At 37.6% G+C, this 72089-nt stretch overlaps 3 protein-coding genes, 1 long non-coding RNA gene and 1 pseudogene across 12 annotated transcripts in view; 1 reads left to right on the forward strand and 4 right to left on the reverse strand.

Moving 5' to 3' along the window:
* Positions 1 to 2336: 2336 nt before the first annotated feature.
* Positions 2337 to 3339, reverse strand: LOC137735462 (ethylene-responsive transcription factor ERF034 pseudogene; annotated as a pseudogene). Its single transcript, XR_015955550.1, has one exon. The product of XR_015955550.1 is annotated as an ethylene-responsive transcription factor ERF034 pseudogene (transcript).
* Positions 3340 to 11754: 8415 nt separating this feature from the next.
* LOC148698499 (uncharacterized) lies at positions 11755 to 17462 on the reverse strand. Of its 4 annotated transcripts, none has more exons than XR_015955547.1 (6): positions 16744 to 17395; positions 15290 to 15754; positions 13945 to 14499; positions 13469 to 13497; positions 12250 to 12466; positions 11755 to 12138 (listed from the first exon to the last, which is right to left on the reverse strand). XR_015955547.1 is itself a non-coding variant. In XM_088683818.1 (5 exons), exons 1-5 carry the CDS (start codon positions 16820 to 16822, stop codon positions 12070 to 12072), a joined length of 1197 nt encoding a protein of 398 aa, XP_088539944.1. In that variant the 5' UTR covers positions 16823 to 17462; the 3' UTR covers positions 11755 to 12069. The 4 variants fall into 4 exon arrangements, 1 of the variants encoding a protein (XP_088539944.1); XR_015955548.1 differs by having other exon boundaries at positions 12250 to 12516; XR_015955544.1 differs by having other exon boundaries at positions 12250 to 12851.
* Positions 17463 to 26950: 9488 nt separating this feature from the next.
* On the reverse strand, positions 26951 to 29066 carry LOC148698500 (small ribosomal subunit protein uS19m-like). Of its 5 annotated transcripts, none has more exons than XM_088683832.1 (4): positions 28939 to 29066; positions 28046 to 28177; positions 27855 to 27931; positions 26951 to 27651 (listed from the first exon to the last, which is right to left on the reverse strand). In XM_088683832.1, exons 2-4 carry the CDS (start codon positions 28115 to 28117, stop codon positions 27357 to 27359), a joined length of 444 nt encoding a protein of 147 aa, XP_088539958.1. In that variant the 5' UTR covers positions 28118 to 28177; positions 28939 to 29066; the 3' UTR covers positions 26951 to 27356. The 5 variants fall into 5 exon arrangements, with proteins under 5 accessions (XP_088539958.1, XP_088539961.1, XP_088539969.1 ...); XM_088683835.1 differs by having other exon boundaries at positions 28554 to 28939; XM_088683843.1 differs by lacking the exon at positions 28939 to 29066 and adding an exon at positions 28890 to 28933.
* Positions 29067 to 56267: 27201 nt separating this feature from the next.
* On the reverse strand, positions 56268 to 58625 carry LOC148698501 (uncharacterized). Its single transcript, XR_015951826.1, has 2 exons — positions 58155 to 58625; positions 56268 to 56478 (listed from the first exon to the last, which is right to left on the reverse strand). It is a non-coding gene; the product is annotated as an uncharacterized LOC148698501 (long non-coding RNA).
* Positions 58626 to 71689: 13064 nt separating this feature from the next.
* Positions 71690 to 72089, forward strand: part of LOC148698502 (uncharacterized) — a 2277-nt gene continuing 1877 nt past the window's right edge. Inside the window, exon 1 of the mRNA XM_088683865.1 lies at positions 71690 to 72089. This exon is cut by the window's right edge and continues 154 nt beyond it. Coding sequence (XP_088539991.1) covers positions 71872 to 72089 — 218 coding nt within the window. The 5' untranslated portion in view covers positions 71690 to 71871.

The raw sequence follows: 72089 nt of genomic DNA on the forward strand, positions 1-72089 counted from the left end.
GTGTAATGAGAAGAATGAAATAGGGTGATATAAGGCACGCATCATGGCGCAAGACCTCTCTCAAGGCCCTGAGATTGATTATGGAGAAACTTATTCCCCTGCAATGGATGTTATGACATTCTGCTACCTTATTGGTTTTGTAGTTTCCAAAAAACTAAATATGCAGTCGATGGTCTAGTTCATCCAGTTTTCCTAGACCTGGCAATCTGCTTACACGACCCATTAACACGACATATAAACGACACGAAAATAACGGGTTTCGAGTCAACACGATAACTAATTAGGTCGTTATCGGGTCACACGATTAGAACCCGATAACAACGAGTCCTTAACAGGTTTACACAATGGAACCCAAAGCTAGTAAGCTCCCAAAAGGCCTCGTGCTAGGTAGGGATGGGAATATACATATAAGGACCACTGCCTTGGACGATGTGGGATGTCACAACTTTCATTCCCCCCATCTAGAACACATCTTCCTTGATTTCCTCTAGAGAGATTGATTTCGAAAGATGAGAGTTCATCGCCTCTGAAACAGATGCATGAATACACCCAAGCATTGAGCCCCACTCCCGCTGACCTCCAGTGGTAAACAACTTCATAAAATGATCATTAACAGTCCGCTTAATGCCAACCTCGCTCTCCCGCCATTCCCTTGTCCCGTCCTGAATCTTCAAAACTTTATTAGTGCGTCGCCGTTGGATTGTAGTTTGATGGAAGAAACAGGAATTAGAGTCCCCTTCTCTCAGCCATTTCACATGGGATCACTGGCGCCAAAAAAGCTAGCAAACTTAAGTACTCACGTTGCCACTTAGTACAACGGTAGGTATTCCTCTTTACTCATAAATGAGAGATCTTAAGTTCGATTCTCAACAAAGTCAAATTTGAAGCACATTATTGCTAGCCCATTGAGGCTAAGCCTACTATTATTTGTTATTAAAAAAACAAAACTAATTACTCACGTTGAGCTTATCATTTGTAATGGAATCTTCTAGTGTACATGGTTTAACTATTCATTATTTTTGGCTCAACAAATATTTGTTGTTTTGTGGCATGCATATATAAAATTGAAGAGAAATAGAGATTGTCGCTCTTCAACTTGACACTACTTAAACCCCCACAAATACTTCACTTCAGCTTTATCAGATAATTTTGTAGAATTATGTTTTCTTGCTCAATTTTTTCTTACTAAATTAAAATTTGAAGACGAGAACTTATATTGTGAGTAACAATAAATTTTATGGCTGATTCTATGCGCCTCTTGTAATTTAGCTTATTATTTTATACACATAGAATGGAAGAAATTATCTCTCTAATCGTTGAATTGGAATATTAAGTAACCCTGTAAACTTAGCTGAAAAATGGGTAGTTTACTATTTAGCAAAAACAAAATTTCGACAATGATTCTAGTACACAATACTTACATGAAGTGTGTTTCCCCACCCGTTAGTGTAAATATTATCGCTTATTCAGAAAATAATTACATAAAGTTAGATAATAAAGGAAAAGTAATTATAAAGATATCATTAGTACATGCACTTCATCTCCAAGTATCTTTCCAATAAAAAGAGAGAGAAACTGAAAAATGAAAGAAAGAAAAACGAAAAAGAAGGGTAATATAAGTATAAACCTCAGAAGGTGGGTAGCATTGTAAAGTCACTTAACATTAAATAGCTTAAATACTGTGAAGTATCTAAATCTAGCAAGGTGGCTAACTTTATGGTCAACTTCTCTGAACCCCATGAAATTGAAGGAGTATAAGATTTTTTTCTCCTTTTTTTTCTCATTTTTTTTTACTCTCATTGTCTTATATATTACTTTTTGTTTTCTTTTAATTATTAAAAAATTTACAAGAAATATTAATGTGACTTAATCGTAACCCTTCAAATAGTAGTCCTATCTACAATCATGCAAATAGTAACCTAACATTGGGGTAAAGAATAAATATCATGCTCTTTTCTCTTTTCCAAGGCCAATTATAAGCAAAGTAACTAATCATAATTTATTGAAAAATTATAAGGAGGAGGATTCGGATTTGGGTGCAAGCCAGCAAACATACTGCTTAACCAACTGACTTAACTAACATCTATAATAACACAATTGGGTTAACACACAAATTAATTCATCCACGCTATTGTTGGCCAACTAACCTAACCAATTGTGCGACTAACCTAACCAACTTGTGAAGTAGCACAATTGGCCTAACACAATTCATTTATCACATTATCTTGACTAACTGATGCAACTCATGGCTATAACACAATTGACCCTAGAGGAACACACAATTAATTAATCTGAATTTGGCCTGGTGTCTATGTTTGGAACATGAAGTGATCAAATGTGATCAATTTTGAAACTTAATTATTTATGTTTGATAAAAATAAATTAAATAAAAAAGAGAAAAATACAGTCCTTAATCTGTACTGGCTAACTAATACTCCCATAAGAATGGGTCCCCTAGCGTGAATCCAGTGTCAGCTGCACACAAATGCCAAGTTGAAGAAGAAAAATTGCAAAAAATATCACTTCCCTCTTTTCCATCCATGAAAAGATCTGGTAGGTCAAACAATTTCTCATCATCGTAATCTGTTGAACCAGAAGCACAAGTGCTACTTGATTCTTGAGCATTGGACAATGTTGAATTTGTTGATATAGGAAGCTTGGGCTCCGCTTCTTTAGTTTCTGCTTCACATATAAGCTGCTTTTCCTCAGAAGCAGAAGCAGCAGCTGCCTTGGCAGCAGCAGCTTGGATGTCCTTTGGAGACTTGGAGTCTGGCTGGGGAAGTGCTTGAGCCAATTCAGGGAAATTAAGGTAAGCAGAAGCACCTTTGATGGCTAGAGCTGCCACATCATGAGCCCTGGCTGCCATTTCAGCGGTTGGGTATGTCCCTAACCATATTCTCGATTTCTTCCTCGGCTCGCGGATTTCCGACACCCATTTTCCCCAACTGCGCATTCTTACGCCGCAGTACGTCGGGTGCTTGCCATCACTGTGATCACTAGTGGTCCTCTGCCTCTTCTTCTTCTTGCCTTGCTCTTTCTCATTGTTTGGCTTTTGCCCTTTTTTTGATGTACAATTATCTAAATTTAGAGAAACTTGTGTTGTTTTATGATCTGCCAATGAATTGAAATTTGTCGTTATCGTGGAGGAGGAAGAGGTGGAGGAGGAGGTGGAGGTGAAGGAGTGGAGAAGGTTTTCTTGAGCATCACTCTCTATGTTGATTTGGTTTGCCATGATAGAGGGGTTACCTAGCTCCAAAATTTAAGAGAAACGAATGTGAATGGTGCATAAAAGCATAGGTGTTGGGCTTATATGATTCTCTAGAAACAAAATTAAGTAAATAAATAAAAAAGGAAAAGAAGAAAAAGGAAAAAAGAATATATATAAAGAAGCATGATTGGTGCAAATGCCGTAAGAGAGAGAGAGAGGGACACGGTTCAGCTATTTTGTTCCCCCATGTGGGAATGCATTAGTAGGGTATGCTTTGAGACTCTCTTTTGCATCCACCGTTTGCTTTTCTTTTTATTATTTTTTGTTATTTTTCATAAGAAATGGGGACAATTGATGACGAGCTACGGTTATCTATCCCTTTCAGACCAATAGAGAATATAAGGAATTTCATCCTACTCGTAGCTACAGTCAAACAGGCCCACCAACTTGGAGCATCGAACCTAGAACCTCTCACATAAACTCTTTTTTTTAAGAGCCGCAGTTTGCGCCATTATCCTTGAACCAGTTACTGTGGTTGCTTTTCGTTTTATTTTAAATAATATAAATTCTCTTTTTCTTCCCATCTGCTCCTTACTTGGTCTATCTTTTTCTCTTTTCTTCATGTTAAATTTATATTTGTTTTTGGGTCACAAAACCATATGGTCTTTCTTTTTCTCCTTTTTCTCTTTTTTTTTCTTTCTTGTTATATATATAAATACATGTTTCAGTGACAAGCATATTCATTTTTCATGTGTAGAAAATGATTTCAGATTTTGGTAGGCTTCTGGGGTCTCACTAGTTCTCATAGTATAGATTTGTTTGGTTGTCCAATTGATTTGAAAGGAAGCTACCTAAGTATTTCATGTTTATTTTATTTTTCTAGGGATAGGGTGTAAATGTTAAGTGTTAACATAGCAGTTAGTAGAGTACATTATGCATCAATATCCAAAAAACAAAAAAGAATTCAAACACTTATTTTTCTCCCTCTACACGCTCTTATTTAGTTTTGGCATTCAAAAAAAAAAAAAAACTAAAAAAAATAAATAAATAGAAGTATGAAAAAAAAAAAAATTAAAAATTAAAAAACCCGAAATGGACATGCGGAAATCATTTACTGGTCAAAAAGCTCAAAATTTGAGTATTCGAAATTTGTTTGTTGATATGAATTTTCCATCTTCAACTTGGTCCAATTATGTCTCCAATTTACTCTGGCCTCTGCTACAACTAAGGTTCTAAAAGACATTAGACGTTAGTCCGGCGACGTGCTGGGGCTTAGTGCCAAGACAGCTAAGCAGGGCCTAGGTCGACTAGGGGGACATACATAATTATATTAGGATACATAAATTGCAAAATAAGATAACATGTAAATTATAAAGTATTAGACATGTTGAAAACATGAAGAACAAAAATATATTGAGTCTTCATTCAAGTATTCAACAAGTCTATTACATTTTATTGAAAAATTAAAATACAAAATAAAAGTTATCGATTTTCTGTCTAAATGAAAGTCGCAACCTAGGTGAACGCCCAACCCGATTTAGGCACACTTTCTTAATTTTTAAACACCTAAGAACTAATCAGAGTGGTAATAAACTACCTAGCACCTATATGAAAATTTTTAGAACACTGGCTACAACCTTTGTCACTAATTTCTTCTACATCCGATATGTATATATAGCCAAAATATCAAATATAAATTAATTAGTTAAATTTAGATTAATATAGCAATTGAAATACACCTAGTATGCTATGCAAGAATCTTTGGTGCAAGGCAGCATAAGCAATGATGAAGTGTCAAAAACCCCATCAAGCCGGCACACAAAGATCTGATATACACATGAATATTCAAATACTAGGAGACTAATCAGTGTCTTAGTTTTGTATAATCATTGACTAATGTGATGTATTTGCTAATCTGTAATCACCATCTGTTGATCAAGTTTCATGAATTTTAGGCACCTGATGATTTAGGTTACATGAGCACTGAAAACATCGTGTTGGAGCACATGCCAGTGGGACCAGTGACAGGTTTTCCAGCAAACTGGTTCACTATGCAAGCAAAATGCTCTTTGTTTTTTACTCCTTGTATTCCCTCAAATTTTTTTTTCACGTTGTTAACTTTTGCAATTCAAAGCTGTCATGTTAATTTGAATTTTGGTATTAAAAAGATGTGGTTAATAATTGGTGCTCTATTCCAACGTATACTAGTGATCGCACCATCATTTAGTGACAGCATCGAGAGAGTAATATACCTCTAATTTGTTGGCTTTTGTTTGGGATCTAATCACTAACTCATAAATTAAACGAAGAAATTTTGATTAAATTAATTAAGCTGTAATTGTTTTTGATTAATTAATATTGGAAACAGAAGACAAATAAAAACAAAAATGTGGAAAGGGTGCCATAGGTGGGGGGTTGTCTTATTCACCACCGTTTGTATTTATTGCAATGGTCCATGCCACATGGACCAAACCAGAATATTAATTAGTAAAACCGTATCCCTAGGTGTTCAGACATTCCTCAAATGACAGCGAGATGGAGTAAGCTTCAAGCAAATACGTAGTATTTCTGTATTATATTTAGCATATAATTGATCAATTCATGCTTTTTTTTACTGCACATGCCACAGATGCATATTTATCGTCGCCTTTTATGCAATTGACATACCCATGTGTAAGTCTTTCTTCAACTAGCCTTGCATTATTGACACGAGTTGTTACAGTAATTAATTATGTATCTATATAATGTAAGTCGTCTTGTTTTTTTTTTTTTTTTTTTGGTTTTTTAGCAGTGGCGTTGAAGCTTTTATGAATAATACTTTGGTCGCTTAACGATGAGTTGAAATTCTTACTCAAAACTTTTAGTGATTGATTAACAAAACTTCGTGTTTATGGTCAAACCGTCATATTATTCATCGTTTAGTCAATAATTGTAGTGAATAGATATACAGTTTGTTCAGTCAAACTAACTATAGTATTTTGTAATATCTAGCTATTTGTTACAATTGATTTTCTAAATGACTTTCTTTTTAATTTATATTTGGCAGAAATTATCTTTACATGTTATTTATAGAATTAAGTACCTAAAACCCCCTAACCTTTTAGTGTCATTCCAAATTGGTGTCAACATTTTTAAACATTCCAAACAAGTAACAATCTATTAAAAATGTCACATCTTTTAAGCCCAATTAATTTTGCAAAGATCGATTCTATTCAAAATCCACCAACTGGGTATATCATGGATAATATTAATATTAGTTGCCTCAAAATCTAAATTTCAAATACAAATTATATTATATGGAACCTAATGATCAAACAAGTATTGAATTGAATTGAAAATGGACCCAAATCAAAATTACATCATAAGGGCAATCTTTTAATAGAGAAGATGGTTAAGCATTCAAATTGGGTTTCAATGAGTTTACTTATGTGATTTCCTCATTCACCTATTCTCAGCTCGTAAAGCTTCCGGTTCTTCTTTGTGGACGGTGAAGATGGTGGTGTCCGCATCATGGCAGTATATACCATTTCAGCAACCTCTGTGACCTTCTTCTCGATGTTGGTGGATTGAGTTGTAGAGTGAAGTTGGTGGTTTTGCGTTGGGTTTGGAGGTAATAATTTGATGATGGTGGTGGTAACCATTAGTTGGTGGAGGCTATGCTTCCATGACCTTCTATTGATTTTGGAGACAAAGTCAGCCTAGTTAATTTTAGGGGTGGTTCGGTATAGTATTCCAAACTAAAAATGGTATCCCGAATCCCAAAACCGAAAAATTTTCGGGACGGAAATTTTTGGGATTCCCAAAATATTTTTGGTAATCGGGATGGTTGGGTATTCACAAATTTCATACAAATTGAAATACCAAGCATTCATACCAAGTCAAATTGACATTCCAAAGTTTCAAACTACTTAATTTCATACTATTTCTAATATAGTATACTATCAAACTACTTAAATTCAACGAACATGCATGCAACCAAATTAAAATAAGTTAAAGTAACAAATTTCACAGCCTAGAAATTTCTTGAAATGCTCCTCCAGTCGCCCTTGCCCTTACTAAACTATTTTAGTCCAATTAGAAACAATCGAACAGTTGAGGAGAGAATACCGATTCTCTTACTGAAATTTTGGAATCGGTCAGTAAGTCATCCTGAAAATTTCAAGAATTTTGGTCTGGGATCAGGATTTTTTTTTGGTTTGGTTTGGGATTTTCGGAAATTTTTTCCAGCAACAGATTTTTAACTGGTGCTTAATGGGTGCAACATTTTCAATAGGTTTGGTACTTGTTTGGAATGTTTAAAAAGATTGAGATCAATTTGGAATGACACGGTTTTAAATACTTAATCCTTATTTATATTATGTCAAATTCTGATCATATGTAAGTACGAAATTTTTTGAACCGTCAACCACCAACAATTTTGAATACAAATTCTTATTTCATCGATTCCATTTGCAACCAAGTATGTTCAACATAACAATAATACATGAAAGATGCATGCATCCAGCTTGAAACCACACAATAAACTGGGACACTAAGCATGTGGACGTCACTGTAAGATGATAGATGTTGGATTCAGCTAAAGGAAAAAAATAGCTCCCGGTCCACAGTAGGAAGAAACGTTGATTGCGACCTAATAGCAACAGCATTCACAAATCCATCTTGCATCCCTTGTTGCTACAACAACTCAAGTTCAGTACCGTATTATCACGATTACGAAAAAGTGTAGTTGAATCTAGAAAATCCAACAAAGTATTTGATATTTTGAAATCGAAAGGGAATCCCGTGTTACCTTTCACGAATTTTGATTCTCTTCACTTGTCTTCGTTTTGTATTTTCTGGTGTTGGTGAATCGCACGATAGTGGCAGCAAAGAGGTCGAAATATCTCCATGAGTCCTCTCGACCTCCGAAATGATAAATTGCAATGACGGAACCACCTGTTGGTCCATTTTTTTTAAAAAAAGAAAAAGAAATATCGCGACTGGAATATGTAACAGATACATACATTGCAACTTTGGACATATTGTTAAGGAAGGAAATAATTGATTTGGTTACGGGCAAGTCCAAATAATTGAAGTTATTGTCAAAAAGGTACATGAATGGACCTCATGCATGTTTTTATGCGACTATATAGACAATTTGTCCTATGCACATAGCCCCTCTAACTTTCAATTTTTTCGCTCAAGTCTGAAAGGAAAAAGGGGGTTTTAATCATATATTCACTAGGAGTTACTTGTTGTCCCCTCAACTCTAAATGATAGGTAGGTGACTATTGTGTGTCACAAACCCTAGGAAAATGCCACTAACTAGGACACTGCCAATAATGCAATATAGAGAACCCCAATTTTTCATCTAAATTATTACCAAAAGTTTCATATTGGGTAAATATAAAAATTTTATAAAAATTATTTGAGAAGCAACTATATATTGATGATGTAAGGGATTGCAGTCAAGAGGCGGATAATTTGATCCGAATTGTAAAGAATTTAGTAAATTGAATTACATATCAGAATTGATCTTGATTGACAAACCAATCTACTCAAGTCATTCTAGAAAGAGAAAATATGATCTAAATCATAAAAATGAAAAACCCTAGTTTGGGTGGTTACATTCTCCACCCTCCAAAGCCATTATGGTGTAAAGAAGTGGTTTCATACGATAAGTTGCTTTTGCCTTGTTAGTGAAGTATGACGCTAAATCTGGCTAAAAACCTTGGATTGGTGCGGTAACTTGAGAAGCTTGGTAAAGTAAGGGTTGGGAAATGGGGATAGAGGATAAGAGCATATTGAATAGTTTCAATTTGATTTATATTTGGTAAACTTCAAGTTGAGTTTATTTCCTCTCTCCCTTTTCGTTTATTTGTTTTAGTGTTGAATTGTTGTCGTGAAACATAGTAAACACAAGCTTTTAGATCCAATTATCACCTTAGATATGGGGTTGAAGGTAGAAGTCATGGAAGAAATCGAATTGTGTTGGGATTGGGTTTAGCCAGTGTGACACTATGAGGTTAGCCAGTGTGGTGATATAGCGCTCAAATGTTGGGACGATGTAGAGCAACGATATGATTTTACCATTTATTTTGTTTCTGTTTAATAATTCTCAAGAATTCTTGGAATTTGGATTTGATTTCTCACTTTAGGAGAGTTTCTTTGATTGCTCTTTGTAGGAGAGTTGCTTTATTTTAATTCTCTTTTGGATTTATGTGTGAAGGGTGGAGTTGTTCAATTTGCTGGATCTACTTCACTTGGTATTCTAAGATCGTGACAGTGATTAGGTGATGCGATTAAATCCATGGGAATTGTACTCCCTGTCCTAACATATGATTTGAGATTTTTATTCTCAATGATCTCAATGTAACACGAGGTTTGCGTTCCCAATGAGCTTAGACAAGTGCTTAATGTCTACTCATTGCTTTGCGATTGGTGATGCTTTAATGTAATATTTTTAGATCTAGCTTGCAAAGACTCTTTTTTGAAGCCAAGTTCTTCATGATACGTTTTTGTAATGCCCTTTTTCCAATAAGTGAAATATTATACTCTTCTTAAAAAAAAAGATAAAGAGAAACTCCGACAACAACTAGAGCCTACACAGTTAAATACAAAAGCTTGGCATGCTTCACTAAAAAGCACGCGATCCCAAATACTAATATTGCCAATACTATAATGCCCTAGCGAAGTAATGACATCAGCTAAGAAATTGGCTTCACGGTACACATGCTTTCGGTCAATAAAATCAAAAGAAGAAGCGAGCCAAGTGATGCCCTCCCTACGTGATACTTCGGAGCCTCCAAGAAATCTTGCAATGATTTAGAAAGCCATGAATCACAAGAAACTCACTAGAAGCTTCCATCCAATTAGGGAAATTTGATAAACGTGAAAAGTTGAAAATCCAATATAAACAGAAAAAGATTAAGTTGAATTGCTTGTCTAGCTCTATCATATGGTGTGTTGAATACTAAATTGGTTGTGTGTTTAAGAAATCATGAAATGATTGCAAGTTTAAAGTTGTGATCTTTTCATATGTAAGTTCTGAAATTATTACACTTTTAAGAAAAACACTTGAGAATTGATACATTATGAATTAAAAAAAACCTCAATTGACTTTGTAACTGACAATTAAGAATCAATCAAAGCGTGTCAATTAGATAGTTAAACATTTAATTTATTTCTAATTGAGTTTTTAAAGTATTTTTGTATCAATTTTTTTTTTTTTTTTAACAAATGATATTATCTATATTAAGGGGAAGGGGAGTGAGCTTAGCCTCACAATGAACTTGTAATAATGAATCAAACCTAAAACCTTTCACTTACAAGTGAAGGAACACCACTAGACCGTGATACTAAATGACTTGTATCGAAACTTATAGTTTTTAATTGGACTGTTTTTTTTTTTTTAACAAAATATTGGAGTGTTTTTCTAATTTACCAAGAATATTTTAGCTAATTCGAGTTTATGGAAAGTTTTATTCAAACACAACATGCTCATTCCACATATATCTAAGTTTTTTCAAATATCAAATGAAGCCAAATGGGAAATCTCCTTTTTCTTTTCAAAATACGACACGAGGAAGGCAATGTCGTAAATGTAAACCTGGCTCGGGTCTTTTCTCAAAATGGCGACTCTCTTCTCTAAGACATTTGCTTGATTGGAAGATAAGATCGAGCCATCAAAGCAGCCCATCATTAAGTTTAATTGCTTGGTTTGTGTATTCATATTTGGAAGAGGAACTTGTATGGCACGGATTTATTGCTATAGTAGCATCTGGTACCAATAATACAAAAACATGTATTATTTTCTTTTCACAAATCCTTGTATTATTGTCATAGGACGTCAAGTCCTTTGCCGTATTTGGAAAGACCTACTAAGGAATTACCTTAATTTCCACTGGTAAATCAAGGTGCTCTTCCAATCTACCCAACATGAATAAGCAAAGCAATATATGCAACATTGTTCTTAGTTTAGCAAGGAATGGTTTAATTTGTTCTCAGTTAACATTTTATGCTTTTAAGAAGTCTATAAAGAAGCCACTTAGTATTACGGTCTAGTGGTATTCTTTTTCATTTGTAAGTGAGAGGTCTTAGATTCGATTCTTGCTAAAAACAAATTTAATCCATAATTTTGCTACCTCATTGTGAGGTTAAGCCCACTTCACTTGACCCTAAGAAATTTACACGAAAGTGGACAAGGAATTCTCAACCAAAAAAGTGCCCTCCGAACCACACGTGAAAGTAATTTTCAAATTCCATAAAACGAAAGGGCTATTGATCTATGGCGAAACATGAAATTATTATCAGCATTGCGCCAAATTTCCTAATAAATTTATGCATTATATTGAATTTGTAATACTGTAGGAGTTGTTTTATGGTGTATTTGTGAGTTCTTTCTTTGTTGAAGCGATATTCAGAGACCACCACCGAAAGATCTTATTTCATTTAGCACAAGATTCGTACAGTGACCCGCCACTGAAAGGTTCATTCCTACTCGGTACTGGTTTACCGAATAAAACTTCAACCACCGGTTCGGAAAGTTTGAGAAAATAATCATCCAATGTCGATCAAAACCCCATTCGGAGGCTTCATTTTCGGTTCTGGTTTACCGAATAAATCTAGTTTAAGTTTTACTTACATGTAATCAGTCAGTGAATCTTACAGACATAATTTGTCACTGGTTTAAGTACACTACCACAAGAAGTGCACCATTCATCCAAAGCTTATATACATCAATGAAGACGAGAAACAAAATCCTAAAACATAAACAGCTCTAGCTGGCTGGTGGTCGAGTGGATCTTCATTTTTGGTAAACAAGGAGACCTGGATTATCTTCTAGTGGCAGCCATGACGATGATGCTGGGACGTCAGGCTCTCTAGGGTGTGTTGGATAACCATGAAGGGAAGATTGATTCAAAAGCTTGGTCCATATCAAGATAATCCAACTGTAATTGATAAAACAAGGAATGAGTAATGACATTATTATCGAACTCACGTTGATAGCAATCTCAAGGCGCATATCATGACTACAAATGCTTAAGAAATGTCGTTTTTACATGAAAAATGACCCCAACCCTCGTTTAAAAGAAAGGTAAGGAAGGCGAAACCGATGCCCAAGCAGAGCCCACAATCCGTCCAGACTCTCCCACATTCGCATACAAAAATTACCCTCTTCTCTTCAGTTCAAATAACACACTAAAGACTGCTGCTAACACACTGCATCTCCTCAAAACTTTTGTCTTCTCACCACCCCACCAATAATGCAGAAACTCTCTACAAACACCAAGTTGCACGTAAGGGCAGAACCCACTTTAACCTACAACCTGAAGAAGATTATACCACAAACTCAAAGGCACTATAGAACGACAAAACATATGATCAATATTTTCTGCACCTTGCACCAAATGTATCAGTAAAGACAATATGACTTGCTCGGTTCAAGGACCACATATGGATATGGGACTCGGTAACTACTTATACCCAACTCGACTATTTCACCATTGTCTGTGACTTTGGCAAGCCCTTGGAACTTTCGATCTCCAAAATGGTAACTTGCACAGCTAAACACTAAAGTTTCAACGATGGTTGATGCTAACAGTCAAGTTATTCCACAGACAACCATTTAATGAGGAAGCCTGAGCTTGCTCGTCCTAAACCCCTGATTTAAGACAAAAGAAAAAGAGTGCTAATTGGTAATATGTTTATGTCAACGGTTGAATAACCATTTCAAATGAAGGCTCCATGATTTGCTGTAGTATCCTTTTCTCTATCTCATACATGGATGTTTGTATTTGAGAATAATTAAAAATTTCAGCTTTTTTTTACAGCAAAGATACTTTTCCAATGCTACTTCAACTGCTTCTATAAACTAACTAGAAATGAGCCCTTCAAACTATATAGTGGAACATCAAATTAAGTTGGAAAAAAAAACACGAGGAAAAATGAGCACACCAAGGCATTTTCAGAAGGGAACCAACCTAAAATTTTAATGTAAAATTATTAAACATACAAAAAGAAGATTACAATCATTAAAAAATATATATAGGTATAGCATTTATTTTGGAGAAAATACTAGAACAGCTCAAATTCTATAAACATCTAGCTAAGACAAAGTAAACACGAATAAAAGCAGGAAAGCGATATAGATGGTGGATGAAGAAAAGTGGTATAGATGACTTCCAGCAGATAATAATCATCCAGTAAAGCAAAAGTAAACATGAATTAAAACAGAAAATGCTAGAACAGCCAGAAATCTGTAATCATCTAAAGTTTTACCTTCAGGTTTTTCACTTGGTGTGGACATCCTGCAGAAATTAAAACACGTGATAATAAGTTATTGAAGCAACCATGTTCATACAAAAAAGAAACAGAAAGAATGTCTGATCAGCAGTGAGATGAATAGCCTACAAAAGAAAGGGGATCCACTTGACTTTAATGTGCACCTCATTTATCTAAATCCAAAGTTTTCACCCATTTTAAAAGTCCAAAACTGTAAGTTCAAAGAGGTGTAATCATTTTGCCAAAAATCAGAAAGGTATATTGGAAAATGGATCAAAGGGATCAACTTTACTCTAATTTGTACCTTACGACGTCAATTTCATTTATTCACCTAAATGCAAAGTTCTCTGACTCAATTGAAACTGTAAAATATGAAAGGTATATTGGAACTCCAATCTCATATATTTGAAACTCAACCCAAATTTTGCGAAATGAGAAATAGGGTTTTATCTAAAATCCTGGCAATTAATTACCTTCTATAATAGAAACCAATTTTTCTGCATCACAATCAGTTGAAGCACAAATACTAGTCGATTCTTGAGCTTTGCTGCTGGGCTCTGCTTCTTCAGTCACTGCTTCGCCTACAATATGCTTTTCCTCAGAAGCCAAAGCTGCAACCTGAATGTCCATGGGAGACAGGGAGTCCGATTGCGGAAATGCTTGAGACAATTCAGGGAAATTGAGATCAGCAGAAGCACCTTTGAGGGATAGAGCTGCTGCATCATAAGCTCGAGCTGCCATTTCAGCTGTTGGGTATGTCCCTAGCCAGAATGTCTTCCTTTTCTGGCAGATTTGTGCCACCCATTTGCCACTACAGCGCAATCTTATGCCGCGGTACTTCTGGTGGTTGCTGCCACTGTGATCATCACTAGTACTAGTCCTCTGCCTCTTCTTGTTGTTTTGCTCTTCAACATTGTTTGGCTGTTGCCCTTTTTTGGATGTACAATTCAGAGTCCTCTGCCTCTTCTTCTTGTTATTTTGCTCTTCAACATTGTTTGGCTCTTGCCCTTTTTCGGATGTACAATTATCTGAATTTAGGGTGGTTTATTATGTGGAGATATTGAAAGATTCGAAAAGAGTTTAAGGAAACACATGTTCACATAAACAAAAACATATCAATTGCTTTCCTATAGCAAATGGAACACAATTTCCATCTCTTCCTCATCATTAACAAATCTTGTACCCTTTTAACAAAATAGACCACAAGGGAGACAATACAGTACATCACCAAGACTCAAACAATATATGCCTCCCCCAGACACCACAAGCAAGGAATCCCAAACTTGCACGAAATATGATGATATTGTTTTCCCTAATTTCTAAAGCTGCTAGCCAGTGCATTCACCAGCACATAGCATACGAAAAAAGCATTCATCCTCACCGACAAATCACTTCTAGCAAACATCCAATCAAGGCCAAACACTTCCAACAGGTGCATCCAGATCTGTCTAGCAGATCTGCGGTGCAAGAAGTATATGGTCCACATACTCTGCCTCCTTTATGCACAAGTAACACAACAAACACCAAGGAATATGCACAGGTTCTTGTTCTCTGTAACACGTCAAGGGCTATACTTTGAATCATGCGAAAATTTTCACCTATAAGGCGGATTAAATGGATCAAAGGGATCAACTTGACTCTAATGTGTACTTATGACTTCAATTTTATTTATTCACCTAAATCCAAAGTTTTCTGAATCAATTAAAACTGTAAAATTAGAAAGATATATTGGAACTCTGATCTCATATATTTGAAAGTCAACCCAAATTTTGCAAAATGAGAGTTAAGGGTTTATATAACACCCTAGCAATTAATTACCTGCTGCAGTAGAAACCAATTTGTCCACATCACAATCAATTGAAGCACAAATGCTAGTCGATTCTTGAGCTTTGCTGCTGGGCTCTGCTTCTTTAGTCACTGCTTCACCTATAATCTGCTTTTCCTCAGAAGCCAAAGCTGCAACCTGAATGTCCATGGGAGACAGGGAGTCTGATAGGGGAAGTGCTTGAGCTAATTCAGGGAAATTGAGAATAGCAGAAGCACCTTTGAGGGATAGAGCTGCTGCATCATAAGCTCGAGCTGCCATTTCAGCTGTTGGGTATGTCCCTAGCCATAATCTCTTCCATTTCTGGCGGATTTCAGCCACCCATTTGCCACTACTGCGCAATCTTACGCCGCGGTACTTCTGGTGGTTGCTGTCACTGTGATCATCACTAGTAAGAGTACTATTCGTCTGCCTCTTCTTCTTGTTTCTTTGCTCCTCCACATTGTTTGGCTCTTGCCCTTTTTCAGATGTACAGTTTTTTGAATTTAGGGGAGTGTATTCAGTTGAGATTTTGAAGGATTTTAAAAGATTCATAAAAATACATGTTCACACAAACAAAAACATATCAATAGCTTTCCTATACCAAATAGAACACAATTTATTTACAACTATAAACAAAAGGTTACAATAATCTTACATCAGATTAACTCCATTTCCTCCTCATCCTCAACAAATTTTGTACCCTTTTAACCAAATACACCACAAGAGAGCCAAAAGAATACATGACAGAATCTAAAACAATACATCCCTACCCTCAACACCATACGCATGGAGTGCCCCAAACTGGTGGGAAATATGAAGCTACTGTTTCCCCTAATTTTCTAAACCTGCTAAGCAAGTGCCTTCATCAGCACATAGCATACGACAAAAGCATTCATCCTCACCGAAAATCGCTTCTAGCAAACATCCAAAGAAGGCCAAACACTTCCAATAGGTGCATCCAGATCCTTCAAGAGGATCTGCAATGCAAAAAGTATATGGTCCACATACTTTCTCTCCTTTATGCACACGTAACACAACACACACCAAGGAGGAACTGCAAGCTTAAATGCGAAAATTTTCACCTTTAAGACCAGCTTAAATGAATCAAAGGGATCTACTTTGACAGTAATTTGTGCCTTATTACTTCAATTTTAATTATTCATCTAAATCCAAAGTTTTCTGAATCATTTGATATTGTAAAATCAGAAAGCTATAATTTTCTTTAGAAAGCTATAATTTTTAGTTTGCCAAAAAATCAGAAGGGTATCCGATCTCATGCATATGCAAGTCAACCCTAATTTTGAGAAATGAGAACTAGGGTTTATGTGAGAACTAGGGGTTTATCTAAAACCCGAACAATTAATGAGCAAATTAACAATGAGCAAAAAAAAAAAAAAAGAGCAAATTAACAATTGTACAAAAAAAATAAAAAATGATCAAATTAACAATGAATCAGCAATTATACCTGCTGCAGTAGAAACCAATTTCTCAACATCACAATCAGTTGAAGCACAAGTAATAGTTGATTCTTGAGCTTTACTCATGGGCTCTGCTTTCTTCAGTCGCTGCTTCCCATACAATCTGATTTTCCCAGAAGCTGCTTCTGCTTCTGCGGCTGCCTTAGCAGCTGCAGCCGGGATGCTCAACGGAGACACGGATTCTGGTTTGGGAAGTGACTTTGCTAATTCAGGGAAATTGAGAGAAGCAGTAGCACCTTGGAGGGCTAGGTAGCATCATAAGCTCTAGCTGCCATTTCTGCTTTTGGGTATGACCCTAACCATATTCTGAATTTCTTCCTTATATTGTGAATTTTCTTCACCAATTTGGTCCTCCACAACCACACGCCGCGGTACGTCGGGTGCTTTCCGCCGTAGCTGTGATCATCAGTCGTCTGCCTCTTCTTCTTGCAGCTGCTTTGCTATTCCGCACTGTTTGTATTGGAAGAATGACAGCACGGCAAGCTGTATGTACTGACAGCACAGCAAGCATACAGCACGGCAAGCATGGGTAAAGGAAAGACAGCAAGGGTGTGCACTCTGGAAAGGAATGTGCATGTGATTGCTGACTCATGGACAGCAGGGAAAGGAATGTGCATGTGCATGTGTGCTGTTGCATCCGATTACAAGTGTGTAGGGTGTAAAGCTTTCAGCTTCCTTTGTATTGTGTATAAGTATGCCTTCCCATAAGGCTCTCCAAATAGAGAAAAAAAAATAAAAAGGTATTACAATTCAAATCAGAAAAATCAATATGGTATCAGAGCAGGAAAAATAACCTGCTTCTGCATTTCTTCCAGCTGATCGTATTCCATCTCCGACATGGCGGAAGAGAATTCTTATTCGTTTGGAGATTCCCAGATACCTTCCTCCTCAACCGTGTCTGAGGTGGATGTCAATCCAAATCAAAGATTAAGCTCGGTCTTGTTAAATGAGTTTAATTACTTACCTTGGTCGAGAGCAGTGAGTCTTGCCCTAGGTGGAAGGTCCAAGCTAGGGTTCATAAATGGAAGCATCGAAGTTCCTGATGTTTCTTCACCAACTTATGAAATCTGGCTTTGCAAGGATCAGCTAGTTATGTCATGGCTCCTAAATTCCATGGAACGTAAACTAGCTGAAATATTCAGTTATTCTGAATCATCATTCAAACTATGGGAGACAGTCAAGGAGATGTATGGCAGCCAGAACAATGCTGCACGTGTGTTTCAATTGAAGAAGAACATTTCCAACATACAACAAGAAGGAAAGCCCTTTGTTCAACTTCTAGGCAGCATGAAGAGCATGTGGAATGAGCTGGAAATGTATCGGCCTCACACAACTGAGGCGTCTTTACTACTGAAAAGGGCAGAAGAAGACAAGATATTCCAACTCTTGTCAAGTCTCGATTCAGGATACGAAGACCTACGAAGCCACATACTCATGAACCCCGAACTACCTTCCTTCACCAGCGTATGTGCAACAATCCAACGTGAAGAAGTACGAAGGAAAGTCATGAACACTGGCACAAAGACCAGTGTAACTGAAGCAAGGGCTTATCTAGCCAACGAAAGAAAATACAAAGTGAAGAATCCACACTTAAAGTGCCAACACTGCAACTATACTGGTCACGTTAAGGAGACATGCTGGATTTTACATCCAGAATTAAAGCCAGAGTTCATGAAGGATAACAAGGGCTCACAAAGACTGAACCGTGCACCACATAGAGCCAACAATGCAACTACCTCAACCTCTCATAGGTCTGATGCACTCAAAAGCTTCACTGCAAATCCAGCTGCACTCATAAATGAGTTTGCAGTGTATCTTCAAAGCAAGAAAGAAAGGATTAAGAGTGACCAAACGGTCGGCTTTGAAGATGGAAATTCAATAGCTTTGCTAGGCAAGTTTGCTGGATTTCTGACAGAAACACAAAACATGGCCCAAGATGACATGCAAGGTATCATGACTGCTTTTAAAACTGCTCTTAATGTAAATATGATGCATGATTTGTGGATTGTTGATTCGGGTGCCACAGATCATATGACCAACCATGTTTCTAAGTTTCACAAGTTTGAAAAATTTTCAAAACCGTCTCAAGTCTCAACTGCTAATGGTGAGAGTTCTAAAGTTTTAGGGAAGGGAAATATCAACTTAATATCGGACAAAATTGAGTCAGTAGCCTTATTTGTTCCTTCTTTTCCATTTCAACTTCTATCTGTGGGAAAAATCACCAATACCTTAAATTGTTTGGCCATTTTCTCTCCTCACAATGTCATTTTTCAGGATTGCCTCACCAAGAAGACGATTGGTGAAGGGTTTTACCTAGATGGCCTCTATTACATATCAAAAAACAGTCCCAGAGGATTTCAAGCCAAGTCCAGTCCATCCCAAGATAGTCAATTGTGGCATCAACGTTTAGCTCATCCTTCCCAACCTGTTTTGTCTTCCTTGTTTCCAAACTTAGGGAATGATTTAATTTCGTGTGAAACATGTCATTTGTCTAAAGCCACCAGATTGTCTTTTATCTCATCCTTATCTAGGACTAGTAAAGTTTTCGAACTAGTTCACTCAGATGTATGGGGACCAACGTTTGAATCTTTTGATGGTTATAAGTATTATGTAACTTTTGTCGATGATTTCTCTAGAGCTACATGGTTGTACCTTTTAAAGTCTAAGAGTGAAGTGATTGAAGTTTTTAAGGATTTTCACAATCTTGTTAAAAACCATTTTTCCTCTCAAATTCAAACCTTAAGATCTGACAATGGCACCGAATATATGTCCCATATCATGTCATTATATTTGAGCAAGCATGGTATCATGCATCAAACAAGTTGTGTCGGCACATCTCAACAAAATGGTGTAGCTGAAAGGAAAAATCATGACATTCTGGAAAAAACGAGAGCATTAATGTTACAAATGAACGTACCAAAGAGATTTTGGTCACAAGGAGTCATGGCGGCTGTGTACATCATCAATAGACTTCCTAGCCGAGTCTTGGTGTTTAAATCTCCACTTGAAGTCATGAAAGGAAGAAAAATCGACATTTCACATCTTAGAGTCTTTGGCTGTGTCTGTTTTGTTCATATACAGTCACACCATCGAGATAAGTTGGACCCTAGAGCTCTCAAATGTATTTTTCTTGGTTATTCATCAACACAAAAAGGATATAAGTGCTATGATCCTCAACTAAGAAAAATAATTGTATCTAAAGATGTACGATTCCATGAAGCTAACCCTTTTTTCAGCAAATCACATGAAGCCACAAGTCAGGGGGAGTGCATCTTAGACCTAATTCCTCTACCAAGAATTTGTACTTCTACACCTCCCATTGAAGTCAATAATGAAGGTACTCATCCTGATAATTCTGTGCATGATGATGACAACGGCAACATAGAAAATCCTCAAGGTGTGGATGAAAATTTGAACGAGGATGAGACAAACCTTCTAGTACCTCGACGCAATCCTCGGCGTGATAGACAACCTCCCACAAGGTTTCAAGATTTTGTCACATATAAACCGAGGCATCCAATTTCAAATTGCGTGTCGTATCAAAAGGTAACTCCATCTCATGCTGCCTTTCTTAACAACATTTCAAGTCACAGTGAGCCTCAAAACTTTTATGAGGCTAATAATCAAGTTGTGTGGAAAGAAGCAATGAGAGATGAACTCAAAGCACTAGACCAACACAAAACCTGGAGCATCACCAAACTTCCACAAGGAAAAAAGGCAGTGGGCTGTAAGTGGATCTATAAGATCAAGTTTAATTCTGATGGTTCGATTGAGAGGCATAAAGCCAGGCTGGTGGCTCGAGGATTCACTCAAACATTTGAGGTGGATTACAAGGAAACATTTGCTCCTGTTGCAAAAATGAACCCAGTAAGGGTTCTATTGTCTGTTGCCATCAATAAAGGTTGGTCTATGTATCAAATGGACGTGAAGAACGCCTTTCTACATGGTGATCTTGAAGAAGAAGTCTATATGAGATTGCCACCAGGACATCCTCAAAGCCAAGAGCCTAATTTGGTGTGTAAGTTACATAAGTCAATTTATGGACTGAAGCAATCACCACGTGCTTGGTATGCAAAACTAAGTACCGTTCTTCATAGCATTGGTTTCAAAAGGAGTAATGCAGATTCATCATTATTTGTTCGCACAAGAGCTGCAAGCAAATTAGTTGTGTTGATATATGTGGATGACTTAATAATTACAGGTGATAATGTTGCTGAAATCACCACACTCAAACAGTCACTTCAACAACAATTTGTGGTTAAAGATCTTGGGGTGTTGAAGTATTTTCTTGGAATCGAAATGGCATCTTCTTACAAGGGACTATTTCTTAATCAACGAAAATACGTCATGGACCTACTTAAAAATGCCAATATGAGTGATGCCAAGCCTGCACTTACCCCTCTTGATATCAAGCTCAAGCTTGACTTGGGAGGCACGCCACTCTCGGTTATCAGCTTATATCAGAGGCTTGTCGGCAAGCTGATCTACCTAACGATCACCAGACCAGACATCTCACATTCAGTAAGTATTGCCAGTCAGTTCATGCACTCTCCCACCATCGAGCATCTGAACCTTGTCAAAAGAATCTTACGTTACTTAAAAGGGTCTGTTGGTCGTGGCATCCTCATGGCAAAGAATGACAACACTCAAATCATGGGGTACTGTGATGCTGATTGGGCAGGAAACGTAATCGATCGCAAGTCCACCACTGGTTATTGTACCTTTGTTGGTGGAAACCTGGTCACGTGGAAGAGCAAGAAACAAACTGTCATCGCAAGATCAAGTGCGGAAGCTGAATATCGTGCAATGGCCTCAACCGCGTGTGAGCTGATATGGCTAAAAGGACTTTTATGTGACTTAGGTGTGTTTACAGCTCAACCAATGACCTTATTTTGTGACAACCAGGCTGCCATGCACATAGCATCAAACCCCGTCTTTCACGAGAGGACGAAGCATATTGAAGTCGACTGTCACTATGTCCGTGAACAAGTACAGTCGCAGGTGATTCAGACACATTATGTGAAAAGCTTCGATCAGCTGGCTGATATATTCACCAAACCTCTGGCTTCTCATCAGTTTCAAAGACTCCTCTCCAAGCTTGGATCCATCAACCTACTGGATCCAGCTTGAGGGGGAGTATTGGAAGCATGATCATTGGTACCTAAGACCTAAAACTTCAAGAATAAGGGATAGTATTCCCAAACCTTAACCTTGCAGAATCTACTTCCGTCTTGATGGAATAGATCATTGGTTATGCACCTGTTCGTTCCCGTACCAATGTTGTTAAAAAGTATCATTCTAGTAGTCAATATGTGAGACTAATTGCTCCACCAAACATCGTTGGAAGAGCAGAATTTTGACATGGATGGCCTTGTTGGCCGAATCCACCCTAGTAACTTTGGTTTACTTTGTGAACATATTTCCATGTTCTTGGATTCAAGTTTGGTGTATGTTTTACTTATGGATAATCTTATTGATATTGTCCTTGAATATGAGTTAATTGAATCATGTTTCTTAATACATGAGACCAATTCAATTAAGCACGTGATTAGGTAGGAATATGGGAAAGTTAGTTGTCTGGATGAATGCGTACTACGCACACTAACTTTACACCTAAATCACATCCCTAACAACGACTTCAAGTCTATCCAACCTGATTAAGAGCATTTGGCACGCTCTTCGTTGTATGAATGGTACTGAATTACCATTTAAGAGACCTTAAATTCTCCCTGACGTTGAGTTTTTAAGGATATTCGAGATGACAATGAACATAAATGAAACCACTAAAGAAAATAGAGTGAAATATCTTTGCACCACCTCTAAAAATAAGCCTGAAGCTTTGATTTAGGGCCAATGGGTTGTCTCCCAACTGGGAATACACCACATGTGGTCGGCCTGGAGCTTGGTGATTGAGCAGTTTACTTGTTTTGGCACAACCTTTTGGGACACTTAGGTCGAACAATGATGGTACAATGCATCTCTTTATCTGAAGTAAGGATATTGTGCCTACAAGCACACTTTTCCAAGCATACCCATTAAGGAAATTGATTTTCTATATCATTCCTCGCAAAGATACGACACGACTCTCTTTTCATAGTGGATTCAAGGGAATATATATGGACTAATCCAACCAAAATGCGGACCATATAAATACTTATGATTTTGGTTGATGAATCGACAAACTGGTCACATGTTTGTCCACACACATTGCTGCTAAACCTCATGGCCGATTAAGGGTTCACCACCCTACTTATCCCTTAAGGTCCGGAAGACTGGATAATGCCAGAGAGTTTATATTGACGGTTTTCGATAAAGTATTTCATGTATTTTGGGTTTATAATTGAACATTGAATTCCCATGTTCACCCCAAAGAGCCTCGCCTAGTGATCATAAACAGCAATTTAAATGATCGCCCGAATTTTGCTGAACATACCAAGTTTTCGGTTTCTGCCTAGGGCTATGCAATCTTTGTACGCAGTTATGTTGGTTTGCCTTGAGGCCCATTGCCACCCAACCTATATGACGTTACAATTGGTTACTGGGTACAAACCTGACGATTTTCGTATTTACGCATTTGGGTGTGCATTCTATATGCCAAGTTGCGCCACTGCAACGTACCACCGAGGGTCCTAAAAGAAGGATGTGTATTTTCGTTGATCATGATTCTCCTTCACACTAGCTCTCTTAGAGCCCTTGCATGCGATCTCTTTATCGCTCATTTGCGGGTTGTCACTTTAATGAGACAGTCTTCCCGCCGTTAAGGGGAGATAAGAACGTCAACGTTCTTGTAGAACGACACAAATTTGCGTGGAAGTTACCCATTATGTCTCATCTCGATCTTGGTACCGCACATGTATGATAAATAAGTACGATGAATTCTCAATTTCAAAATGTTGCTCCAGACACATTCATCTGATCTAGCTAAAGTGACGAGATCATATACCAGCTGCAAACATGCCTGCAAGGATAGACATACTTAACGGATGTCAAGTCAACATCCCTGGATGGTGTGCTGCCCCTGTTGGACGGTTCGGTACACTGGCAGATAACCAATCACTCTGTCTTGACCTGGAGCATGATAGTTCACTCGGTTCGTAAGATTCGCTTCCCTAGAAAAGGAAGACACGGCACAACAATGAATCTGAACTTGATTGCTGTCTTAAATCATTTCCATCTCATGAGATTAATCCAGATTTCTCCCGAGACTTAAAGTTCTTGGTCCAGTATACTAGCTTGGATGAGCTAAATGGAATTGAAATGAGATCGATGATGTTTTCACTTATATGGTAGTTACCGACATAAATGAAAAACGACGATGTCGAACCGTGTTCGTTGATTAAGTGACAACGTAGAATTGATTGGACAACTAAAGTTACAATCCAGGTCAAATTCCTTATCAAAGTGTGTATTGGACCTATCATTCCTACACATCCCAGGGTAACCATGTTGTGTTACAAGTGGGAAAGGAAGCGTTATGAGATGAATGAAATAGTGTGATATAATGTACGCCTTACGATGCAAGGTTTCTCTCAAACGTCCTGTGATTAATAGCAGCATTATGAAATGTGGTTAGGGTTTTCTCTATGGGGCTATAGATATAGAGATTTACATGTAATTTCCCGAAGAATTACATGGACTAGTTCAAATAGTTCCAAAACCACGGAACACCCTCGTAACTCATTTTGAGGTGTTCACTTATGGATTGAAAAATCCGACGGATGTGGTATACCCGTCTACGTGATTATTTGATCAATCAAGGATGAATTATGCCCTTGCGTGTTCAACTATGAAGTCTTATTCCAAATTGCTAGAGTTACAGTTTATGTCGTTGACACGAATCTCACTAAGACTCCGAAAGAGCTTGAGAAAACTGCCTCGCACCTGAATATGGAATTTGAGATGAAGGATCTTGGGAAAACTCGTCTATGCTTTGACCTGAAGTTTAAGCATTGTTCTGACGGTATTTTGGTCTACAAGTCGAACTATACCCCGAATGTGTTACCTTTGAGTATACCTTTGAAAGTTCATACGTTATATGCAAATGAGACCCTTAAACAGGTTATGGAATCCGAAATTCCATATCTAAAGTTCAACTTTGCACTACGTTGTACTTAGCTCATTGTATTTAGACAGGACATCTCCTTCGCTGTTGATCTTGGTAAAGATGCAGTAATGCGCTTACACGCATCCACTGAATTGGTATTAAAGACGTACCCTAAAGGTACTACATAGGCAAATCCCAATACATCTCGAGCAGATCCAACCCCCTGATCCTCAGAAAGATGCTTACCTTGTTTGTTATGCTAACGCTGGTTACTTATCAAACCCGCACAAGGCAAAATCCCCAAATGGTTATGTCTTTACTATTAGGGATATCGCAATATCTTGGAGATCCACGATATGACCTTAGTTGTGAAATCTTCGAATCGTTCCAAGACTCACCTCACCTCACTTCACTATGCCACAAGTGAGACATGGTTAGGAGTTCTTGTTGAGAATTTCGAAGTACTTGCTGTGTTTTCATCCATTGTTGAGTCCCGACGACGATCCATGAAGATTATGCCACATGTATCAACCCGACCAAGCCATGATACATCAACGAAGTCAACGCCAAGACATATTGCGCCTACATCTACATCAGCAAATCATCATGAGATTGAAGTCATGCAATCCGTTCCCAAGACAACTTGGCCGATCTCTTCACCAAGTCATTGCCCAAGTCTACATTTCAGAAGCTCGTCCAAGGAATCGGTATGCATAAATTATCTGAGTTGAATCGCTTGTAGTTCTCTTATTTAGAAGTTATGTCTAACTCAGGAGGCGTATCTTGAAGCATACTCACATGATCTTAATGTACTCTTTTTCCCTATGATTAGGAGCATTTTTCCCACTGAGTTTTTGCTACCTAACTAGGTTTTAATGAGGCACCTATCCCGGGATGATCATAATCCGTTGAGCTCACTACCTTCGTCCAGTTTGACAAGCGTTTTAGACATTATGCATATTTTTCTTACTTTTCTCCTTAGTCTATGAGTTTTCCTCATTCCTTAGTTTTACCGCAGCAAGGTTTTTGTGAGTTTTTACAAATGCATACATCAAAGTAAATTTGAGACTCGCGATCACCCGTTGTGCCGATGACTTCATCAACTATTCTACCTTATCTGCTGAAGAATCTGATGCGATGGTTTGTTTAGTATTTACACACTCAAGGGGGAGTGTTGCAGTCATATTTAGAATAGGAATGTGATTGTGTAAATCCTAGTAGATATGGGAATGTATCTTATATTCCTATTAGGAGTAGATTACCTATTAAATGTTGTAATCCTAAAGGGAAAGGTTTTACCCTTTCTACTACTATAAACAAAGGCGCAATGGGGTGAATCAAACACACCTCACAATTACACATCTCTCTCTCCTCTCTACTATTGCCGCACCTTTCTCTCTCTCAATGACCTCCACAATTGTTCAGTAAATTATGCTTACAACAGATGGGTTGTTATAAAAAAAAGTAAAAAAATCATAATTATTTTGTATTTTAAAAATATTGTTTTCCTGAATTTTTGTGGGGTTTTCCTTTTTTTTTTTCTTTTCTAATTTTTAAAATACATTTTATTTTCTCTACTTTTAAAATTTAAAATTCTGAAAAATCCTAGGCCATTCGATCACTGGAGTATTAGATATTAAGAGGCCCGGATTGTGGAGCTTTGACATTTCATTGTCGTGGGCCTCAAGATAGCAGGAGATGTGCCCGATTCGCCTTCCATGGCTAGACTAGTAACAAGATACACCTCCGTTGGGTAGTGGACGCAGCGGATCTGGTGATATTGCAGATGATCGGGATGAGCGTGCCCTGTTTTGTCGTTGTGGAGATGAGCTAATGGTGGTTTCCTTCTCGGCTTAATTGTGTTTTGTGTATGCTTGTACCGCCTAGCAGTTTGTGTGGCCTCGCTTTTCAATGACGGCTCTCTGTGTTCCTTGGTTTTGAATATGCCACCATAAATGAGTCATGTAAGAGATTTACTATGTTTGTTTATTGGAGAAAACGTACTCAGGTAGCACCTTTCTTGTAATCGTGTTCCTCTCATTAATGGTTTATTGTTATTGCTTCGGTTAAAAAAGAGAGTATGATTGATGGATTTCTATTAAGGAAATGTCAAATTTATGAGCTGAAATCTTTTAACAAATGAGCCAAAGTTCGAACCAAACTCGAGTTATGTCATAAAAAGCTACAAGTTGTTTCACGAGCTTTATGAGCCAAACATACCAAAGCTCAAGCTCGGTCATTTTTCGACGGGCATAATATTTTGAACAAGAAGGTTGCTTTAGAGTTCTTCCGACACAGTAGACACATCAGAAATTCATCAAACTGATAAAACATGAAGGTTGCTTCACTTAAGCAAAAGGATAACAAACACAAACATCCACTAAGAAACTCTCAACGCTTAATTAAAACCGACTAGAATCGAAACCAAACACATATCCTCAGCTGGACAAAATCCAATCAGATTATTCACGTGTATCAGAATTCACCTGAATGAGACAGAATCCAATATGTTACGAATTTCACCATGCGCCAGACATTATGCATGCTCTCAGACCTTCACTTTTTGCCTGCTTTTTTTCCTGGTTTCACTGGTCTTACTGGTGCAGTAGTTTTAGCCTGAACTCTTCGTTTCCGTGTCATTGCAAACTCTCCAAATTTATGACCAACCTTCTCTTCAGTGATCTTGCAGCGAATATGATTTTTTCCATTATAGATCCGGACTGTAGTACCCACAAATTCTGGCAAAATGGTAGATCTGCGTGACCAAATTTTCTTATTGTTAAGAAGATCTTTATTGTTCTTCATTTTCATCAGGAATGCATCCACAAAAGCGCCATCGTAAAAATGAGATCTGCTCAAAAGCCAAATCCAACAAAATTACAAATTCCTTACATCAGAAAATGAGAAAAATTCCCACTAAAAATGTAAAAGCAGACACGCAAACACAACCGTAGTGACCACATAGTATCCCGAAAAGACACAAAAATTGAAACATTAAGCCATGGTGACAAAATGGACATGGCAAGAAAGAGCAGCACCGTAAAAGAAACATACTCTTGCTTGGCTTGGGTACTATAGCCTGCTTTGTCCAGTCCACACGTTCCCACAACCACCGGCTTTCCGGAGTTCAGCTATACCAAATGGTCCAAACCAAACAACACCAACAAGCCATCACATACCACTGTTAAGGCTGCACAATGGTATTGAATGCATAAACATATACGCAAGTAACAGGGTAATGTTACCTTGGTAGAGGACTCGGAGAAGAGTTTGCCAACTAGGCCACGATTGAGGGTTGCAATTAGACGCTTTGCCATCTTCAACTGTGTTCTGTGACTAGAGGGATGATAACAATTGGGTATTTTCTCTGATTTGAGCTACAAAAGAATATAAGGCAACTTAAGGAAGTACCCAATAACTTTCTTTTCGAAAGACACGGAAGAATAAGAAGAGCACACTACGAATCAATGTGACAGAACCAGATTAAAAAAGCACACAGATTCCTCGAGAAATAACAACTATCATCCTTCAATTCATTTACATTCACCATTCTTGAACAAATCAATAACATGTGATATTTATGCTCCTTTAATTTGCTTATGATGCACTTATCGACATCTAGTCAAAGCTGGAACAATTATTTAAGCACACCAAACAACTCGGATTACATTTCAAAATTTATAAACAGAGGCACAATGCTTGAACAGAATGGGATTACAGTTAACACAGAATTATCAAAGAACTTCATCTTACGAAGGAAACTCGAAAAATCTCATAGAAAAGCAAGGGACTTATGAAAAAACTCGTAGGCGGCGATGGTTGTTTAATTGGGTATATGTGGGGTTTGTGTTGGCGGTTCGATTGGGTTCGAACTGGGTGTTGATGGTTGTTCGAGTGGAGGTCTAGCGGTGGTGGGGGTAGGGTCTGACGGTGGTGTTTGTTGTGGTTTGATGGTGGAGGTAGTTGCAGGTCAATCACAAATGAAAATTGCGAACCAAGATACAGAAATTAACAATGGTGGACAATCCACATGCATTCGAAATCAAAAGAAAACCTCAGAAATAGCAAAACCCACATGCGAATTTATACCAAAAACCAGAGAAATGATAAAGGGAGATGGAGATGGAGGTTTATTTACCTATCTCTCAGTGTGCTGGAGATGCGAGGAAGTAGTGGGAGGAAGCGAGCTACCGAGTAGAGAGAGAGACGCACACGGAGCTAGATGGGCCTTGGGTAATTTTCTTTTCTTTTCTTCTTTTCTCTTTCAGCGTGGGCCTTACTAAATAATGAAAAACCCTTAAATTTTAATAAATAAAACAAAAAAACACTTAATTTTTAATGAAAATGACACAATTAAAAAAAAAAAAAACCTTGATATGCGCATCTATTTATGAAATTGAACACTATTTATGAAACTGAACGGTACTATACTGTTTATTGGTCCAATTTCTTAAATAGTGTCTAGTTCTTGATCATGTTTCATAAATAATGCCTAGTTAATGGGTCCAATTTCATAAATAATGTATTGTAGTTGGTACAATTTTATTAATGGTGTCTCTTTCTTGGTCCGGTTTTTATAAATAGTGTCTAGTTATTGGTTCACTTTCATAAATAGTGTCTAGTTCTTGGTCATGTTTCATAAATATTGTCTAGTTCTGACTTCAATTTCATAAATAATGTATAGTTCAGTTTCATAAATAGTTTCCACCTATTGGTTTAGTTTTGGAAATAATGCCTAATTCTTGTTTTTGTTTCATAAATAGTGTCTACTTATTGGTCCAGTTTCATAAATAGTGTTTAATTATTGGTTTAGTTTCATGAATAGTATCTACTTATTGGTGAAGTTTTATAAATAGTGTTTAATTCTTGGTTCAGTTTCATAAGGTTTGAAACTTAGATCCTTTTTAGTCTTGTAAAAGCACCCATTGCGCTAAAAACGATGAACCTAGAAGTGACTCTTTAGATCAAAACATTGAGAATATTATTTTCTCAGTAATTATATTTAAAAAACTGTTTTCAATTACCAAATTTAAATTTCCTCACTTTTTTCATATACCTACAATAATAAATGTAGCTCTCCATCTAATTTCTTGAGCTTGGATGTCATATTGGAGAAAATTTTCCTTGTACCTGTAACATAAATGGTATACCATGTATTATTTTATAAGTGATGAAAAATTTTATTTTTTAATACAAGAATCTCACAACTTGTATAGAGTGTATCACCTAGTATTCTGGGCACATTGAAAAGTTTCTCATCATCATGACTACTATTGGAAAACAAAACCACAAAAATAAAACAGAAGAATGTAATTCAATTCGTAGTATTTTTCATATTCTAAGAAAAAGAAAAGAAAAAAACTATTAATGTAGCTGACGATGGGACAAAAAAGGTGGGAGAAAAAAGTGGAGTGTTTGAAGTTTTGGGGGTTGGGGGGGGGGGGTACGTGGCCTTTTTTTTTTTTTTTATTATTATTATTATTATTATTTTATCTTTTTGTCCTTATAATTAAATAAAGTTAGCGAGTGGTTTTTAATTAAGATGTAAAGATTTGAACCCTTTTCATTAGTTTTCCTTCTAAGGAACTTAAAAGTCCAAATGACGTCACCCATCTAATAAATGTCAGCCACGTGTTTGAAAAGTAAATCATTGATTCAATAAAAGCTTGTCATGTGACATGTTGGGTTACATGAGAGTAAAGGTTTTAGTATGGTATTGTTGTGCTTTAAAAAAATAATGCTCCTGTTTTGCTGTGAGAATAAGTGGCTGTAAAATAAAACAGTAAAGTGTTTGGTAAACTCTAACTGTAAAAGTTCTTTTAGCAAAATAGCAATGTGTGAGTATTTGGTAAACTTTCATATAAAACTGTTGTAACAGTATTAAGCGACCAAAATGAATGTGGTTGTCGTGATATTCTCCCTACTTGCTTGGCGTTATTGACCAAAAGGGTGGTGATGGACAACACTTTTGTCTTTTGTAGTTCCTCTCCGGAGTCGGCACTATATGTGTTTAGTTCTTGTCCATTTGCCCACTCGGTCTATCTCGCTGCCAACATGAACCCTGTTGCAGCCCTTGGTGGCCTCACCCAGTTCAACGATTAGTTCTCCCAATATGCAACCTCATTTTTTGCTAGTCAGCTCAACCTGTTTTTGGTGCTTATTCACTTAATTTGGCGGGCTAAAAATGCTTTATTGTGGGATGACAAACTTAAGAACCCTGCCTTAGTGAGTTACTAGGCTAATCTTATCTTGCTTGAATTTATCAAAGCCAATCCTACTAGTCATTCTAAACCGTTGACCTCGCCATCCTACTGGTGCCCGCCTCTACCCAGGTGGATTAATACGCCGATCCGGGATAGAAACACCGATATTCATATCGTAATTCAGTGGGAGGAAGGGTTGGTTGTGTTGTGTTGGTTGGGTGGTTAGGGATTATGGATGAAGGTACACAATTGTATTCTGTTATAATGAATTAAGGATGATTAATAGCCATATGACACTTGTCAAAATAGTATTGGATGAGTTAGTTGTAAGAAGATTAAATTGGTTGGAAAAGGAACCGGTTCCTCACCGGATCCTTTTCCTAAGGATCCTAGGGATCCCGTGATCTCACCCGTTCATCATATATCGTCCGGTCAATTTTTGTTAGGTACTATTCAAATTTAATTTTAAATTTTAAATTTTGAAATGATTTTTTATCGCACAATATACGATGAATGAGTGAGATCACGAGATCATGGGATCCCTAGGAAAGGAATCTGGTAAAGATCCTTTTCCAAATTGGTTAAATGGTAGTTTAGTAAAATTTCAAATTTACCCCTGGAATGTTACCCCCAATAGTTTGAGAAACCCTATCTGACTTGTATAACTTTTAGATTTTTCACATTACACTTGGTACTAGTTTGGTACTGAGGTGCTTTCATAAAAAGTGGGTATAAAAAAAAGCTGAGCTCACAAAGGTGTTTGGTAAACACTTAAAAACAACTTATTTTCACAGTTTTGGGTGAAAAAAAAATTGAAAACGTGAAGTAGCAAAAATGAGCTTATTCTCATAACACAGCAGAAGTAGTTTTTTTTCTCAAAGTATTGCAATACCAAACCAGCCCTTGGTTTCACTTAGGAAACCAAGGTGGGACTTTGTTGCCTAATAAAACTAAGAGTAAATTGTAGCAACGGTCCCTCAACTTTAATCAAATTGGAGCAATGGTCACTCAACTAAAAATCCATTACCATTGGTCCCTCAACTCATCAAAATGTGTAGTTATGGTCATTTTGGCTAACTTTGTTAGAATTGTCTCAAAATAAATTATGTTTGAAGGATCCTTACTACAATTGGGGTCCCTCAACTTATCAAAACATGTAGCTATGGTCATTTTCGTCAACTTCGTCAGAATTCTGTCAAAATGAGTTATGTTGGAATGACCGTTGCTACAATTGGGTTAAAGTTGAGAGACCAATTCTCCAATTAGGTTAAAGTTGAGGGACCATTTTTCCAGTTGGATTAAAGTTGAAGGACCAATGGTAATGAATTTTTAGTTAAGGGACCATAACTGCACATTTTGATGAGTTGAGGGACCAATCAATAGTAATGGATTTTTAGTTCAAAGACCATTACTTCAATTGAGTTAAAGTTAAAGGACCATTACTACAATTTACTCTAAAACTAAGCAGAGGGCATATACTACCTCAACAATTAATGACACCTCTCCTAATCAAAATGCGTCCATCTGTCGACCCTTTGAACTCAAATGAAGTGGATATATTCTTCCACAATGACTAGGAAAGAAGGTGTTGCTATTCAACATAAAAGATGTGGTGTCCATATTTCTTCAAAGAAAAAAAAGGAATTGACGTCAATGCTTCCAAAAAAAACATTAGAGCATTAGTTCTTGAATTTGTAGTCGAATTAGAGCTTTGATTTTTGCATTAAAAAGTGGTGAGAATTGATCGTTGAACTTGTTACAATGAGTAATTCAATGAGAGCTTTTGTTCTTTTATTCGTTCTCTTAAACTTTTATTTTGGACGAAAATTATAACTCTGTTACTGAAAAGGGCTATTGTCCACTTTGCTAAAAGTTCATAGACTAATTCTCGCACATAGTTAAGGTTCATGAACCAATTTTCTCTTTATCCAAAGAGAGTCTTATGATTTTGTTTTATGTTAATGTAATGATTTTTCCACTTTAAAGGACCGTTTGGTAATTATTTTGTTTTCTATAAAAAAATTAAAAATAAATAAATAAAACATTGGGGGCTAGGTGTCAACTGACACACCCCAACCCGGAGTGTCTACCTGGACACCTAAATCATGATGTGTTGGCCGACACTTGGAAGGTGACGAAGCCATAAAGTGTAGTGATGTGAAAAATGTGAATAAATTAAAATCTAAAAGTGACTAATTTAGAGTGCGCATGTGAGCCGGATTGAACCCATATCACACAAGTGATGTTAGAGCATAGATAAATTGCAGTAAAAGAAAAGTAAGGACATTTATACCTTAATGTGCTCATTAATTTATTAGGCACACAAGTCCATTGTAAAGGTATTTAGACAATGGAACAGGCTGAGTGTAGGTTTTACATTCTAGTACTACATCACATGAGTTGCGCTAGTCACATCACATACAAGTCCAAAACATCACACAAAAAGACAAGCTGACACCTAACTCTGGATCCAAAATGAATGTAAACGATGCATGTGAACTACACTTGAAGCTAGTCCTTAGCCCAGGATAGTACAAATAACTAAGAGATAATGTGCAAACATGTAATAATGAGCAAATAAAACACAAAGATGTCATGCCACAAGTTTATGCTCACAAATAATATTAAAAACATGAAGTGTAAGAAAAGTCTATTTGTAAAGCTAAACATGGGCATGCCACATCATAATATATAAAAGCAGTTGCTAAGAAAATCACATATATATATATACATACATAGATATATATATATATATAGATATATATACGTAAAAACAAAAGACGCATTCACAGGTACAAGCATGTCGTAATCATAGCAGCTAGGAAAGCCAGGGTCTTCGATAGAAATTGCACCTAAGCATAATATTGGGTCATGTTAGTAAAACTCAACTAAAACGATTTAATTTGGAAAAATGGAGTGCGGATTCATAATCAGAGCGTTGAAATATGCTAGGTAGGGTCATGAGCAAATTTTGTAAAAGGTCAACGGTTAACCCTAAAAGTAAACCAAGATGCCCTGTTGGTCAACTATGTTAAAACTTCAGAATTTTCTTAAATGGATGTCAAAAATGGACTCGGGACATCAAAATTAGCCTAGGAAGGTTTCCGGAAAAAAATTTGTACAAGTCAACACAAAAGAATATGCCAAGAATATTCCAAGAAATATTCTAGGATCCATTTCAGAATTGGGCCAAGTCGGGTACAATGGCCCAAGGGTTTGGGCTTAGGCCCTCTTTTTTTTGTTTTTTTTATTTTTGTATCAGGTCGGTCTAGCGGATTAAGGTCGGATCCGGGTTAGGGTTAACATGTTGTGGGATTAAGCCGATTCATGGATCAGGTTTTGGGCTTCTTGTTTTCTAGTCGGGTCGACCTGGTCCCCATCGCGGATCCAGTCATCGGTGTCTGGGCTGGTTTGGCCGAGATAAATTCCCGAGCTTCGATTAACTTCGAATCACAATCATTTTCAGCATGGAGAAAAGTGAGGTGGTGAGGGTGAAGTGAGTACCAAGAGTTAGAGAGAGAGAATGATTTTCAGGAAAGTGAGGAAGGTTAAGTAGGTAGAGAGAGAGAACCAGCCAAAAGAGAAAGAAAAGTGAAAGTGATAAGTGTGATGAGACATGTGGGTTTTCAAACCCAAAATAAATATTATTTTAATGGGCTACTTGCCCATAGTTGATCTGATGTTCAAATTTCTAGACCTTGCATGGATTTGGTTTGCACGAGGACTATCAGACAGCAACAGATGAATTTAGTCAGTTGTCACAAATTCCCAATGTGCAAAATTATCAGTTTTGCTCTTAGTTTTGAAACGTGCATAACTTGTTCGTTATAATTCCGAATTGAGTTCCGTCTGTGGTTACGTGTTCGTAAAAATGAGTACTATTCGAAAAAAGTAAAATAAAACTGGAAAAGTGAAAGGAAAATTGAAGTCCATGTGGAGCCTACGTGGCATCTCAAGGGCATTTTAATCATTTCAGTACCACTGAGAATAAAATATATTAAATATCGAGACAAGATGTCACAATCTACCCCCCTTAAGAAAATTTTATCCTCGAAATTTAAACAACTGAATTTAATCAAGGAAGAAGTACGGATACAAGTCTCTCACATGTTTCTTTGTTTCATATGTAGCCTCTTTAGTAGAGTGGTTTCTTTGAATTCCGTATCGCTTGTGTCCACGCGATCGTAGTGATGAGCACTAATAGTATAGGTGTGCATGTGTGTCTTTGGGTCTAGCCCAAACAATAATTAATTAGGCACGAGGCCTAATTAATAAAATACTACTAGAGACGGGCCTACTTGCCCATTTGCTTAACAAACCCAACAAATAAGTTATCGATATTATAGTCTGCAGGTCACAATACTAACAATTCACTATTGTCTCGATAAACAAATAATGGAATCCTGAAGGTGCAAAATAATTATTTGCCCTTCAATGGGAAAAGTGCATAAATATTCTGATTTATGCATCATTCGCACTCACATGTTCGTAAGAACATGTACTACCTAGAAAGACATGAAAAAGGACAAAGAGTGACAAGGACACAAATTTTCGCGCATGAAATCCATGTATTCGCCTAGGGTTGTTCGTAAATTCCCAGCTCTAGGGAATAAAATAAGAATAAATGTGGGATGAGATTTTGTCAATTTCTAAAGGGTGTCCTCGTGGACCAGCAGAAGATGGGCACGTTAGTAAGTCGGTATACAATCACTGAAACATCATCATAGTCTCCAAGTGTACGAGGCGACCCGTACATGAAGTCCATGGTAATATTCTCCCATATCCATTTGGATAAAATGAGTGATTGTAACAACTCGAATGGTTGTTTCTTCCTGCTTTGACTAGCTGACGAATCAAGTTCTTCCTTAATGCCTAAGCAATCTTCTTTTTTCATCCTAAGTCAAAAGTGGAAGGGTCGAACTTGGAAATTAGTTAATAAGGTTTCTTGATGATTTGTAAGTAACGTCACATCAATACTGGTGAGTTGTAATTGAAATAGGATTTGATAGCCGAGTCATCCATATGTTTTCCTGTTGAGGTCTTCAGCATTAAGTTTGCTTAACTAGGGTAGTACACGATGGTGCAATCGTAGATGTTGATTAATTTCTTCCATCGCCTCCGTCTGCAATTAAGCTCTTTCCAAGTAAAGATGTATTTGAGGGGTTTAAGAGAGTCGATGAAGATTTTGGCATGTTTCTCCATAGAGAAACCGCCATCAAGTTTTTTAGTCTAAAGGTAGCAATTGTCAACTCCAAGTCATAAGAAAGTTCACTTCATGTGGTTCCAACTGTCAGAAGGCATAAACGATTACCCTACCATACTGCATAACACACAGCTAGATTATTCAATGAAGTATCATTGCAAATTCCGAAATAAGGTGTCATCGAAAAGTGTAAGAACGATAGTCAGTAAGAGACAACATCTCAGTTGTCAGAAACTTAATCACATTCGCATCTCAAATAAAACTAACTTCTCTCCTGGTCAACTTGTAAGGAATAAGGCTAAGTTGGAGAAAGTGAGCACATAACGTCAATGGTAATCGATAAGACCAAAGATACCTAGTATTTCGTAAAACCTTGTAGGGGTTTCCATTCTACAACTATAACATTTTTTGGGATTGACAAGAATGTTGTCTGTTGAGCTCACGTCTCCCAAAAAGAAACATTATCTAAGCAAAACTGGTATTTGGGGAATCTAGTTAAAGCTAATTCACCTTGTATTTGCTTAGATCAAATCATCGGTATTTAGAAAGTTTGAATTCATTATTGGAGTAAACAAGGAAGTTTCAGATAAGGTTATCATGAATCTCATGGGATATGAGTGAAATGCATAGTCCATCAAGTTTATGAACAATATTGGAGCATTCGTTAACCCGCATGACATCACGACGAACTTATAATGAACATGTCGAGTCCTGAACATAGTTTTAGGAAAATCATCATTTCTGATCTTTAGCTAGTCTCAATCAAACTTCAGATCATTCTAGAAAAAAGCTCGGGTTCTATAGAGTCGGTCAAAAAGATCTTCAATTAAAGACATGGTTTAACGGTTTTTAATCGTCACCCAATTAAATTGCTAGTAAACAATGTACAATCTTAAGGTTTAGTCTTTGCTCTTTAAGAATGGAAGCAGAGGTTTCTATGATGAAAGTTCAAGGAAAATAGGTGTTATACCTGGACGTAGATCAATGGTGCCTTTCACACCTCAATCTAGTGGTATGACAGGTAGATATTTAGGAATGATGTCACAAATTTAGTTTGACCAGGTTCACAATTTCTAGCTGTACCAGATTGTCATCTTCCTCTACAACACTTGCTACTAAGCCTTCATAACTTTTCTCGATAAATGTTTCGCCTTTACAGCTGGGACTAATTTTTGCTTCAGTTTCTGATGTTTGCCAGTGGAGTTGACCATAGGGATGACAAGTCATTGAAAAATGACTAAGAGAATAATAATGATGTAGTCGATCCATCTCTTAGATTACATGGAAATCCATGAAATCAACAAAATAAGATTAACTGGCATTATTGGATTGATAATGGAAACGATGCAACCACTACACTCGCACTGGACATAACACACTTGCCTTGTGGCATTGGAATTATCGAGACGTACCTGACTAAGGTACCATGTGATTGAAGTATTTGAACAAACAAGGGTAATACAATTGACTGATGCTTAATGTTGTTGACATGACTATGGGTTTGCTGTTCTCTTACAAGGTTTGCCCCCAAGTTTCCACAAATTTAATTTCTTCGGCTCAAGTAGTCACTGTTAATCAGTCTATTAGTCGCATCGCTAATCAACACATTTATGATATTTTGATATTGTTCATTACCTTGAAACTGTGAACCGGCATTCTGGCACGAAGGTATCACTCCCAGATACTAGCATACGTCTGGTATCATAAATCATACTACTTGAATACCGGTTTACAGTTCTGGGGTATTAGACAACATCGTCTACAAGTGCCACTACCTTAGGCTAATTACAGGTTAGAGCCTGCTTAGGTGGATGGTTTCGGACGACTGGTTAGAATTGGTCCTATGAGGTGGTTTCGTAATTCTAGGGAAAATACTTACGACTTCGGGAATTTCTACTAACCGTAGGTATAACAACTCGTACTTTGATGCCTATACTCATCGAAATGACGAGTACAACACCAAAAGAAATTCTAGGAACTAGTATTGGTTGGAGTGTTCTAATTGTCTTGATAATTGTGTATGTCCGTGGTGCTACTACCTAATGCTTCTATGTTATTCTAGTAATGTCTATCTCTATGCAATAGTGAATTGGTGTCTTGGCATTGGTATGATAACCATATATCACAATGTATTTCCAATATAAAGAAATCACACCGCCTAGATACTAGTTCATAACTCCTGAATACAAGACAATCTCGTTCTGGTGACAATTAGCATCACCAGGTTCACTACTACCTAAGGCACGGTCAGAAGAGTAAGTAAGATTTATCTAAGAAAGCTGCTTCGATAAGGTGATTTTGTCACTTTTGGGAACACTGACTACTACTTTTGGTATGTAATTATGGAAACTGGTGTTTGTGAAACTACCCTAAGCTCGAGAACGGAAATTGTGGTTAACTTTACCTTAGAATGGAATTTATCAAAATTCGATCTTCCTCTTGAAGATCCATAATCATAACTGCTATGTTTGAAAGATTGACATTGTCGGGGACCAAATGTGACTATCCCCCAGATGTTTTTCCATTAAGTGCAACCACATCAACATTAACAAAGAAAGGTTGGTAATGATGGCTGCATTGTAGTTGGGATTGATCGGTAAATTTCAGGTGGTACACAATTATTGATACGGCTACCCTGCTTCAGGGTCAACAAAATGTCTCCAATTCAGGTTTTTCTTTGGCAATGAGGTTCTTCACTTAAAAATCTAATGGTGGTCACTAAAGCATTCTTCTAGAAGGTACGTAAGTCGTAGAAAAGTGTCAGCGATAGTTGTTCCAAGTTGCCCAAAAGTCATGAAAAATTGGCATATTTCGTGTTCGACGAGGTGGCATAATTATGACGTTAGAGTTCAAGAACCGAGAATGCTTACATCACGTGTATGATGATAGCGATACTGCCTAACCTATGCTCTGATACTAAACTAACACATCCCGACATGGAGTGTCCACCTGGACACCCGAATTGCGATGTGCTGGGGGATACCTGGAAGGTGACAAAGCCATAAAGTGTAGTGACGTGGAAAATGTGGATAAATTAAAATCTAAAAGTGACTAATTTAGAGAGTGCATGTGAGCGAGATTAAACCCATATCACACAAGTGATGTCAGAGCATAGATAAATTGCAGTAAAAGAAGAGTAAGGACATTTATACTGAAAGGAGAAGTCTCCTACGTAACAGCTTTAACCACAATCCTCGTCGTCAAGAAACCTTTACCATTAAAATTTTGGAAGGGCAAAAAACAAAGGTGAGTGGGCCTGAAAATAAAGTTTTGTAAAACCTTTTCAAAAAGTGTAACCCCTCACTGTAAAACAAGTATATGGTTTCCCAAAAATATTATAATTATAATATGTAATAGGTACCCTGCAGCAGAAGTGAGTCAAAGATGTAGGGTACAACAACAAGGTATCTCAACATTAAATCTCAAATCGATATCATAAGAAATCAATGCTCATTAATTTATGTAGGCACATAAGTCCATTGCAGAGGTATTCCGATAATGGAATAGGCTAGGTGTAGGTTTTACATTCTAGTACTACATCATGTGAGATGCGCTAGTCACATCATATACAAGTCCAAAACATCACACAAAAGGACAAGTTGGCACCTAACTCAGGATCCAAAGTGAATGTAAACGGTGCATGTGAACTACACGTGCAACTGGTCCTTGGCCTAGGACAATACAAATAACTAAGAGACACCTTGCAAACATGTAATAATGAGCAAATATAACGCAAGGATGTCATGCCACAAGTTTATGCTCACAAATAATATTAAAAACATGAAGTGCACGAAAAGTCTATTTGTAAAGCTAAACATGGCATGCCACATCATAATATATAAAAGCAGTTGTTGGGAAAATCACATATGCGTATATATATTTACACACAAACACACATAAAAACAAAAGACCCACGCACAGGTACATGCATGTCGTAACCATAGCAGCTAGGAAAGCCGGGGTCTTCGATAGAAATTTGCACCTAAGCATAATATTGGGTTCCATCAGTAAAACTCAACTAAAACGATTTAATTTGGAAAAACAAAGTGTGGATTCGGAATCAAAGCGTTGAAACATGCTAGGGAGGGTCCTGAGCAAATTTTGTAAAAAATCGATGAAAAAGTCCATAATCAACCCTAAAAATCAATCGAGACGTCCTGATAGTCAACTATGTTAAAACTTCAGAATTTACCTAATTGGATGTCAAAAATGGACGTTGAAATTAGTCGATGAGGGTTTCCGAGAAAATTTGTAAAAGTTAACAAAAGAATATTCTAGGATTCATATCAGAATTGGGCCGGGTCATGTACAATAGCTCAAAGGTTTGGGCTTAGGCCCTATTTTTTTTGCATCGGGTCAGTATCGCGAATTCAGACTAGGGTTAACGGGTCGAGGGCTTAAGCCGGTTCATGGATCGGGTTTTGGGTTTTATTTTTTGGGTCAGGTTAACCTGGTCTCCATCGAGGGTCCAGTTGCTGGTTTCTTGGCTGGTTTGGCTGGGATAAATTCCTGAGCTCCGATTAGCTTCGAATCACAATGATTTTCAGCAATCCATATGTCAAATTGAAGCTAAGGAAAGGGGAACAAGGATTTACTAATGCGAGGACCAGTCGTGGCTGAGAGTGGATGGAAAACAGCTTGCAACTGCTTGGTCCTTTGTCGAAAATTAGGGAAAATTCCAGAAAGTTGCAGAGTAAGAATTTAGTCCCAAAATTCACAAATTTCATGTTAAATCTCGTAGAAAACACCACTACAAGGCTCATAGGCTTACTTTGAATAGATAAAGGAGTAAGGGGGGTTGAATCCTCCTTGGATTCGATGGATTCCCTTCAAAAGCCTTCACAGATTCTGGAAATAGGAAGCACAGTGCATGCATGTCAAATCTCAGTAACTTCCAACTAAAATTTACATGCAAGAGGATATCTAAATACCTGGGATTGTTTTAAGTAGAACATGAGCTCTAAAAACCTCATACTCGTTGGAGAAACTTGCTCCTCGTTGGAGCTTGTTAGTTTGAGGCTTGGGTTCGATTTCCAAGACGCAATGGATAAAGATTTATTTGATTTGAAGAGGCATAAAGAGGGGTGGTTTGGGTGGTTCGAAAACTCGCCAGAGTTAGGTTAGGTGGTGGTGTTATTGATGCGTTTTCTGTGTAGTAAACACAGAGTCGAGATAGAGAGAGAATGCCATCTCTGTGTTTCAAAGGGAAGAAAGAGGTGGTGAGGGTGGAGAGAGCACTGAGAGTTAGAGACAGAATGATTTTTAGAAAAGTGAGGGATATTGAGTGGGTAAAGAAAGAGCAGGAATGAGAGAGAGAGAACTGACCAAAAGAGAAAGAAAAGTGAGGGTGATAAATGTGATGGGATATGTGGCATTTCAAACCCAAAGGAAATATTATTTTAATGGGCTACTTGCCCACAGTCTATCTGATGTTCAAATTTCTAGACCATGCATGGATTTGGTCTGCACAAGGATCATCAGATAGCAAAAGCTCAAGGTGCCAAATTAGGACCTGGATTGTCTGCCATCCCCATCTCAAACCCTTCACATCTCTTCCTATTTCTGTGGTCATGGTTAAGCCACGTCAATATTTTATATTTCTATTGTTTTTTGCCTTATTATTTCTATAAAAAAAATCAATATAAAATGTTGACGTGGTTTAACCGTGACCACATAATATAGGAGGGGATGCGAAGGGTATGGGATGGGGAGGGTAGACAATCCAGGTCCGCAAAATTATCAGTTTTGCCCTCAGTTTTGAAATGTACGTAACTTGTTCGTTATAACTCCGAATTGAGTTATGTCTACGGCCATGTGTTTGTAAAAATGAGTACTATTCGAAAATAGTAAAATAAAACTGGAAAAGTGAAAGGAAAATTGAAGTCCATGTGGAAGGCCTACATGGATCTCAGGGGCATTTTGATCATTTCACTACTATTGAGAATAAAATATAATAAATCTTGGGACGGGATGTGTGACAACCCGTTCCGAAATAAGTTACCGTTAGCGTGAGAATGACGTTTTTGCCCTTACTCGTTAGTGGTTGCGTGTACGTGAAAGGACTACGTTTTGGGTTGGCTTTTAGGATTATTTTAAACAAACACACACATGTCCACACATGCACAGGTGCACCTTTCTTATTTATTTTCTGGTTCTGTTTCTCTCCTTCTCGACGCTTCTTCCATTTTCACCATTTGTACGGACAGCTTCACCTCTCCCAATTTTGGCAGGGATCGAGGTTCCAAATACCTTCTTCATGCTCCATGTGGCCTAACCAACAACTCATACCCTTGGTTTGGCTTGGAACCCTCGAAAACACGTAGAATTCGAGGACTCTGTTGATGGTACTGTTTATTTGCTCATGATCGTGGAGGTTTTATCGAGTTTGGAGATCACAAGGAGGCTTAAAACTTTCTCACGAAGCCCGGAGAGCAAGTTTAAATGATTTTGGATGTCGGGATAGCGAGTTCTAAAGTTGGCCGAATTTTGTGAAATTTCTCCGATGAGATTCCAGCGTTTTTGGTGTTTCAAAGTGGTATAAACTTCTTCTCCTTGTCCTAAGCTTCATTTTGATAGAAATTTTGTGAAGTTTGGTTGAGAATTGAGTGAGAAAAGCTAGTTTAAAGTTTTTCCAGAATCTGGCGATGCAGCGACGGCCAATGTCGGATTCCAGCGACTTGAGGTAGGGGACGTGTGAGGCTTCAGAAAATTTTTCTAAAAATATGGGGGTGTTCATGGGATTGAGTAGAGCATGTTGGTATATTCAAACACCCTAATTGAGCAATGTATGAGGAGTTATTACCTAAGGTTGGTTATGTGCGTTAAATTGACGGTTTTATAGTGGTTTCACATATAGGTGAGGACTATCCGAAGGACGAGCATAGCCACGCGAGGCTCGAGGCTTATGACCCTTCTACGTATCAGTGAGTGGGCTTTTGTTTTTAGTATATATGTATTATGATTGGTATCTTTCCAGAAATTACGTTTTAATGATTTTATAATTGAAATGCCATGTCGAATATCGTCGATATTATTATTGTGTTTGTGTTGGTTATGCTTTGGTACCACGGACGCTTAGGTAAGTCAAGTGAGTATGTTTGTTAGTGATAGATGTGGTGATGATAAGATTGAGTTATAGCTTATATTCCTGCACCTCGGTGTTTGTGCTCCTCCAAAGTAGGGCCTAGCCTTCACGTGATCGTTCACCTCCCGCACCGTACGCTTACCTTGGATCCAAGGTAGGTGCCAGCCTGTCGTACATACCACTATAGGTGGTTCCGACTCGTAGGTGACTTGTGATACATCACACAACCTTCACGTTATCGTAGCACTGAGCGTATTTAGATACACCAACCTGTCGTACAGACCACTATAGCTGGTTCCGACTCATGTGCAGGATAGTGGTTGAGGAGTTATAAATTCAGCCGTACATGTCACTTTAGGTGACTCTGGCTGACGTACTGATATTATCAACATATTATGATTTATTTTATCTGACCTGCTTGATGCTTATACTGTTTGATTGGATATTTTAACACGGCATATTCTGGCATGGCATATTTGAACTTTATCATTTTTAGCATGATTTGATATACAAGTACGTATAATATTTTCTAGAAAGTATACGGGTTTTATAGAGAGGGGTTATTACTTGATAGTAAAATGGTTTGGAAAACTTTGTTTTTGCCCACTCACATTTTTTGTTTTCCGCCCCTCCAGGTTTTAGGTAGCAAGGACGTGGGTGACGAACGAGGCATCGAGGCAGTTCTGATAGAGCACCCTTCATGTAGGAGTTTTTTTTAGTTATCGCTTGTGTAGTTTTGTTTATTCTGGACTGCACCTAGGATACTTGAAGTTTTACTTTTCATTTCTCCTTCCATGTTTGTCACTATCACTCACTGATCTTTTTATTATAAATTATCTCGTCGACTTTATTTTTCTCGTATTTTCACTCTATTACTTTCGCATTGTGCACTTGGCTACGTCACCTCATGTGACAGCCAGCACACCCTAAGTTTTGGATCGGGAGTGTGTCAGTTTGGTATCAGAGCTAGGTTTTGGCAATCCTGTATATCTTGTGAGTATTCTAATTATTTTTGGTGTTTTCCGTCAGAACTGTGCCGCCTCGTCGAGAACCACGTCGCTCAGCTGAGCCTAGTTTCCTCGATATAGCTCAATTGGGGGAAGCTATAGCTCATGCGATTCAGTCTTCGCTCCGCCCTCCTCAGAGGACTCCTCCGGAGACCATGTATAATCTAAAGCTGGATAAGTTTAAAGGTTATGAAGGATATGAGGGGGCTGAGCGGTGGCTTGAGCATATTGAAAAGACATTTCTAGAGTTGCAAAGTTAAGGGAATCTTCCTTCTGAAAGGTGGGTAGAGACGACTTTATGGTTCTTAGGTAAAGAATCGGCATCCTGGTGGGGACAGGAAGTTCGTCATTTGACCCAGAGGAAGTTTCTGATTGGGAAGTGTTTAAGCAGTTGTTTCGGAAAAGGTTTGTTCCCCCTGACTATATTGATCGCAAGAAGTAAGAATTTACTAATTTGAAAGAGGGGAAGTTAACGGCGAATAAGTACTACAGAAGATTCACTGATTTATCCTGTTATCATCCGGAAATTGCTGCTAATCCGGTTGAAATGCTTCGTCGTTTCAGATTAGGTACTAAGAAGAAGTGGCGTTGTATGGCGACCACTACACCTTGCGATACTTATCAGGAGTTCTATGAGACTTTGTTGAGGATTAAGGATTCTGAGAATATGCCTAGTGAAAGTGAAAAAGAAGAGGAGAAAGAGGATTCAAAAAATAACGTTAAAGGAAAGGTCAGTCTTCCTAGGGACCTCGGAAGACTTAGAGTTTTAAAAGAAGGGGGGCGATTTCCAGTTCTTCCAGCGAAGGTTTTAGTGCCATTGGTCAGGGTAGAGGTGGTAGATTTTCTAGGGGTCTTAGAGGCCAGAGACAGGGGGATGCTAGTAGAGGAAAAACTCCATTTTATCGGAGATGTAACAGCCGACACTTTGGTGAGTGTAGACAGGGCAGTCGACGATGTTTGACTTATCGACAGGTCGGTCATCAGGCATCAAATTGTCCACAAGGGTAGTAGAGGCCCCATATGCCTTCTTTACCATCACCAGTTCCTAGTCAGCATGCTTCAGCACCGAGCGGTTATGGTCAGACAGGTCGTGGGGGTACTTATTATTACCAGGGAAATGTTGCCCTTTATTCAGCAATGTCGTACCCGTATCCTCAGGATCTGTATTATCCGAGTGGCTACCAGAGCAGATATCAGCAGTACCCTGGAGGGTATACCCTATATCCTCTTTATCCAGCTGGCGGATCGCAGTTATATTCGGGAGTACAGTCCTATCAGAGAGCGGTTGTTTCTAACAGCACAGGGTTGTTGAGACTGACTGGTTAGACTGGACAGGGCCGTAATACACCTGGACATGGTGGTCAATCGAGTAGAGGTCGACGTGGTCGGCAGCAGCCTCAGGGCCGTATTTATAACCTCACAGTGCAGGATGCCCAGAACAACCAGATTTGATCTGATGGAGTTTTCCTACAACAACAGCTACCATTCGAGCATTGATATGTCACCTTTCGAGGCATTGTATGGTAAATCCTGTTGTAAGTCGTTGTGTTGGTCAGAGGTAGGCGAAAGAGTTTTGGAGAGCCTAGAGATAGTGGATGAAACTACCCAAAATATTCAACTAATCAAGTCTAACCTGAAAGCAGCCCAGGATCGTCAGAAGAGCTTAGCGAACAAACATGCCACTGATTGGACCTATAAAGTAGGTGATTGGGTATTTTTGAAGCTGTCGCCGTGGAAGGGTGTACGATTCAGGAAAAAGGGGAAATTGAGTCCCAGGTATATCGGATCGTATAAGATCACTGAGCCGATCGACGAAGTAGCTTATAGACTTGAGTTACCTTCAAAGTTGGCTCGAGTGCATGATGTCTTTCACGTTTCGATGCTTCATCATTATGTCTCAGATCCATCACATGTGCTACCTCCGCAGCCGTTGGAAATTAATCCTAATTTGACTTACGACGAGGAGCTGGTGACTATTCTAGACTGGAAAGATAAGGTTCTGAGGAACAAGACAGTGTGCTTGGTGAAGATTTTGTGAAGGAATCACTCGGTGAAGGAAGCCACCTTGGAGACAGAAGAGCAGATGAAATAAATGTATCCACGCTTATTTTACGAGTATTAATGGATTGCAATTATTGTATAAATTTCAAGGATGAAATTTTCTTAAGGAGGGTAAGTTGTGACAGCCCGTTCCGATAATTTACTGTTAGCGCGAGAATGACGTGTTTGCCTTTACTCATTAGTGGTTGCGTGTGTGTGAAAGGACTACGTTTTGGGTTGGCTTTTGGGATTATTTTAAACATACACACACACGTCTACTCATGCACACGTGCACTCTTCTTCTTTCTTTTTTGGTTCTGTCTCTCTCCTTCTCGACGTTTATTCCATTTTCACCGTTTGTACAAACAGCTTCACCTTTCCCAATTTTGGCACGGATCGAGGTTCCAAATACCTTTTTCATGCTCTTTGTGGCCTAACCAACACACTTAAACCCTTGGTTTGGCTTGGAACCCTCGAAAACCCGTTGAATCCATGGACTCCATCAATGGTATTGTTTATTTGCTCGTGATCGTAGAGGTTTTAACGAGTTTGGAGATCACAATGAGTCTTAAAACTTTCTCACGAAGCCCGAAGAGCAAGTTTGAAGGATTTTGGACGTTGGGATAGCGAGTTCTAAGGTTGGCTAGATTTTGTGGAATTTCTCCGGTAAGATTCCGGCGTTTTTGGCAAAGTGGTATAAACTTCTTCTCCTTGTCTTAAGCTTCATTTTGACATAAATTTTGTGAAGTTTGGTTGAGAATTGGGTGAGAAAAGCTAGTTTAAAGTTTTTCCAGAATCCAGCGACGCAGCTGCGGCCGGCGCCGAATTTCGACGACCTAAGATAGGGGATGACGGAATATTCCTAATGGAGACTAGCGGTGTCAAGTTAAAGTAAACGGAATATTCTGGTAAATTTGACGGAATATTCCCTAACGGCGTTAGGGATTCCGTCCATGTGCCAGACATGTGCCTACACGTAGGGGTGTGTAAGGCTTCAGAAAATTTTTCTAAAAATATGCGGGTGTTCGTGGGATTAAGTAAAGCATGTTGGTATATTCAAACACCCTAATTGGGCAATATATGAGAAGTTATTACCTAAGGTTGGTTATGTGTTTTAAATTGACGGATAGTGGTTTCACATATAGGTGAGGACTATCCAGAGGACGAGCGCAACCACACGAGGCTCGGGGCTTACGACTCTTCTACGTATCAGTGAGTGGGCTTTTGTTTTTAGTGTATATATATTATGATTGGTATCTTTCCAGAAATTACGTTTTAATGATTTTATAATTGAAATGCCATGTCGAATATCGTCAATATTATTATTGTGTTTGTGTTGGTTATGCTTTGGTACCACGGACACTCAAGTAAGTCAGGTGAATATGTTTGTTAGTGATGAATGTGGTGATGATGAGATTGAGTTGTAACTTATATTCTTGCACCTCGGTGTTTGTGCTCCGCCAAAGTAGGGCCTAACCTTCACGTGATCGTTCACCTCCCACACCGTACGCTCACCTTGGATCCAAGGCAGGTGCCAACTTGTTGTACAGACCACTATAGATGGTTCTGACTCGTAGGTGACTTGCGATACATCTTACAGATTTCACGTGATCGTAGCACTGAGCGTATTTAGATACACCAGCCTGTCGTACAGACCACTATAGGTGGTTCCAACTCATGTATAGGATAGTGGTTGAGGAGCTATAGATTCAGCCGTACAGGTCACTTTAGGTGACTCCGGCTGACGTACTGATATTATCGGCATATTATGATTTGTTTTATCTCACTTGCTTGATGCTTATACTGTTTGATTAGATATTCTAACACGGCATATTCTGGCATGGCATATTTAAGCTTTATCGTTTTTAGCATGATTTGATATACAAGTACGTATAATATTTTCTGGAAAGTATATGGGTTTTATAGAGAAGGGTTATTACTTGATACTGAAATGGTTTGGAAAACTTTGTTTTTGCCCACTCACATTTTTTGTTTTACACCCCTCCAGATTTTAGGTAGCAAGGACGTGGGTGACGAACGAGGCATCGTGGTAGTTCTGACTGAGCACCCTCTATGTAGGATTTTTTTTTTAGTTATCGCTTGTGTAATTTTGTTTATTCTGGACTGCATCTAAGATACTTGAACTTTTACTTTGCATTTCTCCTTCCATGTTGTCACTATCACTCATTGATATTTTTATTGTAAATTATCTTGTCGACTTTATTTTTCTCGTATTTTCACTCTATGACTTCCGCATTGTGCACTTGGCTACGCCAACTCACGTGACGGCCAGCATGCCCCAATTTTTGGATCGGGGTGTGTCATGATGTCATATCAACTCTGCATTAGATAAAAGCTTTTCAGTTGAAAAAACTTGTTGTATTTTTGGAATTGACTACAATACTGACATATATTTAATATGATTATAATGTGAATATATATATATATGCGCGCCCCGCGCGCGCGCGTGTGTGTGTATTTAATACACACTATCTATCTATGGAGATGATAATTATATTAAGGGATCTTTTGATATAGGCACCTCACTTTTGAATTTTCTAAATTTAACATCTACACCTTTAAAACATTTGATTAAACTTTTTTATATTATAATTTCGGTGCTTTATGTATTAGAATTAATTATTTCCTGTACCTCCCTAAAATCTCACGCCAAAAAATACATCATAACAAATTTCCTACAATCTAGCCATTTGATTACCCTCTCTCCCTTTTGAGATAATTGTAAAAAAAAAAAAAATGGTAATTTGATTCAACTAGCTACGGTACCTGGCCGTTGCTGCAGGATTGAAAATTATATTTAAGATTATGCAAATTCATTCACTTCATAAGCAATGTTTTAGCCAAGAAATGAGCATTACAAATGCAAACTTAAAAAAAATGAAAATTTAACTTCACAAAGAGACCTCAATGATCTGGCTCAATTTATCATTCAAGACTTGATCGAACTATGATTTGCTCACACTATCCCTAAACAAAAGAAAACCAAATCAAGTTCAACAAAGAATTATGCACGATCTTTGTGAAACTATATAATGAATGATGCAACATTGTTAAACAAACATGGGTTGGAGCTGATCTTAAAATTCATTTAAAAGGGAAGTGGTTTTCTTGAGAGTTTGTAAGTGTCATCACCCCAATCTTGTACTTGATCATATACCAAGGTGTTGAAGCTACATTTCTAATCTAAAAGCCTAGAAATCATAAAGCAAAGACCAAATCTTTTGTCTTGTGAGCAACCATGCCTACATAATCGAATTTTGCTTACCAAGTTGATCTTACTAATATTATTCATAGAAAAGAAATATGAATAAAAAAAATAAGATAGACCAAAAACTTTGTTTTGGATTGGATAAATTAGAGCAAATTAAATAAATTAGACAACGGGAGTGTAAAAATCATTACATTTTGATATGTCATATCTGTGATTTATAAAGTGGATGCCAAAGCTGTCAATTGTTGACTTTGATGGCATTTTGTTGATTGATTTGTCTAATCTGGTATGATCATGTCAAGTGACATTTCTATGCCAAAAACTATTGAGAGGCTTCCTAGATCATAAATTTTGTCAATGAGGTATTCAAAATGTATACTATGTGGAATAAATGTAATTAAAATTTACCTTAACACTGCTTTTAAGAGAATTGGCATCTTGGAGAGTTTTTGTGTCACAACCTGGCCCGGGGGACCACTTCCCGGGCCCGACTCCACCGTAGCACGATATTGTCCGCTTTGGGTCCCCAACACACCCTCACGGTTTTGTTTCTGGGAACTCACATGAGAACTTCTCGATGGGTCACCCATCCTGGGAATGCTCTCGCACGCTACTCGCTTAACTTCGGAGTTCTAATGGAACCCGAAGCCAGTGAGATCCCAAAAGGCCTCGTGCTAGGTAGGGATGGGAATATACATATAAGGATCACTCCCCTAGGCGATGTGGGATGTCATATTTTGGTTCAACCTGAATAAAAAACCAACAAAATTTGAAATTGAAATAGTCAGGATTTTTTCAAACTTGAAATTGAATTATTATAAAATGTATTTAGCGGTATCATCATCAAACCTGATGCTTTTTCTAATTGACCAAAGATTGTTTTTGGGGTAAATTACATTTTACCCCTTTAGGTTTGAAGTCGATTGCAACCTCATACAACATCTTTAAAACATTTCAATTTCATACATTTACTTATCATTTTATTTCAATTTCATACATCCTTTAGAAAATCCGTTAAATAAACCGTTAAGTGATGGCGTGGCAAATATAGGATTCACAATTGTGCTGACATGGCTGCCAAAATTATGCCATGTGGCAAAAAAAAAATTCTCTATACATTTAAAAAATAATAATTTAATCAGAATATTAAATACTAAAATAATAAAAAACCCTAAAACCCACGTCTTCCCCTTCCATATCCCTAGCCACATTCCCCACCCCTTCTCCCACCACAACCCCCTTGCCTACTCAAGCCACCCCTTCTCTCATCACAAACCCCGTCCCCCATCACCACCCCCTTCCAACTCTGTCCCCGATCACCACCCCCTTCCCCCATCACTTTCGCATGAAGCTTCTCCCTCGAGGGTCAACATGATCGTCAACTTTGACGGGCAACGGCAAAGGACAAAGACCTCTTCGCACCAGTACCTACACCAGATGAAGGCTACCACCATTACCAGAACCAGCCATTTCTTATTCTTGAAGGCCCGACCGGAAACTCCATCACAGACACCCAAAACCCAGCCTCAATTTCTCAATCGATTTGAATTTAAATTGAAGGAAGATGGAAGAGAGAAGGTCCAAAGCCATAAATGCAATTTTCATTTTTTTCGTTTCATTATTTCGATGGTGGGCATAGGCTGATTCGGAAATTGGTTTAGGGGATTAAGGGGTTTGCAAGGGGAGAGGGAGAAAGGGGTTGGAGATGGGGAAGGGGAAGACATGGGTTTTAGGGTGTTTTTTTATTTTATTTTATTTTTAACTTTTCTTTAATTAATTTTTTTTGCCACGTGACACAAATTTGGCAACCACGTTAGCACATATGTGAATCTCATATTTGCCACGTCATCACTTAATGATTTTTCTAATGGATGTATGAAATTGAAATGTTTTAAAGATGTTGTATGAGGTTACAATCGACCCCAAACCTGAGGTGGTAAAATGTTTTTTTTTCCTTTTGTTCAAAATGTCCCTTTTTTTTCCCTGCACTTTTTTAACAATACATTGCAAATAACTTAATGATCAATCATTTTTTAAATTCTGTTTAAAAGAAAAATTACAAAAGCGACCATATTGTTACTTATCTAAACTAAGCATTTAGGGGGCGTTTGTTTGCCCTTACTAAGTTGGACTGGACTGGACTGGACTAGCTATTAGTCCAATACTGTGTTTGTTCCATGCTGGGACTAACATTAATGAGACTAAAGGGGACTAGCATGGACAAAACCCTTCACTAAGAGGTCTTAGCGAGACCCCCCAATAACCATGGGACTAGCTAAGACTATCCTCTCTTTCTCATCCTCGTCATGCTCAACGACCACTCCCGACAGACTCCTCATCATCTCCGGTCACCTAGATCAATCATTAACTTTCCGACTCTCTTTCAGATCCATTTCACAACCAACTTTCATATAAAATATACCAAATTGAAGCTGGGAGTGACAAGATTACGATTTTACCTGAATTGAGGCCAAAATGTGGTCGAATGTGGCTGGAAAATGGCCTGGAAGTCTCGGCCTGTTTGGGCTTCTTCAAATCCATGACAGATTCGAGCATTCAAAGCTAAGATCTCGATCTAGGGATGGTGATAAATTTTTTGGCAGTGCTAACTTCATCCAATTTAACAAGGGTTGGCCGGAAAACACATCGGGAAACCTGCAACTCGTCGGGAAAATTGGAGCCGTGAGGTTCCATTCGAACAACACATTGCTAGAGAGGGAGGGAGGACATAGAAATAGAGATTGGAATCAATAAGGAGTTTGACCAGGAATGAGAAAGAGACATGAATTGAGAGGTCTAAGAGGAAAAAAAATAGGGAGAAGGTGGGACGATGAGAGAAGAGGAAAAGAGTGGGACGGAAATGGTAGGAAAAGATGAAGAAAAAGATAAGATCATAATAAAATATTAATAATTTATATATTAAATAATATAATATTAGAATTTGTTATTATCCAGCTTCTTAGTCCAATACTGCACCAAACGCTTCACTAAGTTAGTCCAATTTAGTCTAGTCTAAGCCAGTCCAGCTTAGTCCTTGAAGCTAATCCAGTCCGAGATAGTCCGGCGCAACAAACGCCCCCTTATGGTGATGTTAATACCTGTTCGAATTTGGAGGAGTAATTCTTCATGATCGAAGAAACAACCTGAAGTGTGTGTTTATAGTTAGAAGGCAAATTACCAAGTACTGAAACACTGCATTCAATTTTCTCATTTGCCTGAATAAGATAATATAGAGCCAAGGTTAGGAAGCATAACACAGGAGAAGAAAACTGTAAAATCAAAAAGTGGGTTTAGTTTTCTTATTTTCCCTGTACTACAGTCCATGATCAACACTATTAAAATATGGTAAAATTTTTTTATGCACTTGGTATAATTGTTTTCCTTATAACTGATATGGTTGTAGTGAATATTCTTACTGAGAAAGGAAATTACTTTAGGATTAAAACGTTTTTATATCAAAAGAAATTAAAAAAAAAAAATAAATACTTGTGAGGTTGTCTATATTGAGGATGGCTGAAGCATTAGGAGCTTCAGTGATACTTGCCTTGGTTGTAAAACTACAATTTCCTCAATGCACCAAAATAACCTCTTGCGAGCTACAAAAAATCCATATAATCCACAATATGAACCCAAAACATATCTTACAACTTTAATTACGAAGATGCTTAATTTTCATAGCTGTCAAAGTGTAGTGTAAGCTGAGGAATATAACTGAAAATTTTGTTCAAGTATTACTGATGAGTAGATTTCATATTATATATATTTTACCCTATTTTTAGTATATTTTGGTTAATATTTTAGGAGAATTTTGATACTTTGAATTATATTTTTAATATAGGACATTCGACTTCCTCTAGAGCAAAACATGGTCAAATAGATGAATTTTGGAGTAATTCTAGTTGGACGACGTTTGTGAGTCAGTTAGCTTGATCATATTAAAATATCAGATTTTTCTACCAAGCGATGATTTTCTGGCAATAAAATAAAGAAGCAATGCGCGGTGCTGGAATAATGACGTTTTGGGTTTGAATTGCGTTTTTGGAGCCCAACATGACCTCAGATGAGTTCGTGGCCTTCTGGAGATGTGTTCAGAACGTCCTGATCTTCAAAACAAGCTATCTTGGGCCGGATTTGGAGAATATTTGAGGCTAAAACGTGGCTGAACAAGTACTTGACAGATTATCCTAGCTTAATTAGGAGTCTATTTTCTAAGATATTTTATTACTATTCTTAGTTTCCTAGTTGGAATTTAGGACTTTATTAATTTTTGTTTATTAATCTTGGGCGCAATTTTGTCTATTTTTTTACATGTTTCCAATGGTGTAATTATAGTTGTGAAAAAAGGAAGATGGAATTTTTTGTTTACTGAGAAAAAAGGGGAATATATTGATATAGCTGAAAGGGAAGTGTTATTGGCACTCCAAAAATCTTATTCTACACTCCTCACAAGTGTATTTTTCTTTCCAAATATAAAAAATTTGAAGTGTAGAAAGTATATTTTGTTCAGTGACAGTAAGTTTTTGTCAAAATTAAATATGAAAATAAAAAATAAGTTACTTGATGTGTAACATTCCACATGGACCAATGGAGAGGGGGTGATGTGCCTTATATGTACATGCCCACCTCCTTTAGCACGAGGCCTTTTAGGAACTCACTAGCTTTGGATTCCATCGAAACTCCGAAGTTAAGCAAGTTTAGGTAAGAGTATTCCCAAGATGGGTGACCCACTAGAAGTTCTCATGTAAGTTCCCATAAACAAAACCGTGAAGGCGTGGTCGAAGGCCAAAGCGAACAATATCGTGCTACGGCGGAGTCAAGACTGGGATGTGACAGAATGGTATCAGAGCTACTTTGTCGTATGGTGCGAGTGTGCCGACGAGGACGTCGGGCTTCTAAGGGGGGTGGATTGTAACATCCCACATCGACCAACGGAGAGGGGGTGATGTGCCTTATATGTACATGCCCACCTCCTTTAGCATGAGGCATTTTGGGAACTCACTGGCTTCGGATTCCATTAGAACTTCAAAGTTAAGCGAGTTCGGGGCGATAGCATTCCTAGGATGGGTAACCCACTAGGAAGTTCTCGTGTAAGTTCTCATAAACAAAACCGTGAGGGCGTGGTCGGGGCCCAAAGCAGACAATATTATGTTACGGCGGAGTCGAGTCTGAGATGTGACAAAAATCCCATATTGTACTGATGCCTGTTGATGTAGTAGTCAAGTTAAGGTGATTTAGCCTCCGTCAAGTTATTGAGGAGGGATGAACTCCCAAGAACTATAATGTCATTTTAAGATCCTGGGACTCCAAAGAAAGCATGCCAAATCCATATGTTAAACAAGGCAATTGCCTCTAACACAATAATGGGCTTTCTTGATCTTCCACCAAAGCCTTCTTGCCATTCGATGAGACAGTTTTTCCACTGCCAATGCATGCAATCTAATGAACCCTATCATGCATGGAAAGTCACGATCTTCAGCTTTGCGAATGAGTCGATCCAGATCTCTTTGATTTGGTTCACAGAGGTACTATTTTTTGTAAAGTTGAACAACTGTGTGACATAATTCATTATCAAGGCATGTAAACTCAGACATACCATATGTATCATCAATCGCATTAGCTGGGGAGGCATAGGCCAGCATTCGAAGTGCAATAGTAACCTTCTTTTGAGGTGAAAAACCAGGGCGACCTGCTCTGTCCAATTTCCATTGAAAGTATGGATTGCATGTTGGACATCATGAAGTAAATGCTATAAAACATGACGCCTCATCCGGAAGTGACGTCTGAAATCTTATTTTGTGTACACCGAGCTCGGGTTGAAGTTGTTGTTCTTTAATTAGCTCACACACCATGACCCCAACCATGGCTAGCATTTATGATGTATTGCGCCATGCTTCATCTTCTTTATCAGACTCCTCATCTTTTTGTCTCATCTACGCCCATTTATCTTCCATTTCGAAATTGGATGAGGACCCCTATTTGGAATCCGAAGAGGATCCAAAATTGAAATTCATTGCAAACTTGAATTGAAAGTGTATGAATTATAACCCAATATCCACCCTATTTATGAACATTAGAAGCTGAAGATAAGAAGTCTCACGCAGATAAAAATTCTATCTAAAATTTCCACAATCAATTACATCTCGACACGTGGCACTCAAAATCCTATCCAAAAAAATTTATTGAGATTACATATCAACAAGAAATCTAAAGAGTTACTCACATATCAACACATGACACTCAAAATCTGAGATGTAAAATTATTGAGATTCCATATCGACAAGAAATCTGCAAAGTTACTCATATATCGATACGTGACACTCGAAATCCAAGATGTAAAATTATTTAGATTTCATATCAACAAGAAATCTGCAAAGTTACTCACTTTAACGACACGTGTCACTCAAAATCCTATCTGAAAAATTATTGAGATTCCATCTCAAAAAATTATTAAGGTAGTTTAATTTAAGTAACCATATTAATTCAATTAAAATAATAAATTATGTTTGGTCTAAGGCCTTTTAGCCCCCTTGGTTGGAGATGATTTTTTATCACAGGACTATATTTGACCTATGGTCCTTTGGTCCTCTTGGTGGACATGGTAAAAAACATGGCCTGACTCTTTTCATTAAAATATTAATTTCTTAGAGGGCTATTGGGCTAAAGGGAGCCCTCTGGACCTCCTTCGGTTGGGGATGATCTAAATGTAATGGCAAGGCTGTATTCACAATATAAATAAGTCAAGAAAATGTGCAATGCCTCTCTTAAAATCTTAGGCTAGAGTTTTCTGCTCACCATTATTTATGACCCATTAGCTGTAACCAGACACTTATCAGGTAGCCTTGAAAAGAGTTGTTGTACATGTATTGATTTCGGTTATCAACTCCATAAAGCATGACTCTCATTTTTCACCTGCAAGTCACACATAAATACTTGTTAATCTTGTAATCGTGTGGTTTTAGACAAATTACGTTGGTTGGGTCTATTTTTTTACACAAATGGAGACATTTTTCAAATAGGCTTCAAAGGTTACATTTATAAAGATTGGAACTTCTTGTTTCAATTTTTTTTTTGGCTATTTCAATTTTATTTCATTTCTTTGTTGTTTCAAATTGTAGAAAATCACTAAAAGACACACAGCTTAATCCAACTATAAACTATTCCCTGCAACAAATTATACTAATCTCAACCCAACACCCACATTTCTAATCTACCTCTGTGTTTATCCTTCCTCTCTGTTGCTAAATTAAAAAGGTCATGTATGCAATTACATTGCAGAAAATGACATATTATAAAAATTGAAAAAAAAAATTCCAAGGTTAATACATGGAAATAAAAAGAAATGAGTAACGAAATTAAAATGTTTGGAAGTAAATCACGAAATCTCCTCAATTTTTTTCTAGAGTTGTAACAATACATTATATTTGCAATTACTCAACCATGAATAACAAAACAAAAAAAAAAAATATAAGAACAAGATCAAGTTCGGATGTTTTTTTTTTCCACCAAATCCCAATCTTGACTCTACTGTAGCACAATATTATCCGTTTTGGGCCCCGACCACGCCTTCACAGTTTTGTTTATGGGAATTCTCACGAGAACTTCCCAGTGGGACACCCATCCTAGAAATGCTCTCGCCCGAACTCGTTTAACTTCGAAGTTCCGATGGAATCCGAAGTCAGTGAGTTCCCAAAAGGCCTCGTGCTATATGGAGATGGGCATGTACATATAAGGCACATCATCCCCTCTCCGTTAATCGAAGTGGGATGTTACATATCAAGTAACTTACTTTTTTTTTTCATATTTAATATCAAGTAACTTACTTTTTTTTTTCATATTTAATTTTGACAAAAACTTACTGTCACTGAACAAAATATACTTTGTAATGGACAACGGAACACCCTAACTTATGCAACTTTACAATCCACCATCCCTATTTGTTAATATAATTTCAGCTATATCAATATCTTCCCCCTTTTTCTCGGTAAACAAAAAAAATTCCATCTTCCCTTTTTCACAGCTATAATTACTTCATTGGAAACAACATGTAAAAAAATAGACAAAATTGCACCCAAGATTAATAAACACAAATTAAAATTTAAATGTCCACAAATGAATCACCAATTAAGAAGTCGAGAAACAAATGACCATACTTTCTTAATTTCCTTCTAAGTTATAGCGATAGACATTGTCAAGGTTTTTCAATTTGCTTTTAATTTATAACAACAGACTATACCTACAACCACAGAGAGTAAAACAATAAATGTAAAAGTAGAATGAACACCACATTTTTCTTCCACTTGAGAAATCATCCCATTAAATAATCGATTTGCCTTGATATTCATTTTTCATAAGAACTCCGGATAAAGGAATGTAAAATCATTTGTAAGCAGGAAAAGGCATTGTCAACATGCAACAAAAAATAAGAGTGAACTCCGGATATTCATTTTCCATCACCACCGTTTCCTAAAACTGAAAACCAAATCAACTCAATTCCCATTCTACCCACCATCCATTTCATCATAACTCATAAATGCCCAACAAGTAAATACAAAAATAAATAAAAGTGCGAAATTAGAAATAAATACCTGGAACATAAGCGAGTTTGGAAAAAGCATTTTTCTTGGCGAAGATCGAAGCTTTGACGGAAAACAGGAACAACAAAGCAGCAATGGTAGCAGCGACTGAAAAGTGCATTGCTTGGAAATCTTGGAGAATCTGGTTCATGGGTGCCATTGATTTTCTGAGAAAGTTGAGAAGAAGGTGTTGGGTCTGCTGCTGGGTTGGTTGTAAAAGTTGCATTCACCCAGCAGAATAGCACAGCATCGAGACAATCTAAATCGAGTGGGTTCTACGGGATGGAATAAATCACAGCTTTTGCCGCGGTGGAGCAAATGGCAGAGGACAGGGTAGAGAAGACACCATGGAGCACGGCGAATGGAAGCGGATGCCCTTCTGAGATCAGTGAGCCAAAGCAATTGGGGTTTCCATTGCTTTTCTCGCCTTTCCACCGCTTTCCCTTCGCAATGACCAACACGTGTAGACATGGGGCAGAAAAAAAAAAATGGAGGCGAGTGCATGAAATGGTGAGAGGGAAGCAGATCGAAAGGCAGAGAATGAAAAAGCAAAGAACTCGAATAGGAAAGGCCAGCGATGGAGGACGCGTGCCTAGCGAGGACAAAATTGTCTTTTTACCGTGCAAAGAGGAGAAAAACAGAAAATCAAGAGCAATTGAAGGGCAATTATGCTTTTTCACTATTGATAAACAATGATGGCCTCAACTGAGTTTTAGTATATATTATTTATGTTTTCAAGGGCAAGTGCTCAACTTCAACTGCCGAATCCTCCAATCTTGTATACGTTTGCTTATTGTTGATTAACCATTGAAAGACAAGCTTTGAGTTGAGCAGATGTCATTGCCTTTTTCCATTTTCATTTCCACAAAACAAACACAAACCCGTGTCCAAGTGGATTTAGGGAAAATAAAAGGTTCAAAATTTAATCATCCAAATTAGGAGAAAACAATAAAAATTAACAAAAACTAAATCTTGTGAAGAGAAAATTATCTAAAATTCAAAAAACCCATACGAAAAAGTGAAAAGAGTTGTCGAGGGAGATTCAGAGTTCAATCCATACCTTGAATACTTGATAGTGAGGTCGTGAGGGATAGGTGAATGGCGGAAGCCGATGCACAGCAAGTCGGAAAAACTTGTGTATTTGACGTTGATGTCGTGGTCGAGTAGATCGAGTAGGAAAAGAAGTTGTTGTAAAGTGGAGAGGAGGCAAAGGCGGTGTCGGAGGGTGAGATTTTTTTCGCTGCAGGTATTTGTTGTCGAAAAATTAGGATGATAGCTACAAAGCGAATATCAGATGACCCACATGTAAGATCCCACATTGCCCAAGGGTGAGGATCATGTAAGCCTTATATGTGTATTCTCATCTCTACCTAGCACGAGGCCTTTTGGGAGCTCACTAGCTTCGAAGTTCATTGGAACTCCGAAGCTAAGCAAGTTCGCGCGAGAGCAGTCATAGGATGGGTGACCCACTGGGAAGTTCTATCGTGAGTTCCCAGAAACAAAACCGTGAGGGCGTGGTCAGGGCCCAAAGCGGACAATATATTACTATAGTGGAGTCGAGCCTGGGATGTGATGGGGGCTCGGGGCAGGATGTGATAATTTGGTATCAGAGCCAATCCTTGGTCGAAAGTGTGCCGACGAGGACGTCGGGCCCCTAAGAATGGTGGATTGTAAGATCCCACATCGCCCAGGGGTGAGGATCCTATAAGCCTTATATGTATATTCTCATCTCTACCTAGCACGAGGCCTTTTGGGAGCTCACTGGCTTCGGAGTTTATCGAAACTCCAAAGTTAAGCGAGTTCGCACGAGAACAATCCTAGGATGGGTGACCCAGAAGTTCTCGAGTGAGTTCCAAGAAACAAAACCATGAGGGTGTGGTTGGGGCTCAAAGCCGACAATATCATGCTACGGTGGAGTCGAGCCTGGGATGTGGTGGGGGCCCGGGTCGGGATATGACAATTTGGTATTAGAGCCAGTCCCTGGCCAGAAGTGTGCCGACGAGGACGTCGGGCCCCTAAGGGCGGTGGATTGTAAGATCCCACATCGCCCAAGGGTGAGGATCCTATAAGCGTTATATGTATATTCCTATTTATACCTAGCACGAGGCCTTTTGGGAGCTCATTGGTTTCGGAGTTCATCGGAACTTCGAAGTTAAGCGAGTTCGCATAAGAGTAATCGTAGGATGGTTGACCCACTGGGAAGTTCTCGCGTGAGTTCCCAGAAACAAAACCGTGAGAGCGTGGTCATGGCCCAAAGTGGACAATATCGTGCTACGATGGAGTCAAGCCCGGAAGGTGATGGGGGTTCGAGCCTGGATGTGACACCACACGTGTCAAATATGGGTAAACTCGTCATTTTACTGTTGAGCCAAAAAAATGAAATAGAAGAAAGGGAAAATTAGGGGCAATTCCGCCGATACACTGTGCTTAAGAACAGTGAACCTGCTGAACTAGGTTTTAGTATATATAATTTATTTTCACAATAATCCCTACAATATGCCAATGATTATCTATGGTTTAAAATATTATTTTTAAAACCCACGAAATTAAATGTACCCAAATAAGTTTTTCTTTTAGTATATTAAAAAGAAAATAGGACTGAAAACAATATAAACGTACCAATAAAAAATGTGTATGAAATCGAACGTGGCTAAATGAAAAATAATGTACCAATATGAACAATATGTACCAATTCAAAAGTACCAAATGCAAATAAACATACTGATCAACGATTTTACAAATTTAAACGTACCCACCAATAGTATATGCATAATGTATTGTACCTAATAATAGTCTGTCAACAACTATACGTAATAAAATAGCAAAGAAAAATAGTTTCACAAAAAAATTGAAACAAAATTACATAAAACTTGTTATGTTGGATCACAACTGTTTGAAAAGAAAAAAAATCAATAAAACAAACCATTTGGGAAAAGAGAAAAAATTAAATGTTTGTAAATATATTTAATAACTAATATCTCCACTAAATAAGGAAAAACTGAAATTGGTACCAGGTGGAATATCATGTATATAAAAATTATAATCTGTTGGACTGACTAGTCAAGCCTGCTAGTCAACTAAGATAGATTTGTTAGTTGATAAATCTAAGATTCAAATACTAATTTGTTCACAAAAACTATCCTAGTCAGCAAGACAGTGGATCGTTGCAAGTTATTAATGTGTCAAGTGAGCATGACAGTGAGCACAAACCATTTAAGTATTCAACAAATATATGTACCATGTATATGTATGTGGGATGTGTGACACAATAAACATAACTTGAATACAAGATATTTTTAGCCCAAAAAAACCCACCTCTGGGTTAAAAAACCGAGGACTCTCCACTGAGCCTAATCCACTAGTGTAAACAAAAGTTCATGCAAAGACCATACAAGCTCAATTCCTAGATCCCTTTCTATAGAGCAGCTTTACATTTGTGCAACCTTGCCTTCAACGAGACAGACTTCTTTGGTATTCACGAAGTGGCAAGTCTTCATGAGCTCATCACCTTGTGGCACCGAGATCAACACGAACAATGACGTGATATGATTTTATGATATGCACATGGAATATGGATTCAAATGACTAGTTAGATTATCCAGTCAAACAGTTAAAGGTAGAATCTAACTTGAATCCAAAAGCTTGGTCTAAAACCGAATTTAAAGCTTAAAACCAGACAAAAACTTAAATGCAAAACCTTAAAACAATGCAACCCTAATAGACAATGATTAGGGTGTTTAATGCACGAGGAAGGTTTGGCAATTAGGGTTCATAAATGGAGAAGATGCAAGCTTCAAGCGTTTAAGGCAACTTTCTCTTTCTAAAACTAATTTCTAAACCCCCCAAAGAACAATATGCAACCCTAGAAGCAAATATGCCCAAGGAAATCGGATTTTCCATAAGCCAACTTGTCCCAACGACACTTGTCAATTGCAAAAGAAATCTAGGCAAATCAATGGCTAGAAAATGACTACCATCAGAAAGGTGTTAATTAGCCCTTGTGGGCTGTCTTAATCTATGTGCCTAGACAGTTGGAAGTCAGTGCGCAAAACTGACTAGACAATCAAATTAGACGGAATGCAAAATAAATAGAGATATGCAATGCATATGCATGAACAAACCTTTGAGTTGAAATTTGCCACTTCTTGAACATTTACTCCAGCAACAACAACCCATAATCTGAGTATATTCTAAAGTTAGATTGAGCATGTGTGATGTTCAATTACAATATTTGACAAGGAAAGCCAAACACTTAAAGTTAGACTTTACAAGCTCTCCTCCTAGACAAGGAAATTTTTCTCCCCTATTTTGTAATGGTAAGACAAAAAAATGGTGGAAGATCATACAGAACAGTGAAATTTGTTGCAAATAAACATGATAAGAACAACAAGAGCACAACGGATACAGAATTTGAAGTAGGACATGTGGATATGCCCAAGCATAGTGTAGCAACAATAAGACTAACAACAAATAAGCACGAAAAGATACACACGTTGTGATTGAACTCCCCTATAATGAAACTCCCCGAAAAATAATGCTTGCAATATGAACAGGCTCTTGAACAAGATTATCAAAAATTTTGAGATACACTAATAGACAACCAACAACATAACCACTAGATGAGAATGAACTACAATGTAGCTTGAATATCTCTGTCTCTAAGAGATGTAATTTGAAGAACACAAAAAGTAGACGTGCAATGCAGTTCTCAATGGACAAATCTTCAAAGGCATACACAAACATTAATAATGAGATTAACACAAGCTCATAATCCTACAGTGACGTGTCAAGGTATGGGAGAAAGGATTTCGGATAGCCATCTTAAAATCATAGAACCAAGCATTTAACCTCAAAAGCATTTTCAAAGTTAACCAAGCTTTTAATAATCCATTGACCTTAAGAGATAACACTTCCTACATAATATGGACAATGGACATGACTCGCTAAAAGCAAGGCATAAGCTTTGAAGGAAAAGCCAACTTTGGTGAGAAACTTTGAGTGAGGCACCAATTTGAGAAGTGCCAAGGTCATTTGAATGAAGGTGAAATTTTGATGAATCACCATTGATATTTGAGAGAATTGCATACATGACCCAAGATGGGGGATCTTGAGGCACTAACACTCTTCCATTTTATTTGATTTTTTTTTTTTTTTTTTTTTTGGATTTTGGGGAGAGGACAAAAAGAAGATAATTGGCACATGGTCCATATTATAGAGTAAGTAAACTCACTACCATTCAATTAGGACCAAAGCAACATTAAATTCAAGAATACCACTAGATTTGGATGATTGGAAAAATGATTTTTTAGAGGCCATCAAGATAATATGGAGAACCTTTGACATCACAGTGAATAATTAACCAAGGATAATCCCAAGAATATCATGAATGTATACAGTTAAGATAAGCATATAGAGAGACAAATTGTAAGTATCTGATGAGCATGCTGACAAGACAGACACAAACTAGAAGTGTAATTATTCAAACAATTCAGTTCATAGCAAAAAGGCCAATAGACCGTCGAATATCTTCGTACCTTCGATCATCTAGGGCTTTAGTGAATATGTCAACTAGTTTTTTTTCAGTTGGCACAAAGTTTAGTGTAAGAATCTTAGCTTCCACTAGATCTCTAATGAAGTGATGCTTAATGTCAATGTGTTTGGTTCTTGAATGTTAGATAGGGTTCTTAGAGATATCAATTACACTCATGTTATCACAATAAACAAGAAAAGTGGATTGAGATATACCATAGTCACTGAGCATTTGTTTCATCCACATTAGTTGAATGCAACAGCTCTCAGCAGCTATATATTCTGCCTCAGTAGTAGATAAAGAGACAATTTTGCTTCTTGCTATACCAAGCAATCAAATTGTTCCAACATAGAAAGCTCTCTCTAAGGTACCTTTTCGATCATCAATGCACCCAACCTAATCAACATCACTAAACCTAACCAGGTTTGTGTTGGTGTCATGAGTATATTGAAGTTCATAAGCAGTGGTTCTACTCACATACTTGATGACCCTCTTAACTGCTTGTAACTAAGACTCCTTGGGACATCTTTGAATTCGTGCACATACCCCAACAGAAAATATGATGTTTGGTCGACTAGCAATTAGGTAGAGGAAGCTTCCAATCATGCTTCTATACAGAGTCTAATCAACATCTTTGCCACTCGAGTCTTTTTGAATTTTGGCACATGTGTTCATGGGAGATCTAGTCGCTTTCAACCTTTTAACCCAAACTTCTTCACCAAGTTCTTGGCATACTTTGTTTGAGAGATGATGATGCCATCCTTTTCTTATTTCACTTGAAGTCTAAGGAAGTAGTTTCATTCACCAACCACGCTCATCTTAAATTCACTTGTCATCATATCGATACATTGTTTCATAAGAAAATCATAAGTAGACCCAACAACTATGTCATCCACATACAATTGAGCAATCACAACATGAGATTTAACCTTCTTTACAAACAAAGTTTTATCAACAGAGCCACGAGTATAACCATGAGTAAGAAGATGGGAAGACAACCTGTCATACTAAGCACGAGGGGCTTGTTTAAGACTGTAAAGAGCTTTCCTTAATTTTTACACCTCATTTAGCTTGTGAGGATCCTCAAAGCCCTTTGGTTGTTCCACGTAGACCTCCTCATTAAAATATCCATTAAGGAATGTAGTTTTGACATCCATTTGAAAAAGTTTGAACTTTCAGTGGCATGTAATAGCATAAAGAAGTCTGACTGATTCAAGATAAGCAATATAAGTGAAGGTTTCATCAAAATCAACACCTTAAAGTTAAGAGTATCCTTGAGCAACAAGCCTGGCCTTATTTCTAATTACATTCCCTAACTCATCAGACTTGTTCTTGTAAATCTATTTTGTGCCAATAACATTAGTGTTTGATGGACGATCAACAAATGACCAGACTTCATTCCTCTCAAACAAATTCAAGTTTTCCTGCATGGCTAGGATCTATTCTTCATCAGTTAAAGTATCTTTGGTATTCTTAGGCTTAATCTGGGAGACATAGCAAACATTTGCAATTTCATTAGCTATTTATCTTTGAGTTCTGACGCCTTTGTCAATCAGACCCGCAATTTCCACATCACGATGACCTCTAGTCTACTTTAGTTTGTCTTTAAATAGGACACAAGAGTCTTGTTTAGTGCTTGATTCACTCTCATTGTCACTTTCTGACACCACACTTGACTCACCAAAAGCATCACCATTATTCCTAGAAGAGGTAAATAACACATCATCATTTTAAGTCGCCAAAGAGGAAGGGACATCAATGTCATCAATCTTGACATTTATGGACTCCATGATGGTTTTTATTCTCAAATTGAAAACTCTATAAGCCCGACTTGTGTTAGAGTACTCCAAAAAGATTCATTCATCACTCTTAGTATCAAACTTTGCTAGATGTTCACGATCACACAGAATGTAACAAACACTCCCAAAAACTTTGAAATACATTACCATTGGCTTCTTACCCCGCTAGAGTTCATAAGGAGTCACATTAGTGCCAAGTCTGGGGAACACTCAATTTGAGATATAGTAAGCAGTGTTCATGGCCTTGGCCCAAAAGTGCTTTGCCAAGTTTTTGTTGTTAAGTAGCACCCTAGTCATCTTTATCAAAACATGATTTTTTCTTTCGACTACACCATTTTGTGGATGGGTGATTGGAGTAGAGAATTCATTCTTGATGTCGTTTGTTGAACATAAATCATCAAAGTAAGCATTCCTAAACTCGGTTCCATGATTAATTCTTATTCTGACTAGAACAGGCTAGACATAGATTCATTCAACATTACTTTGTACACAATGAGAAACTGTTGGAAGATATCAGATTTTTCACTTAAAAAGCATACCTAAGTGAATCTAGAGTAGTCATCCACAATTACCAAGATGTACTTCTTACCACTAAGAGGTAAGGTCTGAATTGGTCCTACAAGATCCATATGAATCAATTGAAGAGGCTTAATTGTTCCAATGTTAGTCACTTTCTAGTGAGCCACCCTAGATTGCTTTCCTAATTGACATGATCCGTAAACAGAGTCAGAAACATAAAGAAGTGCTAGCCCCTCACAACCTCATGTTTTGACAACCTCTTGAGGTCTTTGAAGTTCACATGCCTAAGTCTTTTGTGCCATAATACATTAGTTTCATCAGTAGCTTTATGACACTTAGAGTATTCAGCAACTTTAGAGACATCAAGAATGTAGCAATTGTTTCCACATCTTGGGCGTACAAGCAAGTTCTTTCCATGTTCATCCACAATCCGACAACCTCGTTTTGAGAAGCACACTTCATCAGCTACATCATCACACAATTAGCTAATGCTAATGAGATTTGACTTCAACCCATCAACAGAGCTAACATTTTCAATCTTAGGTAATCCAGAGATTTTGACATCATCTTTCCCTGTAATATGAAACTTGTCTCCACCACCAAACACAACACCACCGCCAATAAAAGGAGTAAGAGATGAGAAAGCCTCATTGTCTCCAGTCATATGATGAGAGCACCCACTATCAAGATACCACACATTTGGTTTGGTAGCAGATAAAGCATTTAGAACAACAAGTCACCTATTTGAGTCATTTTCAACCCACTTCAAACTTTGCTTAATATTTCCAGATGAAGAAGAATGAACAAGCTAGGCAATTCTGTTAACTTTCATGACTAGACAATCCACCTGATCCTTCAGCAAATTGGTCTTTCCAGAGTATGATGTTTTACATTTTGGACGAACGTGCCCAACTTCACCGCAGTGATGACATGTAGGAACAGGTCTTGTCTTTGGACATGGTTTGATATTCTGAGATATAACCCTAGATTCTCTCACAAATTTTGTTTTGGTGGGGATAGAACCACTTTCTACAGAACCAAGATCACTTTTGTCATCGTGTAGTTTCCTAATACTCAGCGTCTTGTCAAAATTTTCAGCTCCAATAGTGAGACGAATAACCTTATAATTTGTCTCATTCAGATTCAAGTAGATGTTTCTTATTGGCCTCATGATGCATCACATTATTTGCCTTCAATGCATGAATTTGATTCTTCATGTTCTCTTGAGATTCTAGCAAGTTTTGAACCTGAGCTTCAAGAGTAGTAATAACATCATCATTTTCAACATTGTCATTGCAATTAGAAGCCTTCTCATTCAGCTCCTCAACATGGGCCTCAAGATAACCAATTTTTTCATTCAGTTAAGTTCTGACTAGATGAAAAGACTTGTTTTCTTTCTGTAACTTAGCAACTTTCTTAGTGAGCTCAATCTTCTCCACTTTTGTAGTATAAGTCTCTTCAAAGAAAGAATCATACTTGATGCATAATTCATCATAAGACATCTCCTCATTGACATTCAGAACATAATCTTCATCACTCAAAGATACTTCCTCAATTGGAGCAACAAAAGCAACAAATTTTTGCAACAAATTTTTCTTTATTTTTTGACGACTCATCAGAATGCACAGAACCTTGATCATTGTTATCACTCTAAGTAACCATCATCGTTTTTTTGTGTTTTTGACCAAGGAGTTTGGTGTTAGCATAATCAATAGCACGGTGCGCACTTCCCTCACATATAAAGCAGATAACAGGTACTTTTAACACACATTTGTCTCATTTTCTAGTGAACCCTTTGTGCTTCACTCCAGTAGATTGTTTTTTCTGATTGTTTAATAACTTACCAAACCATTTAGAATCATTTCCTTTGTTTTTGAGAATTCTTGTGAATTGTTAGACGAATGGGTCAAGATTATCTTCTGAGCCATGTCTACAAACATCACTAATAACCTCACAGTTCTCAACACTTTGAAGGGCCACTTCTTTTTTCTTCTTGGAATCACTTTCATCCATGTCAAGCTCCATCTCATAGGTAATGAGCTTCCCAACCAATTTTCCAAGCTTGATCTTATTTAGGTCCTGAAACTCTTGAATGTCAGTCTTCTCTGCTTGAAATCTCTTGGGCAAGCATCTCAAAATCTTTTGAACAATAGTTGTTTCTTCAATAGGCTTCCCTAACCCCAAGGCTTCATTTGTTGACATTTTAACTTTTTCAAAGAACACCGAGAAAGTCTCAGACTCGAGCATTCTCAAATCTTCAAATTCTGAAAGGGTTATTTGAAGCTTTAAATCTTTCACTTGTTTATCACCTTCATGAAGAATTCAAAGTTTGTTCCAAGCTTGCTTGGCAGTTGTGCAATATCGAACATGAGCAAACTGATTAGATGAAATGGAAGAAACAATTGAGTTCTTTGTTTTCCTATTAGCCATGGCCGAAACAATTTTTCCTTGAGTCCATTGACCTTTTGGCTTAATCACAGACTCTCCATTGACTAGACTCGATGGAGCCTTCCACTCAAGAGTGAGATAATCAACAACTATAAGATCTTAAGCCTCAAGGAACATCTGAAGCTTCTCGTTCCAAGCAGCATAATTTGTACCATCAAAGAATGGAGGTGTATTGCATGAGCCACTGACATGATCACGATCCATAGTGAGATTCCATCCAATACCAGAAAATCCCACATATCACTCTAAGTATATCTAGAGTAAGGCTCGGATACCAATTGAAATTGGTACCAAGTGGAATATCCTGTATATAAAAATTATAATCCATTGGACTGACTAGTCAAGCTCGCTAGTCAACTAAGATAGATTTGTTAGTCGATAAATTTGAGATTCAAATACCAATTTCAGTTCACAAAAACTATCCTAGTCAGTAAGGCTGTAAATTGTTTCAAGTTATTAATGTGTCAAGTGAGCATGATAGTGAGCACAAACCAATTAAATGTTCAAAAGATATATTTACCATGTATGTGTGTGGGATGTGTGACACAATAAACATAACTTGAACACAAGATATTTTTAGCTGATAAAAACCCACATTTAGGTTAAAAAATTGGGGAGTCTCCATTGTATCCAATCCACTAGTGTAAACAAAGGTTCATACAAAGACCACACAAGTTCAATTCCTACATCCTTATTTATGGAACAACTTTACCTTTGTACAACCTTTCCTTACACGAGATGGACTCCTTTGATATTCACGAAGTGACAGCTCCTTTCGAGCTCATCGCTTTGTGGCACCGAGATCAACACGATCAATGATATGATATGATTTTATGATATGCACATGAAATCTGGATTCAAATGACCAATCAAATTCTCTAGTCAAACAATTGAAGGGTGAATTTAACTTGAATCCAAAAGCTTGGTCTAAAATCGAATTTAAAGCTTAAAACTCGACCAAGACTTAAATGCAAAACCTTAAAATAATGCCTGAGGAAGGTTTGGCATTTAGGGTTCATAAATAAAGAAGTTGCAAGCTTCAAACCTTTAAGGCAACTCTTTCTTTTTAAAACTAAGTTCTAAACCCACAAAGAACAATTGGCAACCCTAGAAGCAAATATACCTAAGGAAATCGGATTTTCCATCAGCCAACTTGTCCCAAGGACACTTGTCGGCTGCAAAAGAAATATAGGCAAATCAATGGCAGAAATTGACTATCATTAGAAAGGTGTCAGTCGGCCCATATGGGATGTCTTAATCTGTGTACCTAAATAGCTGAAAGTCAGCGAGCAAAACTGACTAGACAATCAAACAACACAAAATGCAATACAAATAGACATATGAAAAACACATGCATAAACAAACCTTTGAGTTGAAATGTGTCATTTCTTGAACATTTACTCCAACAGCAACATGCCATAATCTGAGTATATTCTAAAGCTAGATTGACCATGTGTGATGTTCAATTACAATATTTAACAAGAAAAGTCAAACATTTAAAGTTAGATTTTACAAATACGCATAAAGCAACTAAATGGATAAATTTAAAAATTATTTTAATACAAAAATACAATAATGACATGTAATTTAACTTAACAAAAAATGGTGAGGATTGGTCAAAACCCTTTAATCAAATTTAAAAAAAGCACAAATATTTAATCTATATGATATAGAAAATGTGTAGAGGATTTTAATTTCATCTTATATTAAAGACATATAAGTATGGCAGCCAAATTCTTACTCAAATTTATATGAATGTGACTTTATATTTTTCATTTACACTTTCTAACAGTCTCAGGTTAACTATGTCTAAAAAATCAAACGATCAATCTGCTAAAAACACAAATCAATGCAATTTTAATATAGGGTAAAGTACAAAAAACTACCTCAACTATTGGTGTCACGACACTTTCATACCTCATCTTTTAAAATTGACAATGTCATACCTCATCTTTAGAAATTGTGTCAATGTTATACCTTCCGTTACTTTGACCGTTTATTTCTTAGTTAAATGCTGACGTGACTTGATCCGGGACCCATTTTTTATTAAAAAACTAATAAAATATTATTAAAAACAAAAAAAATCATTTAATATTATTTAAATATTAAAATAATAAAAAAAAAGTACATAAAAAAATAAAAAATAAACCTCTCCTTTTCGTCCCTCCCTCCTCTCTCTCTCTCTTCCCCATCTTCCTGCAATCCAAAAAGAAGAAGAAGGAGGAAGAAGAAGAGGAAGAAGAAGAGAGAGATAAAAAAAAAAAAACCCCCAAACCAAATCCAGTTTGTCTCCCCTCCCCCCACCACAAACCCAAGCCCGTGCAACCTAGAAACAAGGAGGAGGAAGAAGGAAAAAAAAAAAAAAAAAAAAAAAAAACAACCCCAACCCAACCCGAAGGAGGAAGAAGAAGAAGGAGAAGGAAAAAAAAAATGAGAAACTCTTGTCCTCCCTCCCCCACCCCCGGGGCCGCCCTCTTTAATACCCACACACCTTGCAAAAGAAACTTGCAAAAGAAAAACAAGAAGAGGAAGAGAGAAGGAAGAAGAAGAAAAAAAAAAAAAAGAACCCAATTCGTCCGTCCTCACCACCCTCCCATTTTCTCCGCGCCCAGGTTCTCAACCTTCGGAAATCGGCCTGGCGAAGGTTTCCCGATTCCACCTCAACGGGATCTGGGTTTTTTTTTTTTTATATTTTATTTTATTTTATTTTATTTTTTTATGGGTTGTAGGTAATGGGTGCGAGGTTGAAAAGGTGGGTGTGAAGGTGGGGAGGTTGGGTGTGGGGAGAAGAGGGGTGGGGAGCGGGGAAAACAATTTAGTTTTTTTTTTCTCTCTTCTTTTTTTTCTGGGTTGCAATTGCAGAAAGGGGGAAGAAGATGAAGATGGGGAGAAAAGAGAGAAGGGGGAAGGGGACGACTGATGTTGTGATGTTGGTTTTTTTTTTTTTTTTTAAATAACTTTTTTTTATTATTGTAATATTTAAAAAATATTAAATGATTTTTTTAGTTTTTAATAATTTTTTAATAAAAAATGGGTCTAGATCAAGACACATCAGCATTTAACTGAGAAATAAACGGCCAAGCTAACGGAAGCTATGACATTGACACAAATTCGTAAGATGAGTTATGACATTGTCAATATTAAAAAATGAGGTATAAAAGTGTCGTGACACCAATAATTAAGGTAGTTTTTTGTATTTTAGCCTTTAATATATATATATATATATATATATATAATGCAGCAACCTAGGTCTAGCGATATTCTCCGAAATCCGATTCTGCCAAGAATAAAATTGAACCACAACGTTACTAAGCTAAATGACCGTACTAAATTTCCTTCTCAAAAAATTACCATCAACAAGAATAGCTCTCATCCTTCTGCTGACTCCTCCATCCGACTTCCACCTCTCTCTCTCTCTCAAAGTTTTACCCAAATGGACGGGTCCAAAAGTAAATCCAAATCGATCAGCCAAGACTCCGATCCGCCCACGGCCCACCACTTCCAAAACGTCGTTGTCATGCGCCACGGCGACCGCATCGACAACTTCGAGCCCCTGTGGACATCGCAATCACCCAGGCCGTGGGACCCGCCTCTGATCGAAGAGGGCAAGCTCCGGGCCTTCTGCACGGGTACCAAGCTCCGATCGGATCT

This window comes from Pyrus communis, chromosome 2 (assembly GCF_041283825.1).
Source record: "Pyrus communis isolate YQ-2024b chromosome 2, ASM4128382v1, whole genome shotgun sequence".
Classification (NCBI taxonomy): domain Eukaryota; kingdom Viridiplantae; phylum Streptophyta; class Magnoliopsida; order Rosales; family Rosaceae; genus Pyrus; species Pyrus communis.

Excerpts from the sequence above, each read along its gene's own strand:
- LOC148698499 (XM_088683818.1), bottom strand. The coding sequence starts at position 16,822 with ATGAGTAAAGCTCAAGAATCAACTATTACTTGTGCTTCAACTGATTGT. Across the intron at positions 14,500-15,289 it reads ATTGGTTTCTACTGCAGCAG|ATAATTGTACATCCGAAAAA; the intron begins GTAATTAATTGC and ends CCCTAAATTCAG. Across the intron at positions 12,139-13,468 it reads ACCAAGTGAAAAACCTGAAG|TTGGATTATCTTGATATGGA; the intron begins GTAAAACTTTAG and ends TATCAATTACAG.
- LOC148698500 (XM_088683832.1), bottom strand. The coding sequence starts at position 28,117 with ATGGCAAAGCGTCTAATTGCAACCCTCAATCGTGGCCTAGTTGGCAAA. Across the intron at positions 27,932-28,045 it reads TCTCCGAGTCCTCTACCAAG|CTGAACTCCGGAAAGCCGGT; the intron begins GTAACATTACCC and ends CATTTGGTATAG. Across the intron at positions 27,652-27,854 it reads AGTACCCAAGCCAAGCAAGA|ATCTCATTTTTACGATGGCG; the intron begins GTATGTTTCTTT and ends GCTTTTGAGCAG.